General features: G+C 37.8%; 1 protein-coding gene across 4 annotated transcripts; it reads right to left on the reverse strand.

Annotated features, from left to right (window-relative positions):
• Positions 1–9,308: 9,308 nt before the first annotated feature.
• Positions 9,309–44,030, reverse strand: CPSF6 (cleavage and polyadenylation specific factor 6). 4 transcript variants are annotated; one of them, XM_012500163.2, is made up of 11 exons: positions 43,858–44,030; positions 32,283–32,492; positions 30,463–30,566; positions 26,809–26,954; positions 25,763–25,936; positions 25,523–25,633; positions 24,574–25,078; positions 24,125–24,240; positions 23,471–23,624; positions 21,112–21,301; positions 9,309–14,144 (listed from the first exon to the last, which is right to left on the reverse strand). In XM_012500163.2, the coding sequence occupies exons 1-10, from the start codon at positions 43,915–43,917 to the stop codon at positions 21,115–21,117; spliced, it is 1,767 nt and encodes a 588-aa protein (XP_012355617.1). In that variant the 5' UTR covers positions 43,918–44,030; the 3' UTR covers positions 9,309–14,144; positions 21,112–21,114. The 4 variants fall into 4 exon arrangements, with proteins under 4 accessions (XP_012355617.1, XP_012355616.1, XP_030675868.1 ...); XM_012500162.2 differs by having other exon boundaries at positions 21,112–21,304; XM_030820008.1 differs by lacking the exon at positions 25,523–25,633 and having other exon boundaries at positions 21,112–21,304.
• Between the last annotated feature and the right edge of the window lie 28,059 nt (positions 44,031–72,089).

The raw sequence follows: 72,089 nt of genomic DNA on the forward strand, positions 1-72,089 counted from the left end.
ATACAATTATTTCCTATAATTTCTTCTTAAGAGTCTGGCTTTGCCTCTTACATTAAGTCCACATTTAATCCACCTAGAATTGATATTTATGTATGAGATTCCCATTCTATCATAAATCTAGTTTTCATAATATGTGGTTTCTAGTCTCTGTATATTGTTCCATGGTCTGTTCCTGCATCAAGTGTTATCTTACTTACAATACGGCTTAGTATCTGGTAAGGCAAGTCTCACTCCACCTCCCTCTTGGTTATCATTTGCTTTTGAGCTTCCATATAAAATTTAGAATCAGTCAGTCATATTCAGTAACAAAAACAAACTTCTTGGGATATTCTGATTCGCATTGATGCTACATATTTGGGAGGAGCTGTCATATTTAATGATACTGAGTCCTCCTACCCAACAACAGGAATATTGATGTCAACGATGCCAGTCTGTAGAACACACTTTCAGGAGCAAACAGATGTCCATTGATTTGGGTCTATCTTAATGTCTTTCAGTAAAGCTTTAAAACTTTCTACAAAGAGAACTTTGCACACCTTTTATTAAATTTAACACTAGCTACATTATATCTGGCTTCTAAATTGACTTTGTATTCACTGATCTTGCTAAATTTTTAAGTCTATTAACGTTATCTGTAGATTCTTTCACAATATACATATCATCTCGTATCTTCAAATAATGACCTCTAAGAATCAGTTCTACCGTCACATTCTCTGGGTTGGCTTTTCTGACTCCTAACATAGATCACTGCTCTGCTACTGAATCTTACAAAATACCTTACCTCACCTGTAAACAAGGAATCCCAATAGGACTGTTTTTAACACTTACATGAAATAACGTATGGGAAAGCACATATTAGTCTCTTTAGTTCCTTTCTTCTAGACAGCCAATTGTTTTTTCTTTGTATGCTCAAGGTATTTTGCACATTGCAAACACTTTGAGTTACTCACCGAATGGAAATTATTTCCTGGCTCCTAAAAAAACAGAATATTCACTGGCTTTATATCTCCTTCCTGAATACCACACACATAGACATTCAAATGCTATGTATATATATAATATGTAATATATATATTTTATATATATAATATATATATATATATAATAGCCTATAATAGGCTTTCACCTAGGGCTAAAAACAAAAACAAAAAGCAGCATTACATAGCTAAGTAAAATTAAGACCACTTTCTTACACCTACCACGAGAATTCTATTCAGAATGTTAGGATACTATAAATTTCCTAAAAAAAAAAAACAAACTTAAATGTATTCTCAGGCCAGGTGCAGTGGCTCACGCCTGCAATCCCAGCACTTTTGGGAGGCCGAGGAGGGTGAATCACTTGAGCCCAGCATCCGAGACCAGCCTGGGCAACATGGCAAAATCCGCCTCTACAAAAAACACAAAAATCAGCTGGGTGTGGTGGTGCACATCTGTAGTCCCCGCTATGCGGGAGGCTTGAGCCCAGGAGGTTGAGGCTATGATGAACCATGATCATGCCACTGCACTCCAGCCTGGGTGACAGTGAGACCCCACATAAAAATAAAAGTATTATCTAAGGATTCTCTAAGGTAACGATCTAAATACTAAATAAATTCCTTTTAAATGACTCTCATTGTGTGCACTAAGTAAACTTAGAAACATTTTCAGTATAAGAATGGAAATAAAAAGGGTTTGATTTGATTAGCTGACTCCACCATAATAGTCAGAATATATTAGGTTAATTCTGGTTTGATAGATTAGAAAAGGATCTTTCAGATCTTTCTTGGTTCCTAAATCAGATCTTCAGTTCCTGGGTCTGCCCTTCACTGGTTGTAGTGCTCAACTATTTCCTCAATTATTAAAATGGAAATACCACATCATGATTTACCGATTCATTTCTTATGTATGCCTATCTCTAGATGGAAGCACACAACTAACATTTAAATATATTTAAGCCACTCTAACAATCACGAAAGTTAAAAATAAGACACCCATTTCCATCACTAAAAGTTTTTTTAAAGCACTATTATTGAAAAGAATGTGGAGAAATACACATTTTCACATACAGCTGGGGTAAAAGTAAATCGGGGCAATTTAATGTGTCAAAAACTCAAATATTCATACTCTGAATCAAGCACTCCAAGAAATTCATTACTGGAAAACAGATACTTGCATTTGCACTAAGATTTACCTATGAGGAAATTCACTGCAGCATCCTTTATGATACTCAAAAACCTAGTGAAATAACCTGAACACTCAGTGGCAAGAACTGGTTAAAATTATGTTACAAGTTGAAACACCAGGTAGCCATTAAAAGTAGTTTAAAGGCACAATTTGTCAATCTTTAATGTGCATACAAATCACTGGGGATCTTGCTCAAATGTAGATTTTGATTTCGCATGGTACACTCTGCACTTGTGACCAGTTCCCAGACCACGTGATGCCAATGTTGATACCCTGTAGACCATACTTTCAGGAGCAAACTCGGAGCATTTAAGAAAATGTCAATATTCTAAAAGCCCTCAGATGGCCCCACATAACCTAACTATACATTCTCTCTATAAAACTGACTTAGTCACACAAAATACATCATATCCAAGAACTCATGCTAGTAGTAATGTTTAGTCAGCTGTGTTTATTTCTAAACTATGTCAATGGTAATTTTGCCTGTGATGTCATCACAATATTATGTAAACCAATGAAACACTGAGTGCAAAAGAGAATTGGTTCAATGAAAACTAAGTTTACTTTGGTTTTTCTTTTTGAGACAGGGTCTGTCGCCCAACCTGCGGTGCAGTGGGACAATCTTCACTTGCTGCAGCCTCGACCTACCAGGCTCAGGCGATCCTCCCACATCAGTCTCCTGAGTAGCTGGGACCACAAACCTGTGCCACCACACCCAGCTAATTTTTGTAGAGATGGGGTTTCACCATATTACCCAGGCTAGAACTCCTGAGCTCAAGCGATCCACCCGCCTTGGCCTCCCAAAGTGCTGGGATTACAGACATGAGCCACTGTGCCCAGCAAGTTAAGTACTTTGTAAAGTCTCAATAAAAATGAGCTGCTTTAAAAATTGCCATTGACAATGAAATAACCACTTGTCCCCATTAGGATGACTACTATCAGATAAAAAGAAACGCACAAGTATTGTTGAGGATGTACAGAAACTACAATCCTCATGCACTGCTGGTAAGAACGTAAAATGGTATAGTAGCTGTGGGAAAGTTTCATGATCCCCCAAAAAGTTAAACACTGAATTACCATTACCCAGCAATTTCACTCCTATATACCCAGAACTGAAAACAGGGACTTAAAGATAGTTGTACACCTATGTTCATAGTAGCATTATTCACAATATTCAAAAGGTAGAAACAAGCTGTCCACTGACAGATGGATAAACATGTGGCATATATGTACATAAAATGGGATGATATTCAGCCACATATTGACACATGCTACAACATGGATGAATCTTAAAAACATACTAAGTGAAATAGCCGGGCGCGGTGGCTCACGCCTGTAATCCCAGCACTTTGGGAAGCCGAGGCGGGCGGATCATGAGGTCAGGAGATCGAGATCATCCTGGCTAACACGGTGAAACCCCGTCTCTACTAAAAATATAAAAAATTAGCCGAGTGTGGTGGCGGGCACCTGTAGTCCCAGCTACTCGGGAGGCTGAGGCAAGAGAATGGCATGAACCTGGGAGGCAGAGCTTGCAGTGAGCCGAGATTGCACCACTGCACTCCCGCCTGGGCGGCAGAACGAGACTCTGTCTCAAAAAACAAAAAAACATATTAAGTGAAATAAACCAGACCCAAAGCACAAATATTGTACGATTCTATTTATATGATGTACCCAGAATAGGCAAATTCAGAGACAGAAGTACAATAGAGATGATCGGGGACTGGGGCTAGGGTGGGAATGGGGAGTTACTGTTTCATGGGTAGAGTTTGGGATGATGGAAAAGTTCTGGAAATGGATAGTGGTGATGGTTGCAAAACACCGTGAATGTATTTAATGCCACTGAATTGTATGCTTAAAAATTGTTAGAATGCCAACTTCTATATGCTTTACAATTTTAAACATGCTGACGTAGCTCTTACAATAGTTGCTAACAAGACAGTGAGGCAGAACTACAATTCAAGATCGTTCATTCAAATATTAACATTCGCTTGCCACACGCTGATGTAGACACTTGGGATTTAACAGAAACTACAGTAAGATCCTTGCTTCAAGGGACTTTATATTTGAATGAACAAGCAAAATATATAGTGTTAGGTCATAAATGCTTGGGAAGAGTAAACAATAAAGCAGTTAAGGGAGGTAGCAGTTTCCATTCAACAGAACGGTAAAAACAAACCTCACTGAGATTCTTCTCAGGGAGCTATCTCCAGCATTCCAGGCAGGGGAAATGGCCCACACAAAGACTCAGACACAAGATGATACCTAGCCTGTTTGAAAAACAAGGCCAGAGTGGCTAGAATGGAGTGAGCATGGGGAAACGTATTGGCAGATCTGGTCAGAGGTAAGAGAAGCCAAATTGGTTGGGTGCGGCAGTTCATGCCAGTATTCCCAGCAGTTTGGGGGGCTGAGGCAGGAGGAGCTTGAGTCCAGGAATTTGAGTCCAGCCTTGGCAAGATGGCAAAAAGCCCATCTCTACAAAACAGACAAAAATTAGCCAGGCGTGGTGGTGCGCACGTCCAGCTACTCAGGAGGCTGGTGTGAGAGAATTGCTTGAGATCAGGAGGTGGATGTTGCAGTGAGCTGAGCTCATGCTACTACACTCTAACTAAGGTGAGAGTGAGACTCTATCTCAAAAAAAAAAAAAAAAAAAAAAGTAGGGGGAGTGGGGGAGCAAATCATGGAGAGACTTGTCAGGACTGCAGCTTTACTCTGATAGAAATGAAGAGCGGGCTGGGTGAGGTGGCTCAAACCTGTAATCCCAGTGCTCTGGGAGGTTGAGGTGTGACGATCGTTTGAACCCAGGAGTTCAAGGTTGCAGTGAGCTACGGTCACACCATTGCACTCAAACCTGGGTGACAGAGATCCTGTCTCTTAAGTAAAGAAATGGGGAGCCACTGCAGGATTTTAAAGAAACAATATAGATTGACAGCTATACTGACAACAGACTGTGCAGTCGCAAAGGCAGAGAGCAACCCCAGCATTAGTAAGAGGTCCCAGGTATTTTCTGGTGGTAGAGACAAAGCACTTCCCTGTAGATGTAGGGTGTGAGGAGTCAAGAGTGATTTGTTTCGGGCCTACACAATTGAAATTATAGTATTTATATTCGCTGTTGGGTAAGGCTGTGGGTTGAGCAGGTAGGTAGTAGGGGAGAGGAAGGGCTGAAATATTAGCTCATCTGAATTGGAAATATAAATTTGGAAACTGACAGCCTGCAAATCCTACAGCCATGAGACTGGATAAGAGCACAAAGTATAGAGACTAGTCCCCTGGAAGTGCCCTCAAAATTAGAAGGTTAGGGGAGAGAAATAGCAAAGGAAACTAAAAAGAATAAATATAAATTTGACTCCCTGTTTTTACCTTTCCTATTAACCGATCAAATAACTAATATCGGCCAAATCTAATTAGAGGGCACATTCTGTCCGCATGTGTAAGCAGAAGAAACAACTGTCAGAAGACAAATTACTCTAGATAACTTACTGCCCAGGTACACACAATAGAGATAAGAGGTGGGCCATTCCGTCTTTTAGTGTTCACAGTTAGATGATTCAGTAAGTCAAGGAAAACATAAAATGGACTGCTATAGAAGTAGGCAGTCTCTCACTGTGCACAAGCATACATACCATGTGTTTATAATGTGAAATATAAAACGCTCAAGTTTACACACTTGGGAGTAGAATGGGCTGCCAGTATCCTTGGATCAATTTCTGAGCTGTATAAAAATGACTTCATCAGAAGTCTTTATAATAGATAACCTAAGATATACTATTGTGAAAAGGCACCCATCACTAAAATCCTTTAATAACTTTTTTTTTTTTTTGAGACGGAGTCTCGCTCTGTCGCCCAGGCTGGAGTGCAGTGGCGGGATCTCTGCTCACTGCAAGCTCTGCCTCCCGGGTTCACGCAATTCTCCTGCCTCAGCCTCCCAAGTAGCTGGGACTAAAGGCGCCTGCCACCACACCTCGCTAATTTTTTGTATTTTTAGTAGAGACGGGGTTTCACCGTGTTAGCCAGGATGGTCTCGATCTCCTGATCTCACGATCCGCCCGCCTTGGCCTCCCAGAGTGCTGGGATTACAGGCTTGAGCCACCGCGCCCGGCCTACCTTTAATAACTATTAGCTCCAGTTTTCACATTCTACAAGTAACTTTTGACGGTATTCTTAGGTTAGATGCCTAGGTAAGATTCTTGCATTTTGTGTTAAGGTAATTTTTTCCCCTCACTTGAGGAAAGCTGAAGAGGTCATGATGTAAAATGATAAACTTTCAGGGGGAATAAAGAGCTAAAGTGGTACACAGGACTGGTTTCTATACTGTAATAGGGAAGCGGTCCAATTTCTAGACTCAGTGCCTACATTTTCTACATGTTATATCCACCTACCTCATATCTGACAGCTATAGTAATTGTGTAGGTAGAACCTGTATTTACATGAGACTACAAGATACCACACTAGAATGCTATGGCCTATCTTACACAAAAGTATCTAACACAGTATCTTGTAGAGTAGGTACTCAACATTTGTGCAAATGAAAATTTTAAAGTAATATGTTCCTAAATGGTTAGTTTGGGTATCAGTAAAGCTTAAAATCTTACGGTGGTGGTGGCTCAGTATCATGACATTCTAGTAAATAACTGAAAATTTAGAATCATAAAATCATTCTAACCTCTACTCACTATATTCTGCTAGTCATAACCTTTCAGAGCCCATTGCCTCCCTGGCCAGGTGTGGTGGCTCATGCCTATAATCCCAACACTTTGGGAGGCCACGGCAGGAAGACTGCTTGAGCCCAAGAGTTTGAGACCAGCCTGGACAATATGGCAAAACCCCATGCCTACCAAAAATATAAAAAAGTTAGCCAGGCATGGTGGCATGCACCTGTGATCCCAGCTACTCAGGAGGCCGAGGTAGGAAGACTGCTGGAGCCCGGGGTAGGCTGCAGTGAGCCATGATCACACCACTGCGCTGCAGCCTGAGTGACAGCAAGATCTTGTCTCAAAAAAAGAATACTAACTGTCTTATAGGATAATTAAGAAACTAATGAAGAGGTACAAATACAATTTTTTTAAAATGTTGATGGCTGACTAGGCACAGTGGCTCACGCCTGTAATCCCAGCACTTTGGGAGGCAAAGGCAGACTGATCACTTGAGCCTAGGAGTTCAAGACCAGCTTGGCCAACATGGTGAAAAGCTGTCTCTACTAAAACTACAAAAAAAAAAAAAAAATTTGGCCAGGTGTGATGGCTCACACCTATAGTCTCAGCTACTCGGGATGCTGAGGCTCAAGAATCACTTGAACCTGGAAGGCAGAGGTTGCAGTGAGCCAAGAACGTGCCACTGCACTCCAGCTTGGGTGAGAGAGCAAGACTGTTTCAAAAAATAAAATGTTAATAGCAATCCCCTAAAAAACAACAGGACGGCATCAGTGATTGTGTTCTTCAGCTGGGTTGACAACCGTTAAAGTGAAAACTGATTAAGACAATTGCTGCCTTCTCCGTCCCAAAGCTTGATCCATCTACCCTCTCCCAGGGGATGAATGTGTTACTAGATGGACTGCCACCATAAAAATGGGAGCCTTATCTTAGATAGCAAATCCTGACAATCTCACAGATAAACACTGTTACTTCTAAACTAAGCCATGCCCACACCACAATGCCCTCAATTTCTATTTCAAAGAAAACGTAAGTCACTAAATATGACATCTTAAAATTTCTACCACGCACCTACAGCCCACAAACTTCTATTTTTATCTACCCTTATCTTCTCTCCTGACAGGAAGGGGTGTTTCTCTTTTATCTATTATCAATTTAATCTGCAGCCAAGAAGCTTTTTGAAACGCTGATTATGACACTTCACACAATTCAATGACCCCACATGACTCTTAGGACAATCTTTAATGTGACCTACAAGCTCTGGAGAGCCTAGCCTTGCCAACTGCTTGAGCTCCACACATAGGCTATGTTCCTCACTCCCTGCTTCAGCCAAACTGGCATTCTTTCAGTTCCTACTAGCATGCTCGTCTTGCCAAAAGCCCTTTTTGCAAGTCTCTGCCTAAAAGGTACTTCCCTTTCCCATTCACCAAGTCATTTTTTTCCTACAGATCTCACTATAACATTAAAGTAGTAAATTTTATTTTTTGAAGTTTTTCTATAAAATGAAAGGTAAAGTATATATCATTTATATGGAACTGACAGTTTATCAGAACTGATGTACCACACGAAAATCCAAGAACTGTTAATGAACTATAAATGGGATAAAAAGACCAATAACAGCATTGGAAATCATTTCTAATAATTATTGTTTCACGGTAATGGCTCTGAAACAAAACTAGGAAGACTGGGAAAAACCTGTCCACAAATCTTTTGTAAAAAAAGCTTCTCTCTTTCACTAAATCAGGTCTTGAACTGAGTCATATGTAGTGTGGCATCTGGCCAAAAAATATTCCTAATGATTTTCTCTTAAAGTTAAATGCCCTCACAGGGTAGGGACAAAAGTCTCAACTAATTCAACACAAATGGGGATTGATCAATGGAAACATATAACAAACAGTAATAGGAAATATAACAAAAACATGAACCACAATTTTAGTGGAGGCACGGAAAAGGATCCCAGTGATGGTAGTATTATTTCTCATGTTCACATTCACTTGTTTAGAACTGTTACCTTTAATATACTATGAAGCTTGCAGGTAAGAAATCTGAGGCCTGATATTAATACCTGGCACAGAAATACCTACTGAAATCACTGAAACTGAAGGCTGTTACTGTTTCAAAAGTACCCCATAATGTTAAGCTAACTAGTAAAATATTTTTGCTACAAACATTTTTACTTGATTAAAGTCTAGTGAGGTTAATGATCCTCTAAAACTAGACAAATGCTTTCTGAATCTTTCATTTAAAAACAATGTAACAGCCTAGAAATCTGTCAGGTCTCTTAATCCTAATTTTAGCCCAATTATCAGTCGCTTTAAAGAGCACCAAAATGTCAATACACAAGAAAACAACCACTATCTAGGGGGCTGGCTTAAACACAAAATACAGACAACAGTCCAATTTCTGCTATACTGCATATTGCCAATAAATATTAACTACTTAAAACCATACACAATGGTTACCAAATTACAAATTAAACAAGAAAGACAAACTGCAAAGTCTTATCAAAAGTTTGTTTTATTTTCAATACAAGATAAATACCATGCTTGTTACTAGTGCAGTTTAAGGCCGACAATGGCCATATATCAAACTGCCGAACAGTCACCTAAATGCTAAAGAAAGGAAAGACAAAGTAAACATTAAACACAAAATTGCAATTACAAACATTTTAATAAAATGGAATGAGTTTTTTAATAGAAGCTAATATGAAGTCTAATTCTCGTGGACAGCAAAAAAAAAAAAAAAAAAAAAAAGTCTATTAGATCAATTATCACCTTACCTTTTTGCACAGAAATCTTATTGTGAAGTCACCATAGAGTCAATAGCTAAAATTTTAAGACTTTCTTTGGCCTTCTGATATTAAACAAATTATTTACAAACTGTGATCAGTAATTCATGGATATTGGTAATATGATACAATTTTTGTTGTTGTTGTTAAGGGCTTTCCATTAAAAATTGTAAAACAACTTTGTAAGGCTGTACAGGGCTGTAAACTACTTTGCTAATATACCACGGGATGTAGAGGAAGGAATAATAGACCTTTTTTTAAGGCTAAAGTTATCAATATTATAGATGCATTCCTTAAAATACATTATGATTTATACCCAAAGGATCCTTTCCCATTAAATACCACCTGAGTACTACAATTTTCAAAGTAAAAAAATAAACATGAATTCACCATAGTTATTTTAAAATAATTTAAGTTACAGAATGTTGAGAAGTGTTACGCAGTAACAGTGCGACAAAAAGAACACACTTTCAAAACAAATGTTTTTGCTAAATGCAGGGTCTGTCCAATTATGAAATTAATGTAAAACATTTACACCCATGGCAGAGTTTTAGGATACTCCCACATGAAAAAAACTCTTGGTAGTATTTACTAAGCAGTTACCACTTCAAGATGTGTGTGACTTCAATTAAGTTCAACCTAGTATTTAAAAGACTCCATTACAATATGTTAATACAGCAGGAAGTCTTTAAAGACATTAAAATCTGTCTGTATATAATCAAGTATTTATACGTCCCATACAAAAACCATAGTAGCTGCATACTCAGTGAATGCCACAACCTGAAATTCTAGAAAAAGAACATTGGTTAAGACAAACCTAAATCAATCTGAACAGTGTTGCCTGAATATTTAGAATACTCACAAAAATTCATATTGCTTCTTTCTAATGCCAAGAAAGAAGAGTATAAGAACTTCCTCCCAGAAGCCTAGACATTTTAATACATGTTCTATTTCAACTTACAATGAAACTTTAATCCTGAATCTTGATTTATCTACATCAAAAATCTCACATTACAAACACAAGGAATGCCATATGTAAGGCCACATCTTAATAAATTTATAATTTTTGGTTGAATATTTATTGAAAAAAATCAGTCTAAGGCTTCTAAGAGTCAAGTTGCTTAAAAAAATAAAACAAATACACCAGTGTTTAAACTGAAGTCAAGGTTAAAAAAAACGCATACACACACACACTGTAAGAACAGAAAAATAAAATGCTTTGCTACAAAAATCCCACTTAATATATTTTAGCACAAAAATGTCTAATATACACTGGATAAGCGTGCATTTACGTACATACAACTAGGGGAAACATTTACAGAGGGCTACGGGATGCAAATGAACTTAATGAGTAATAAAAACCAGTTGTTATCTGTAAAACAGAGAGAATCTCAATACTGTATTCTCAGTCAAGAATTAGAACATAAACTTCCTCTTAAGCTGAAGCTTAAAACACAAAATTGGAGCCATTTTAGAAAATACAGAAAATGCAATGATCATTCAGGTATGAAAACCAAAATGTCGAGAGCACTCCAACAGAAAAGTCTTGTAATGCATCTCATTGTATAAAACAGTATGTATTTAGATTGGCACAGTTAAATACATAAGGGAAAGAGAAAGTCTTTACCCTTTCCACAATTTTCCTTCACTATAAAATATTATACAACATTCATTAAAACCTCCATGTTTATTTTAATAACTGACCTGAAACTAGTAAAAAATAAAGCAATATTCTCCATAGGAGAATTAAATGAAAATAGTATCTTAAGCTACAAGTTATCTGTGTATTCCAAATTGTCGTTAACTGCTTAAGAACATTCTAGGTAAAAGGACCATTAAATGGCCTAAACTATGATCAAAAGCCACTGCAACTTACTCCAAACCTTATGAAAATTGACAAAAAAAAATACGTATCTGCAAATTTACACTGGAATATGCTTTCCACAACATAGTTCCTTTAACCAAAAGCAGCACTTTCAATCCAAAGTGTTGCCTGAGAAGCAGTACCATTCAGGTACTGTATCACTCATCGGTTTAACTTTACTACTGGCTGAAAGGAATGTGACTGTATAGCACTAACAAATGCTATGTTTTAAAAAACTCATTTGTTTTCATATCCACTACAGTTATTAACTAAGGAAAAAATGAAAAGGTCTCTGAGACACTGTTTTTGGTGTCTATGCAATGATTTATCTCTTTGGATTGTTTTTACACATTAAAAAAAGGGAAGAGTTTTCAAATAACATCGACCCATAAACAACTGAAGGGGGTATGAAGAACAAAACAAGGCTTGCAATTTTCACCTTTACTGCTATACATTCACGTGTTATCAGGTAGAGAAGGACTTTGCAAAATTACTTGGTCAAACCAAGAAGTTATTTCCTTCTGACAACACTTAAAATAACAGATTAGCAGCAAACAAATCCAGTACACTCACACTGTCTGCAACAAAAGTCATGTAATGAGATCAGCCAAGCAAGAAGAAGAGTGATAGAGAAGGAGCAATTAAAAGGTTCCATTGATAAAATATGAAAAGGTAAATAAAGGATTTAATTAGTATAAAATTTCCAGTTTCATTTCAAGTGCAGTTAGATTTTTGTGATTCCATTTTTGAACTGTTCAAAGAAAATTTTATTTTCATGGACATTTTACTTACCTTTTAACCCTTTACTATTAACTAATTTCTCTTGTAATATTTATATGTCCATACTTCTTCGCATTAGGGCATTATAGTCAAAATATTAAAAAGCCAAGAAATGACAAAACAACATACAGAAAACAGGAAAATTTTGATACAACTCTAAAATGTTAAAAAAGCAACCGCATTTTCAACAAAACGCTTTAAAAAATCATTTCTGAAAGTGAACAGTTCTGATAAACATCAATGATCCCATGCACAGATACTTCAAACACAAAATATTTTAAAATAAAACTGGCAGTGATATGGGTAATTCAAAACAGCTAATTTTGTCAGATGTGGTTTGATAGCAGACAAGATGAAAGTGAAGAACAGCAGTGGAAATTTCTGGAGGGTTTCTACAGTTGCACATAACATAGTATCTAGGGTATTTTAACACTTTAAGCATTGTCCTAGAATTTGGGTACTCTTTAACAACCAATGTGTATTAACAGAAGATCTCTCAAAGATAATCAGATCTTAAAAATGTATTAACGTGCTCAAGAATTTTAACTCAAATTTCCGAAGTAGTGATTTCAAATTACATTCCCATAAAAACACCTAATCAAGTTGACACCCTGCCTCTGCCAATTTTGCAATCTAGAACACATGCTAGTCAGGTGCTTTTAAAGTGGGCCTGTATGTAAGGCAGGTTTGAAAAAAATCTTTGATTAAGTAACTATAGCATGAATCAATACGCTGCATGAATATACATAGTATTCCTTAAACTGTGCAGACACGGTTTATCTGTAATTTCCCATTACAAATACTGGGGAATACAACCGAATGTTAACGAACATCACATCCTTCAAAAATTTATACCAATTGGAAAATATAAGGCTCTCTTTACTCACATTTACCTGCTGCAGGGCTGTATTTACACTGCCTATGGCTTAAGAAATAAACCATAAGATCAATAAAAACAGCAAGTAATTGCAGCATCAAATCAGAATTGTCAAAATTTCTTCAATGTTAGCGGTTCACAATTAAGTGTTTTGGTACATCTGTGTTGTAATTAACCTGCATTACACATCAAATATGTATGGGTTTTTACTTATGTGTTAAAACCTCTGTTTTTTTGACCCCTTACACATTGACTGGATTGCTATATCTGTCAAATTTCAATTTTTACAAGTTTACATACCATTCAGCAAAGTCACAAGCTAACTAGGTAAAAACAGCTAGAAAAGCAGAATATAGAAATATTAAATATCCATGTAATCACCTATTCTAATATCAAAATCAAGGGCAAAAGACACTTAATTACTATGTTTAATTCACTGAACGCAAGATTAGATTGAGGCATATCCAAAAACGCTATTGCAATGCCTTAAAGGACAGTAAAAATGTTGTCATAGTAACATTATCTTTAGATATTGCTGAACACAAGACTTTCCCTGAGGTGTAAACATCAAATAACTTGAACAGCTTTACACATCAGCCCCATTAAACAGTTTATTACAACACTACATCTATTGTAATCAAAGTGATGCTGTTTACAGACATTATCATATAAACATTTTTAACAAGAACAAACTACTACAAAAACAAGCATTTACTTGACTTTTTTTCCAATTGCTTGCCACATTATAATGGCCAAATGTATATAACCAGTAATAAAGTTGCAAAAGCTATAACTTTTTAAATCACACAGGTTTCCTTCAAATAAAACAGTTAAGCAACATAAAAAATAAAAGTAGAGCTACTGGTTACCATTTATGCAGATTTGCTTTATTCAGATCTATTCCTGTTCATTTTATCCATGAATCCTTACAGGTTCAGTTCAATCACAAGAAGCAAACTGCTGGACAAGCGTCATTTTTCCCCCATGAAGACTGTTTTGTCTTGGAAGGTGATCCTCTTCCTTCAGCTGTAATGTGTCAAAATTTGTGATGTAGATTTTGCTATTCCCCAAAATACACAGAAAAACGCTGGCTTAACTATACATACACAAGTCGTGCATCTACTTCACTGTTATGTACTCTAACACAAAATAAGAATTAACTGAAACAGTAGCTGCCTTTGTGGTGGTGAAATGTTCCAATTTACCTGATGATTAAACTGAGACATTCTGATTTCATTCTTCTTAAATATTATTGCCTTATAAATTTAATGACTGAAGCAGTAATGAAAATATAGCAGCTACTGTTTCTGTGATGATGGAAACATTCGTAAGTCATTTTCTAAAATATGCAAACTACAAAAATAAATGGAAAATGCTTGGATGATTTTAATGTAAATATTTTTCATTCACCCACATATCAAGTCTATAAACTCATTTAACAATTAAATGCTGAACTAAATATAAAATGCAAAATTATTTTACAAATTAATTTATTTAACAGCATACAGGAACTTCTGCAAGTATTATAAATCAAATGGTGTTCCATGTTACAAAATTTATAAATAAGATTTATAAATAGAGTATGGACATTTAAATTAATGACATCCACGTACAAATCTTTAGACGTAATACAAATTTAAAACATTTACTTTACTTTTACTCTATTCCACCTATATAGAAATACCTAACGTAGTATTATAAACTAACCAAAACAAGCTAAGTGGGAATCTACAATGATAAAGTTCATTTAAAACTCACATAAAAGAAAAAAAAATAGAATAAAGTTGATAAACTAAAATTTCAAGAATACATATATATGCAAACTTCAGGTAGAGGTTCACAAGAAACATTCAATTAACCTGGATATAAGTAACCACTGAAACACTAGGTAATGAAAGTATAAATGACAAGAAACCACTTCAATAATAAAGTGATTTAAGAGTCAAGAGGGCAGAAGGTTTTTTAAAAAATTTTTTTTCAGTTTGAACATGTTCATAGGGCACAGTTTAGTGATATTTTGAAATAAAAACAACTGAAAAATACTTTTTGCTCTACAATTAAGAGTTACTTCTGCCACTGCTATAAATTTTTCTATTATGTCCTTTCCTAGGTTGTATCTTAAGAGCATCAGTACAGATATGCATTCACACTGCCTAGCAGTAATAACTTGAAATTTTAAAACTGCAAAAGAAAAATATAATCCAGACTTCTCTTTTTCTATATGCCTGCATTTTTCAGATAACTATTGTTATCTTTTATTGCATCTTCATCTTATGTTGATGAAGCTATTTAGTGAAACTATTTAATGGGAAAAAATCTAAAATGGCAGCTTTCAAATGTTTTATTTTTATTATCTGCACTACAATATTAAAACACTGGTTTATGTATTAGAGAGAGACAAGGCATATGTTCTAATCTGAAATAATAATTACTGGGAAATTAATAAATCTAACTGCAAAAGAATGCTAGCTCCCTAAATTTTCTGTTGCGCTGGAAGGGATAAAAAGTCATTAAGAGGGAAAAACTATTTAAAGTCATAGCAAAACAGAAATATTCAACTCTTCCATAAAACATATCACATACACTGCATCTTTGTATCATTATCACTCCAGTGGAGAATTATACTATTTTTATATAGAGAATCCTGTTCGTAAAATTGCAACACACATCTTTTCCCAGGACTAATGCACTCTTTTGTTTGATTATACTTTATAGATAGATCTTTTGTATTAATAAATCTAATTTTCACCATACAGACATAAAATATGGGGGATAGTCTAGCAGTTTTTATTTCTATTTCTAAACACTTTACATTTTATGCAGTTGGAAATACAAATTTTACAGTCTTAAACGAAAGTGAATTTGAAGGCAATACAACCCATTTCCAATAATCCAATTCCATATTATACTCTCAAATGTCTAAGTAGGCAACTACATCAACAAAGATATCAAAAAGAAGCTTAAAAGTGACAAATACATTCAACGCCCATGTTTTCAATGTATCATTTGGTAAAATCTGTAATGTCAAAGCCACACAATTACTTGCTTTAGCTATTAATCATAAAAGAAAGGCCTATGTAAACAGATGTTAAAACAACTAAGATGATAAATGGAATCTACACCTTTTTAATAAAGTCTGTAAACTAAAGTGAGCACTAAGTAAAATTTCAACACACAGAGAAGTACTTGTATTTTAAGATAATATATCAAGCCATTATTAACAACTCAAATTATAATCTGTTAGAAATTTATCTATGCACATTTGTTAAAATTAGTATTTTAAATTCATGGTAAATTCATCTTTTAAGATTTAAATAAATACTTGATAGGGTACTTTTATAGATTTTCACACTAATATACTGAATTAAAAGGATTCTCATAATTTTAGAGATGCAATACTAACTCAATGAAATAAAATTCACTTTTCTCTATCTGAAAATTTCTCCTTAATAAGAGGAATGGAAATGAAGTGGGCAAGAGAAATAATTATCTACTTATGAGTTAACTCTAAAATCAAAATTCCTTCTTGTGTTGACTAGAACATATTACATAAAAACAATTCTAGTTATTGTAGATATTTACAAGAAGTTCTTGCTACCAAAACATTTCATATTTTCATCTCTCTACCTCTGTACATAGTACTTACCTCATTTTAACTAAAGCATTTTATTACTCTATAAATAAACACAGCCATAATTGCTCTTACAACCCAGTAAAATAGAAATAAACTTAATCACATTCAAAGAAAAATGAGGTTTGTTCCCAAAAGATTTACAAAATGAACATCTCAAAATAACCTGTTATTTATAATTCATGGAGAGTTAAAACATACTACCACAAAAGAAAAATTCATAAAATTTGGATAGCGTAAATGGCACCCTTACCCCTTTTTGGTTATTAGGTTTCTTTAAACAACGTTAACTAAATATTCATTCAAGACAGAATTTATTCAAAACAATCTATTTTACAAACTAAAACAATGGTAGTAAATTTAACACTGAGATGACGGTGAGAGAGCAAGATGACTCACACTGGCATTGAATTTTTTTTCAACAGGGAACATTAATCATTTGTAAACAAAACTATATTCTTAAACCACAGTGAGCAAAACACACTATACATCCATTCAAGAGATCACTTCCTACTCCCTCTTGTAACTTCAATTAAGTCAGCTGTGTAGTGAGACAGGTTTTGTGAATACTCAAAGTAAGAAAAATCAGAGCTAAAGCAATGAAAGCTAGCATACATATCCAGATGAAGCAGAGCAGTTAGGATACATAGGAAAACATAAGGAAACAGGGCTGGGAGCTATAAGGCAGACCTCATATAACTAAGAGCTGCAGAAACAATTTTAAAATCTTATTACAACCAGTATCATTCACCAGATAATTAAGAGAATTTAATTTTCACATAAGCCTCAAAGCAACACTAAGAAGAAAATGAAACATCTTTAACATGTAAGAATTTTATTCTTTTGGCTTTTTTTTTTTTTTTTTCAAATTAACACAAAGCTAGTAAGCTGAATACACAATGCAAAGCATCCTAAATCTTGGGCAATAACATAATCTAAGATCCTAAAGATGATATTTAAGGTAGGAAAAAACTAATCAGACAAGACTGGGCGCGGCGGCTCACGCCTGTAATCAATCCCAGCACTTTGGGAGGCAGAGGTGGGCGGATCACCTGAGGTCGGGAGTTCGAGACCAGCCTGACCAACATGGAGAAACCCCATCTCTACTAAAACTACAAAATTAGCCGGGCGTAGTGGCACATGCCTGTAATCCTAGCTACTCCAGAGGCTAAGGCAGGAGAATTGCTTGAACCCAAGAGGTGAAGGTTGTGGTGAGCTGAGATTGTGCCACTGCACTCTAGCCTGGGCAACGAGAGCGAGACTCCGTCTCAAGAAAAGAAAAGAAAAAAAGTAATCAGATAGCAAAGGCAAGTTATTTAATCCAGACCTCATACCCAATGCTTAAAAATTGTCATGGATAATGACTTGAGAATTGTAAAATCTCATAAAATAGGGAGAGGAAAAGCCTGAATAAAGAGTATTTTAAGAAAACATAATTTGGTTTCAGTAAACAAAGAAAAGCTGAACTGTTAACACAAATTTGCTGAGTAGGGATGTTCCAAAGAAGTAAGAAGAGGAATGCAACCTTTTAAGTAACTCAACTATGAAACTAAAATTATTTCAGTAAAAAATGTACAATCTTAAAGCACTGAACTATTTTTATTTTGCTCAGAGTGGTCTGAGAATAGAGGTAGAAATTACAGAATATGAAGCACAATGTATTTACATACTGAAATTTACAATATTGGTATTTTCTCATTAAAATATTATCTATTTGAACTTAAGATATTGAATACTTTTAGAAAAACCAATACATTTTAAAATGAGAGAATGCAATTAACATTACCAACAGTTCAAACACAAAAAAAAATTAAGATGGGACAGACATTAACAGCTTGCCAAGACCATTACGTTTCCAGTTAAAAAATTAAGAACTTGCCCTTTTAGCCATTCATCATCACTTTAATAGATTACATTAGTATTTTATTTGTATACAGCCTTACTAGTGACATTCACTTTAGCTTTCAAATCACTCATTTCATTTAGTCCATTTAAGATTTACATGAAAGCTCAAAAGGACTCATATTTTAAAACTTCTAAAAAGGTCAACAGACCTTATTATGATGGTGATCAAATTTGCAGATAGCTTTTGTTTTAAAAAGTTTTACTTGAATATATTTAATCCCAGTCCCCACCCCTTTATTCAAGTCTACATCCACAATAAATACTGTTTGACAGAGCAAACGTACAATAATCCAGGATAACAGAATTTTTTGCACTAGAAATGCTTATGTAAAATTTTGCTTGGATGAAGGCACATACAGTATTACAACTCAATTCTGATTAATGTACAAACAAAACATGGAAATTCTGGTATGGTACATCAGTGATTAAGAAAAATGTCAACAATAGTTTGCACATTAGGAATTTGTAGTTAATGTCTGAATGTAATGAAACTCAAGTCATGATATATTTAGGTGTACCCATTACTAGAATGTAATGTTAGCTAACTCAAATACTTTAAGATTAACAATGGACTTTGTTTACTTGGTTGACTATGCTAGTTTTACTAAAACCAGTAAGGAAATTGTAATTAGTTAACTTTGGGCTTAAATTGGTTTAGAGGACCCTTGATGGGCACATCCAATTTTGGAGGTGAATTCAAGTTTCATTATCATGCCTTTACTAACAAGAAGCTTGTTGATAACTTATAAAGTCTAAAAAAATAGGTAACTTACAGAACCTGTACCTTTCTATAATGGAAATGACTGACACAGATAAGCATTTCAACTAATAACCCAGTCACAATCCACTTTAAGCAACTGATGGATATTAAGAATTTTTTCATTAAGATGGGATCAGATGTATTTAACTCAGGGGAAAAAAGTGCTACATCTTTAAAATTTAGTGTTTAGATTTACATAATACAACATTCATTTTTTACATTCAAAAACAATATCAATTTCAATAAGCTTAGTTTTTAAAGTACGATTTTTTTTTGCCTCATATTAAAAGACTGTTTTGAGATTTATATTAAATTTTGTAATACACGGAAAACTACAAATTAAAGTTTTGATATTCAATCTGCATATTCAAAATGCAAAGTATCAAAACCAGCCTTTTAACTTAAAAAGCCCTTAAAATTGTAAATAGTGTAGGAGCTTATATCTGTGTTCCATAAAAATAGCATGCTTATTTTCTAGGCATTTAAGGACCTCATTTGCGTATCTGTTATGGTTAAAGAAATTGCTATTCTGTCACAGAATTACATACACTTGATAAAACCTTTAATTTTGCCCATAACAATTTAAATACTAACAATTACCATGACTGAATTTTCAGTAAGTTTCCCATGATTACTGAAAATAATCACATAGAGTATTTACCTATGAGGGGTTTGTTTAGCCTTAATTTAATTTGAATATGCCAACCAACATATAAAGAAAAAATATTTTAATTTACAGAATAACCTTTGTGTCACATGCATAAGCCTTATAGTGCCCTCCCCCAGCTCTTCACATGAATAAATGCTATTAACAAATATAAAAAATAAAATTACATGTGAAAATGAAGCATAAACAGACAACTCTTCCCACTTTATGAAAAATGTACACAAGAAATAGTTTTAAAATACAGAAAAAAAGACAATGATTATGATTTATGAATGAAACATCAAAGAAAATTATTTCAAGTTATTCTAAAGTTGGGTATATGGCTTGACACAATTTAAAATTTTTAGATATAAATCAGTGCACCCTGAACCCATTTTAATTGATTAACTTTTACATCTTCTTTGCAAATTAAAGGATACTGTTTCTTTTAAAAACAAAAACCAGATGTCAGGATAGTGTCTCTTCTAAAAAAAAAAAAAATTTCTTTTTTCTTTTTTCTTTTTTTTTTTTTTAAGGAAAAGTGTCTTTGTTGAGAAAACACCCTCCTGTATTATAAACTATTATTGTGTTAGATTTTCTCATAAATTTTTAGGGACAAATAAAACTAGTTCAAGAATAGTAACTTTCCATTTATTTTTAAAAATCCAAACACATAATATATATGTGAAATAACTCCCTGTGTTTTGTATTTTAAATTGCATGCAACCTACGTATGTGATACAAGAATCCCAATTTTTAGATTTTAGAAGTACACAATGAGTCCTCTTGATTATTTCCTTGCTTTGTTAAGACCATCAACTATTTGAAACCTAAAAGTGATAACTCAGCAATAAAATATTCATAAGATAAAGGGTCAAAATTTTTACCTGTCATTACTTACCTATAATTTGTTTCAGATGTTTCCAGAAGATTAAATTCACAAGTAGTTGGACCATTTAAAATGTAGGTATATACTGTATAAACAGTAGCCTTGGAGTTACAGTTACTGTTAAGAATACACACACATTTAACAGGAACAAGGAATACCCACCTTCTAACGATGACGATATTCGCGCTCTCGGTCACGCTCTCGGTCACGGTCTCGGTCACGATCCCGGTGCCTCTCTCGTTCTCTGCTTCTCTCTCTATAATAATCGTCATGACGGTCTCTACTACGGGATTTATGACGTCGACTCTTTTCTCGTGATCTACTATGGTCCCTCTCTCTTGATCGTTCACGTCTTCTAAAAGAAATTACTGGATTAATGCTCTCCATAATTAGATAGCTTAAAAATATTCAATTTTTTGATGTCTAAAAAAACTAAGGCAGCAAAAATTCGTTGTAAATCTAGTTTAAACTTACTATCCTGAGCTACCAATAACGACTTACCAACTCACCAGTAAGCATGAACCAGAAATTTCATTATTAAAAACATTACCAAAAAAATCAGCAGATGCATCACAGAAATGCATCACATCATCTATTTAAACTAGTATCCTAAAACAGATGTGTAGTATTTACTGAATGCACAAATAGGTAAAGGGAAAATTTCAAAGCACTCGTGTTTCAACCTGAAGAATATCTACAATATGGTTTTTTTTAGATATAAAAGTCATGAAATCACAACACACAATGGGGCTTAAATACATGAATATGACAACCTATTAACATATGGTTCATGAGGAGCAGCATCCAACACAAAGAAACTTTCTAATACGCATGTTATATTCAGGGGAGGAGAAGAGGCATGGGAGAGGGCTAACAATTATGATCAGTAGCAAGAATTGATATAGTATTCACGTTGTATTTAATAAGTAGAAACGTTTCATGAACTGCCATTTTTTAAAAACAAATAATTTAACCAAAGCTTATTGCCCAAAGACTTGTATAAATTATGCTAAATTCACAGTAAGGAAATAATAACTGTCTACTAAATAATATTTATGTCTTGTATTTCTGCACCAGACAGCTAAGCTTAGCAAACATTAGGTGCTAAAATCCTTGATCAAGGCCTAAGTTACTACTTTTTTTTTTTTTTTCAAGATAGGGTCTCTCTCTCTGTCACCCAGACTGCAGTGCAGGGACACGATCACAGTTCATTTCATCCTCGACCTCTGAGGCTCAAGCAACCCTCCCACCACAGCCTCCCAAGTAGCTGGGACTATAGGCATGCAACACCAGGCCCAGATATTTTTTAAAATTTTTTGTAGAAAAACTCCCTATGTTGCCAAGGCTGGTCTCAAACTCCTGGGGCTCACGTGATCCTCCCTGCCTTAGTCTCCCAAAGCGTTGGGGTTAAAAAATTATTACTTTGGACTTCAAAACTTAAAAAGATGATACAAGATAACTATATCTATGACAAATTTGTTCAGACACAAAGATTCTTACACTGGGTCAAAAAGGTAACTACAAAACTGGGGACAATGTCAAAGGCAAGCTCTTTTCTCTTAAAGACTACTACCAGACAGAGTACACTAAAGACATATCTAAGAATACCAAGTGAAGATTAAAGGTGTGCCTTTCAAAAATATATAAAATTTCAAAGTTAGCAGCAATGCTAAAAAGAAAAAAAAAGGAACTACCTAAAAGATAGATCATTCATTCATTCAGTCACTCCCTCATTCGAGAAATTTTTATTTAGCACTCATTCTGTACCAGACACTCTGTAGGCATTAGAAATATTATAACGAGCACGGGTGAGCACAGTGGCTTATGCTTATCATCCCAGCACTTTGGGAGGCCAAGCTGAGAGGATCACTTGAGCCCAGGAGTTCAGGACCAGCCTGGGTAACTTAACAAGACCCATCTCTTAAAAGAAATACAGTGAGCAGGATAGATAAATCCCCTGCCATCATTCAACCTGTGTTCTAATGAGGAAAAATATGCCTTGATAACAAGTAAGAATTGGTTATGTAAGTACTATGGAAGAAATAAAAAGAACAGTATGACAGACTAACTTGGGAGAAGCCCCCTCCTAAGAAGTCAGAATGAGACGTGAAGAATAAGGAGCCAGCTATGTGAAGAGACAGGGAAAACTGCTCCTAGCAGGAGGAATATAAAGTGAGGTGGTCAAACATTTGATGTATCTAAAGAAAAGGAGAAATATGGAGAAATACTCACTGGAGAACAGTGAGTAAGGGGAGAGGTACAAAATGAGGCTAAAAAGATAGGCAGGGGCTTTTATCACACAGTCCCTCAACCTTTACAGTCTTGCTTTAAGATTGAGTAGGAGCCTTTAAAGGGTTTTAAGCAAGCAACTAACATTTAGAGTTAAAAAAAAAAAAAAAACACTCCAGCTGCTAAATAATCAGTAAGTAAAAGCAAAGTCCTCTTTTTAAAGTCTCACAGTATTTTTTCCATTTGTAAACTAACAGCTTTTTTAAATGGAAATGAGACAGGAAAGTTTTACCTTGATCCAGAACCATAAGACTTGGACTCAATTCCATGAAGGCAATCTTGCAAAGAACTAATAAGAACTTTGCAACGATCATCAGCGGATACTTTGGATTGTTTAATTAAAGAAATTGCAGTTACCAGTGTCTCAATAGCACTCCCATAATCACCTGTGAGGGAAAGGAAACGGTTTGAAGTCAAACAAATTTTGTTTTCAAAACACCATCAAACCACTTGGGATAAGAGTGATAAGGCATTTTACAAAAGTACTGTGCTATAAAATAACTATGCAAGACAATGTCTTCTTTTAGTGTTTCACCATTTGCAAAAGCCTTTCATGCTCATGGTATTAATTCAACTTATTACAGGTGTGTGAAGCACATTATCATTTTGCAAATATAAGAATAAATAAGGTGTCATAAGGCTCCTGAACCATTAAATGTCAAGGGTAAGACTTAAATCTATACCAAATAACTTAAAATTTGGATTTTCCCCACTAAACTGTTACACACAGCTTTTTTCAATGCTTTTTAAATAAATCATAGGTAATGATTTGGGAATATAAAAAGTACTACTACATGTAAATGACCTATCTTCTAGATTGTACTTACATTTTTAGGTCATTCCTAATAACATAAATAAGAAATATTAACACAAGAAATATACAAACCAGCACTGGCATCAGACACAGCTCTCGAAATAGCACTGCTTGAGATTGCTCTATTTCTATTCATGATTTCTTCAAATTCAGCTTCACTCAATGGTGTTCTTGCAGTATCCATTTCCCTGTAAAATAAAAACATAAACCTTAACTCATACTCAACAGATTTCCTAAGTTAGTCACAACAGTGTATAGAAATTCATACTAGCTGCTTCTGATATGTGCTTTAGAGATAGTAGTTACTCTTCCATATTGAAGCATGCTACTTTTCCTACAAAGAGAACAAGTCTAAAAATTCTCCTATACCAGTATCTTTCAGCTAAAACAGAGTAGCAGCTTAAACACCTCATCTTCTTGGAAGGCAGAAATAACATATTCATATACCTACAATCTAATATTTATAGTCATTGTTCCTATATTTTATCATCAAGTACTTTCACAGATACACACTAACTTACCTTCCAGGGGGGCCATAGTCACCCCTATCATATGGTGGAGGTCGCCCATATGGATCTGTTGGTGGTGGACCTCGGCTATCTGATGTAGGCATGCCGCTGTTAGTTGGTGGAGGAAAGAAAGCTGGGTTCACATGCGGAGCTGGCGGTGGGGCACCTGGAGGTGGTCCAGGAAGATGCGGAGGAGGAGCTAGTGTAAGGGGTGGCCCAAGTGGACCGGGTGGACGAGGTGGAAAGGGGCCTGGAGGTGGAGGTGGTCCCTGTTGTGGAGGTGGTGGGCCAGGAGGGGGGCCGTAGCCTGGAACTGGAGGTGGAGGGCCAGGAGGAAGTGGACCCAATGGAGGCTGCCCAAAAGGTTGTCCAGGAAAAAGAACTGGTGGTGGAGGGCGATCTCCTCGATTAGGAGGCCCAGCTAGAGGAGGAGGCAGAACCTGACCAGGAGGTGGAGGACCTGGTGGACCAGGTGGGCCTGGAGGACCTAAGGGTGGACGTGGTGGAGTCTGTCCAGCTAAAAAACAAAGGAGAAAGAGAGAAAAAAAAAACACTTCACTAATAAGGTATTTTAACTTTTATATGCCAAGATTATATTTTAAACGCATAAAGCATACACCAAGTCTTTGTCTTTAAATAAAACCCGTATGGTAAATGTTACACTACCAACTACAATGAAGTATATCCTTACAAATTTAACTAGCTCAATTTATGCTTAAGAAAAATTATTGAAACAAAAACTTTAATAAAAAATATTACAATGCCTAAAGATATTTTCCATCTTTCCGTGTACACACACTTCTTACAGTGAAATCACCCACCTTATATTCTACTCTGATGCCGAGCTAGAAAGTGAAACAAGGAAAAATGATCTTGAAAGGATTTTTTTAAGAGGTAAGAAAGTAAGACGGTTGTAAATATTCTATATATAAGTCAAGCAAGTTTGGAGAAAAATAAAGACCTTTTAGGCCAAAAATGGGTATTTCCTCTATGCTGTGCCCCATAAGCCATGGAATCCTAGTTTCCAGGAACAAAGGCCGAGTTCCTTTAACAAGATGCTTGATCAAATTTCCTGGATTCCAAAAATAGCATAACAAGGAGAGTAAGTCACATTAATAATGCATTACTTGAAAAAGAGAGAAAAGGAAAAGAGGTATTAGGTAGACATGTTTTATCCGTGGTAATTTAAGGAAAGTTTTACCTGGAAAAGGTGGGGGTGGCCCTCCTGGTCCTGCTGGCCCAGGAAATCTGTCCCCACCAGGAACAGCCCCTGGAAAACGGCCCCGTCCTCTACCACCTTGTGGAAATGCTGCACGGGAACTGCCTCCTGGAGGACCAGCTTTACCTTCCCCAGACATTTGTCCTGATTGTGTAGCTGCAAATATCCAAATACTCATAAATAGCACTTATTAAAAATAGTTTTCTGAAATGTAACCACTATTATTAAAAACAACTCTATTTCTGATATATTAACTTGCAAATGCCTTGTGCCTATGCAAACTACATGAGAAAGTATGGTTTAGGAAAACATTCACATCTATTTGGGTACTTTTAAAGGCTCAAAATATCCAGGTTTAAATATATTTTCCATAGGTAATCGTGAGTTACTTTGAAAATACCAGCACTCTGCAGCAGCCAAGACCGAAATTCTTCAATAGATATCTTAATTTCAGTATTACATCATTTAAATTTTGTAACATACTTCTTCAGTTAAGTCTTAAGTGCTAAAACATTAAAAGAAAAGGAACCACTTGAATTTGTTAATTACATAATCATCCATCTCATCTCTTTAAATGTATAACGACAAATCTTTTCTATATTCAGTTTACCAAGTGGTGAAAGGTCTTGTTGCCAAGCAGAATAATCAATGAACATTTTCTGGTTATCAGCGATCTCTCCCCCACCATAATACACATCCACATAGCTTTCCTTTAATCTAAGAATTAGAATGTAGTTTCTTTCTGTATCTAAGATGGAAATAATAGGACAAGAATGGCAGGGCTATAGAACTTGCACATTGTTGTATAGTATTGGGTCTGTTACATCTGGAGAAAAATGGAACAGGAGTAGGTTTCTAGTACACAGGCCCACAGTCATAACCAGTGATTAAATCTAATTCAAAGCATGGACTTTGTGAAATGGAGTTTCTAGTGAGCTAGTATTAAGATGACTTCTCTAGTATAACACCTAACAAATGTACTGGTTAAAATGTACATATTTTAATAAAAGCCTCTGAGGATTGCTTACTTTTCCTGGACTGCATTTCAAATTGACTCAGGAACTGTTTATTGCATGGAGTTACAACAGGATTCTGACCATGAAGTTCTCTTTTAGGCAACAGATCCATTAACTTTTTTGAAGATGCTTCAGATCCAACACCAACAAGGGCAAACCTAAAAGGTGTTTAAGGGGTAAGGATACAAAGTAAAAAGAGATCAATATTATTACTGTTATTCTTCTGTAAAAAGGTCTTAATCTGCTTTTATCTGAAACAACAGCTGGGCACAGTGGCTCATGCCTGTAATCCCAGCTGCTTAGAAGGCTGAGGCAGGGGGATTGCTTGAGCCCAGGAGTTTGAGGCTACAGAAAGCTATAATCACACTACTGCACTCCAGCCTGGGCAACAGAGCGAGATCCTGTCTCTAAAAATAAATAAATAATTTTAAAAACTAAAAATATTTCTTTATACAAGTACACATTTTTGTTCATCTTCTGTAACATACCGTAGAATTCAGTTATTCAAAATATATAGTTCAGTGGTTTTTAGTACTTCACAGTGTTATAACCATCACCATAATCAATTTTAAAACATTTCCATCACCCCAAAAAGAAACTCCATATCCATCAGCCATCGCTCCCATTTCTTCCCATCTCTGTACCTTAAGGAACCACTAAACCTAATTTCTGTCTCTGGACATTTCATCTAAATGGAATCATACAATAGGAGGTCCATTTATGACCAGCTTTCTTTAACTAGCATGTTTTCAAGGTTCATCCACTGTTAGAGCATGCATCACCACTTATTTTTATGGGTGAATAATTTTCCATTATAAATATACAACATTAAAAGAAATGTATCCTTCAGTTCATGGACATTTGGGTTGCTTCCACTTTTTGCTACAATAAAAAGATGTGCAATATCATTAACTATTGGGGAAGTGCAAATTAAAACCACAAGATACCACCCCATACCCACTAGGGTGGCTATAATTAAAAAGACAAGTATTAAAGATGTGGAGAGGCCGGGTGCGGTGGCTCACGCCTATAATCCCAGCACTTTGGGAGGCCGAGGCAGGCGGATCATGAGGTCAGGAGTTCAAGACCAGCCTGACCAACATAGTGAAACCCCGTCTCTACCAAAAATTCAAAAATTAGCTGGGTGTGGTGGCGTGTGCCTGTAGTCCCACACTGGGAGGCTGAGACAAGAGAATCGCTTGAATCTGGGAGGCAGAGGCTGCAGAGCCAAGACCCCGCCACTGCACTCCAGCCTGGGTGACAGAGTGAGAATCTGTCTCAATAAATAAATAAATAAATAAATAAAGATGTGGAGAAACTGGAACCATTGCACATTGCTGATGAGCACATATTAATAAAATGGCACAATGGCTCTGGCAAATAATCTGGTAATTCCTCAAAAGTTTAAACATAGAGTTACTATATAACCCAGTAATTCCATTCCTAGGTACACATCCAACAGAACTGAAAATACACGTTCACACAAAATGGGTACACAAATATTCACAGGGGCATTTTCCTTAATAGCCAAAAGTGGAAATAACCTAGACGTCCATCGACTGATAGAAAGAAAAAAGTGCTATATTCATGTAGTGGAATATTACTCAGCCATAAAAAGAAATGCTGATGCATGCTTCAACATGGATGAACCTTAAAATCATTATGCTAAGGAAAAAAGCCAGTCACATAGGACTACGTATTTTATGATTCCATTTAGATGAAATGTCCAGAACAGGCATATCCAGAGCACGTTAGCAGTTGCCAGCAGATAGGAAGAGAGGAAATGGGAGTGACTGCTAACCGGGTACAAGGTTTCTTCTTGGAGTGATGAAATGTCCTGGAATGAGACAGTGGTAATGGTTGCTAAACTTCATAAATATAATAAATATCACTGAATTGTAAATTTAAAAGCGTGCATTTTATGGCATATGAATTATACCTCAAAAAGAAAAACAAATTTAAAATAATCAGAATGATTACCAATTCATATAGTTACAGGATATTCTAAATTATTTAAGGGAGGTAGGGTCTTAGTAGCTTAAGAAGCTTAAGCTCTTTTCCCCCTAACGTTCAATATGATCTTTTAAACTATACTTCTTATTCTAGTCAACAAGTTCTGCTGTTTGCACCAGGATTATCTTGGGTTACAACATTTAGAAAAAACTAAATTAATTTAACAAATATTTATTAAGCACCACTTCTTATACGCAAGGTACCACTCTAGAGCTGGAGATGTAATAGAGAACAAAACAAAATCTCTGTTCTCATTAAGCTTAAAGGCTTCGAAGAGGAGACAACAAACAAGTAAAATATATCAGAGCGGAAATAAAGGAAACAGGATAGCAAAGGTGGTCATGGAAGAAAACTCTTAAACAGTTTGAGTCCTGAATGAAGTGAAAGAGTAAGCCATGTGGATATTTGAGGGGGAAAAGTAAACCATGAAGAGAAAACAGCTAAAGGTCCCAGGTAGGAATTGGTCTGGCAAACAGCAAAGAGACTAATGTGGTTGAAAAAGAGTGGTAGGATAGGGTTAGAAAGGTGGTGGGAAAACAGATCACAAAGTACCTTGTAGACAATGCTAAAGACTGAGACAGACAGGAAGCCATGAGAAGATTGAGCAGAATGTCTTTTTTTTAGAACTTCTATTATGTGGAGTACAGACTGTAGGGGGCAGTCTATACTTCCAGTTAGGAAGCTACTGCCAAAGTTTAAGTGAGAGATGATAGTGGCTTTGACCAAGTGGTATAAGTGAAGTTAGTGAGAAGTGTTCAGACTCTGCATACATTTTGAAAATATTCCCAGTTTAGTATAAATTGGTATAACCTTCTAAGATAAGTAAGCAATATATGAAATAAGCATATTCTTTATCATTGTGCATCTAACAATTTATCCTTAAAAGAAAATCCAAAATCTGTACCAAAAGACTTATACAAAATGATGTCTGCTGCAACATTATTTACAATAGGCAGAAGTGGAAACCACCACGATAACCAAAAATAAGAAAGATAAATTACAGTAGCATACCAGGTATGATGCAAAAGAATTAGACATTAGAGAGGATGTGTATTTATTTTTATTCCTTATATCAAACATATAAACACATGAATTATAATTCCATTATTTATTTATTTATTTATTTTTAGGAAAAAGCCCAAAAGAATCTTCACTGAAATGTTAAAAGTAAATATCAATGAATGGTAGGATAGTGGCATTTTATCTTCTTACTTTTAGATATCTGTATTTATAATGTTCTCATGCTGATGCTATCTCACTTGTATAGCTTGGTAGTGAAATAAAGCAAAACATCCATGTAACACACATTATTCAGTTGCCCATCTTCTCCCATCTCTTAATCACAGGGAGAGTAATGGTTCTTAAATTGTCATTTCAACAACCATTTCAACCACAGATAGAGAAAACTTGGGAAAAATAGAAAATAAATCTGTCCACATTTCCACTCTACTGGTTATAGTGTGTTAGGTAATAGGGTACGTAAAAGGAAAAGTATCAATCTTTGCCCAAGAACCTCCTTCCAATGTAAACAATCATGTGTTGTTTGTATACATGTGTATACATGTGTAATTAACATTAACTTAAAGGAAAGTTAACTTGTAAAAACTGTATCACTAGCTACTAAATCAAAAAGAAAGAAAAAAAAAAACTTACCCCTTTGACTGGCCATTTGCCCGATTTTCAAAAAATTTTATCTCCAAAATATCATTTACTCCCAAAGAATGAACTGCTTCAGTTAAGTCTTCATCTGTTGTCCACTGCAAGACATTTTCCCCCTCATTAGCCATCAAAATATAACCAACATTTTTATTATCCCAGTTTAGTTTTTAAGGGGAAATCTGAGACATAAAAGAGAAAATAAATGCTGAGTGCAAATCTAAGTCTAGTTACGGCCAGTCAGGCTGCAATTTTTAAACAGCAAAAAAACACCATCTGGGAACCTAACTTCATTCCCTGGTAAGTATTTCAGAAACTAGAAGGTATATATCCTTGGGGTTACAATAGGATTTGACTCTCAAGAGTTTCTGGTCCCTTACAGCTTTAAACTGCTATGATTTTAAATTGTGAATAAAACCAATTTCACTTCCTCCCATTAAAGGAAAGTATTTTGAATTTCATCTTGTTTTTGAATTAAAATGCAGAGAAGAAAAAACTAACATGTATTTAATATCTACCATATACTTTATCAACTATTTAATTCTTACAACAACCATATAAGCACTATTATTATCCCCATTTTACACATGATACAATAGAAGTTAAAGAGCTTGCCCAAGGTCACAAAACTAATAATAGATGGTGGAGCTAAGATCCAAATACTTACTTAGCAACCATACTTTCATAACTACACTGCCACTGTCTCCATTATAGAACACTCAGACTGGGTGGTGGGAGATCTGTTACAATTAGTTTTAAAAGAAATGTAAATAGGCTGGGCACCATAATCCCAGCACTTTGAGAGCTTGGTTAGGAGGATCACTTGAGGCCAGGAATCTGAGGCCAGCCTGAAGCAATATAGCAAGAAGTCAGCTCTACAAAAGTGATTTATTTGGTTTTGTTTTTAATTAGCCAGGCGGAGTGACACATGCCTGTGGTCCTAGCTACTTGCAGGCTGACACAGGAGAATCACTTGAGCCCAGGAGTTTGAGGCTTCAGTGAGCTATGATTACACCACTGCACTCCAGCCTGGGTGACAGAGTTTTGCAAATTCTGCCCCCCAGCCCCCCCCACCCCCGAAAAAAAGAAATGTAAATACAACATTTAAAAATACAGTGTTACTAAGGAAATGCAAGGGTGCCAAGTTTTACTGATTTTTGATACAAGTTTTTAACTTTCAAGTATACATATAACTAAGTAGAAATATAAACATTCTATAAGACTATTTTAATACTTAAGATGTAATATTAATAAAAAATAAATATACGTATGTGCATTTAATGAAGCTCTAAATCAATAATCTTAGTCTCACGACAACCCAAATTAAAATATAATACATAGAGCAGTGCTTCTATAAATCAGATTTCAAATTTAAGGGCAGAAATAAAACTCAAATTTGTAACACAAATTAAATAATGGACACTATTTTTAAACCAGGAATGATACTATGTCTCTTTCCTTTTACACTTGAATCCTGGTTTGAGACCCCATGTGAGCATTATTTTTAGTGAAACTGGGCTATCTGAAGCAAGGTAAAGTGGTAGCATAAAAAAGGTAACTGAAGACAAAACTAATTTTACTATATTTAAGTAGTATATCCACCAAGAAAACTTGAATGACCACAAAACTCAAAACTAGAAGGATTCGAATTAATGATGTTGCAAAGATATTTGTATTTCCCTCCTCATTGGACAAGCAAACACATATAGAAAAACACAGTAACTTCAAACTTACAAAAATCTGGAGAAAAACATTAATTACTAGAGCAGTTCAAAATCAATTACCAATAATTTAATTCTTGTATTAACTTCACTTACCCATGTTAGATTTCCAATATATAATGCAATTCTCTTTCCAGTATACGTATAGACAACATTTGGTGCTGCTCCTTTACCCACATCATCACCAACAGTTGGTGGGAGAGTATCCATGTAATCCCGGTCTTCTGGGGCATCTCCATTATTTGCAGATGGAGATATGACATCGTCATACAAATCTATCTGATCATGCCCACCATATTCAGCTTCCTGAGATACAGAAATAATGCTCTAGATTATACAAAAGTCAAAATACTACTAAAATAGATTTGAACACAAATTCAACTTTTTGTTTTAAAAATCTGATAGAAAAGGGCCAAGGATTTCAGTACAAATCTTTTTCCACTTTATGCAATAGATGTATTCTTGAACAGGCCTAAAAAGTGAATTTCTTGCTGGGCGTGGTGGCTCACACCTGTAATCCCAGCACTTGGGAGGCTGAGGCAGGTGGATCACTTCAGGTCAGGAGTTCGAGACCAGCCTAGCCAACACGGTGAAGCCCTGTATCTACTAAAAATACAAAAATTAGCCAGGCATGGTGGCGCACGCCTGTAATCCCAGTTACTCAGGAGGCTGAGGACAATCGCTTGAACCTGGGAGGCAGAGGTTGCAGTGAGCCAAGATCGTGCCATTGCACGATCTGGGCGACAGAGCGACACTTCATCTCAAAAAAAAAAAAGTGAGTTTCCTTTCTTTTTTTTTTTTTTTTTTTTGTAGAGGTCTTGCTACATTGCCCACGCTAGCCTCAAACTCCTGAGTTCAAGCAATCCTCCTGCCTCGGCCTCCCAAAGTGTTGGGATTATAGGCTTTAGCCACTGCACCCAGCCTAAAGTTAATTTCTATATAATGAATCCTACTTTTCCACTGATACTTATTATAATATAAAAAATAAGTTCTTTTGGAAAAAGACATGGAAACAAAATAAATAACATGAAACTTTCCTTGGAAATACTCTTAACTAGAAGTAATAACACACAAAAGCAAACAGACAAGTTTTTTTTAAATTGACATTAGAAAAATCACCCCAAAATCCAAAGCCATTATATCTTTAATATATGACCACAGAAAAATAGTTATTATTTTCTATAGTATTCAGATCTTGTTTTCCAACCTTGAGGAAGCTACCAGTATTAAAAAAAAAGCATAGTGAGCTGAGCCATAAAAGAAAGAATATGGGTATGTAAATAATTCAAAATGTCATAATAAATGAACAAGGTAAAGAGAAATAAACGAAATACATGTAGAACGATCCAAATTAATTATCTTGCAAGTTGTATCATTCTCAGTGAACAAAGAGCTAATGCTTACCTGAATTCTTAGTTATCTAGTCAAGCAAATTAGCAAGAGAAAAGCAACAGACAACAAAACAAAGAGTATAGTAAAGCTTTGGCACTGTCACCAGCAGAATTAAAGCAATGCTACTGGGTGTCACTTACATGCCCAAATGATAATCAGGGAAAAGGAAAACTGAAATGAAACAGACACAGGAGCAGGAAAAAAAACAGAAGAGGGTTCAATTTGTAACTAAGTACATGAAAAATGAAATGTAGGTAAAAGCAGAACACTCAACACTATTTAATTGCCTTTGATAACCATTACTAGACCATAAGCTTGACTAAGCCTGTAGCACAGGAAAATCTCCATTTTTATCTTCTACTCTCCCTTTCCACAACTAAGTACTCGTATTGGTGTGAACCATTTTATTCTTATGACATAGAACATTTGACATAAGGAAAAAAACAATTGTAAAACAACTTGAAAGTTCAACATAACTTACAGATTCTCCCATTAATAAAATTTACTAAAGAATTATACAAATGCCACATGTGGAGGAGCTAATGGTTTTAGGGACTATTAGCCAAAATAGTCCCTAAATGCATAGAGAATGACCCAGAGAAAAGCATTTGTTATATGATGGTGAACAGAGCAACAAGATATTATGGGTCCAGGCTACTGTTTTGCTATTTAAAAGAGAGCCAGAATAAGATCTTTTTTTTTTTTTAATTTTAATTTTTATTTATTTATTTTTTTTGAGATGGAGTCTTGCTCTGTCGCCCAGGCTGGAGTGCAGTGGCGCCATCTCAGCTCACTGCAAGCTCCGCCTCCTGGGTTCACGCCATTCTCCTGCCTCAGCCTCCCGAGTAGCTGGGACTACAGGTGCCCGCTACCACCTGTAGCCCGGCTAATTTTTTGTATTTTTAGTAGAGACGGGGTTTCACCGTGTTAGCCAGGATGGTCTCGATCTCCTGACCTCGTGACCTGCCCGCCTCAGCCTCCCAAAGTGCTGGGATTACAGGCATGAGCCACCATGCCTGGCCTAGAATAAGATCTTTTTAAAAGAAAAAGAAAAAAGCCTAGAAGGGGAAATATCATTTATATACATAAATAAAGGGACCTCAAGTAATCATCAGGTAATCGTCTATGTAATTAATGACTTACCCAATTTACTAGTTCGAATCTTTACATACCAACTTTACTTGTTATGAGGTAGAATGTCTATAAGACTTATTTAATAAGGGGTCTGGGATCTCAAGGTTAAATCAGAGAACAAAGCTAAATTTAATAAAGGGCAGAAACTAAGACCACAAGTCACCGAATAATGCCATAATTTTATTCTGTTTGTACAGCAATACTAAAATAATCTTTAAGAAATGAGTTTTTGTTAAACAAAGTAACACGCTCAAATTGCAGTGACCACAGAAATTAGGAAAAAAGAGGGTAAGTTTTGTTATGAAGTTTCAGTGTAGCTGAAGCTTCAGGCGGTGTGGCTGCAGCAGTAGCTCCATGCACTTAAGATACTAAAAAGTTTCCCACAAGGGGTGTTGGGCACTTTAAACTCTTGCAATCCGGTTCTGAACATCAAGTAGAATTATTAATATTATTCAAAGGGAGTTGAGTTTCCATCCTCCTCAGCAGAAACTATAATCACAATATATGGTCTGAGGGAAAGTAAAAAAGAATGGAAGGGTTATTAACAGCAGGACTAAATGTATTTTTAAATTTACACTTTCACTTACATAAATAGGTGAACAGATTCTTTGTTTTCTTCTATTAGCTACAAACCTGTGAAAATGTTTACATAAGTAGACAAAAAATTTACAAGCATAATTGCAGCTACACTAACCTGGTACATCACAATCACTTACTATTTTTGTCCATCCATGAATTCCTATGTTGACACAAACCAATTTTCCATATTGATATGATTCTACCAATATTTGGGATCAGCCATTTTGTCTGGTAGTTGTACTGCTTCCAAGTGGTTGTAGTACGATCCTAATTAAGACAATGGTCCTGGGGTTTGATCTCCATGTGGACTAGTTAGCTTCTCTCTGTTCCAAGGCCACAGCCTGTACACTTAGCCCCAATGGTATACAATTAAACTTTGTGAAAAAACATAATGAATCTGAATACATTTGCTGCCATTACTAAAAATGAAACTCAAAGCACACTCTTTTGTAGTATCAGTAACCTTCCTTTTAATCAGCTTCATATCACATCAATCCTCCAGAGTAAAAAAAATACAGAACACACTGAACTTTGTTCTTACTTCATAAAGTGAGAAAATATGCATGATGTTTGCATGAGAAATTATGCAAAATGTATATCACAAGTCATATATAAAGCTCTGTGAGCCTACTGAACAAACTAAAAAAAAGGTTTCCACTTTGTCAAAGAAATATTTAACAGTATCATTTTTTATTACACGAAGGGTCTTTTCAATTATTACTTTTAATTTTAATGGCATTCAAAAACAAGAAAATATCAACATCATCCCTCTAATTATCTCTGATACCAAATGCTGCCCAATCTTATCTGCTGTTCATAGTAGCTAGCTAGCTACGTTACATAAAGCTTGGAATAAACAACAGCTCTCAGGGTTTGTTAAAAAAAAAAAAAAAAACTCACTACTTTTTTTCATTCCCTACCATTCTAAATCACTACAATCATTCTTCAGACAAGGTATTCACTCAACATTTTACACAAGATTATGTTCTACATGATATACAAATATCTGCTGCCAAGCCAGAGAAAATGGATGGTAAAATGACCAAAATCCTATTAGTTCCCCTAAAGTAAGGCTTCTCAACCTTTTCATTATCCCTGTCTCCTCCCTCCCTTCAAGAAGTTACTTTTAGACATTTTTTTCCCTAATTACCCCTCTTACAATTTTAATATCACAGATATATGATACATACTGTATACCACTATTGGGATGAACTTGTTAGCTGTCAAAATATTCATCATTCTCCCTGACAGGCCTGACTTTTTTTGATGGTTCTAAAATTACAGTAATATCATTCGAGGCTAGGCATGGTGGTTCATGCCTGTTAATCCCACCACTTTGGGAGGCCAAGGCAAGAGGATCCCTTGAGCCCAGGAGTCTAAGACCAGCCTGGACAACTTAGGAAGATCCCATCTCTACCATAAAAATATATAAATATATATAAAATTCATGCATTATATGATACTATCAGCAAATGCACAGCAAAGGCCACTTGTTTCAAAGCCTATTTTAAATTATTTCCATTTAGAAAAATATATGAAGGGGGGAAAGTTACATTTTGCATTTACAAAATATATCCTATACCTAGGAAAAGAAATACTAGTATGCAAAATCCAATAGCAGATAATGCATATATTTTTAAAGAAAATATATCATTTTCTGGTTTTATCTAATTATGTTCTCAGTAGGTATTAAAACTGGCTAGTAATCCCTGTAAAAATCCCTTCCTTAAATAATGTTAAGGAATTTGGTACTAAAAATACACCACATAAACCATAGTGGACAATTCACAGGCAACTAAATTAACTGCACCCATAAATAACAAAACAGGGTTCTAGCTTCCCTGAACATTTCTATCCATTTTTCTGAATCAATTCTACCTAGCTCATTCTCAACCTGACAGCTTTATTTCAGATGGTTTTCTAGTAAACATAAATAAATCATAAACAACATTTCTCTGATATTTGTCCAAGAAACTTATTTTCATTAATTGGCTCAACAATTGGCTAGAATACATACATAATGACTAAATGTAAAGCAAAATGATTCATGACATAAAAACTGACTTATCAGATGTCCAGGTCCGTAATTCCTAAGTGAATTCTTTGTTCCAACTACTGCCTCTATACACCTCCATTCTTTTAAAAGTAATTAATCTATTTTTGTGTGTGACAAAGCCTCACTCTGTCACTCAGGCTGGAGTACAGTGACCTGATCTCAGCTCACTGCAGCCTCTGCCTCCCAGGTTCAAGCAATTCTCCTGTCTCGGCCTCTGAAATAGCTGGAATTACAGGTGTGCACTATCATACCTGGCTAAATTTTGTATTTTTAGTAGCGACAGGGGTTTCACCATGTTGGCCAGGCAGGTCTCAAACTCCTGACCTCAAGTGATTGGCCTACTTCAGCCTCCCAAACTGCTGGAATTATAGGCATGAGCCACCACACCTGGCCTACACTTCCATTTTAAAGCTGGGTGGTCAGATTACTAAATTTGTGCTATCAGTGACTGCCTGACAGAGCAGAAACCAAATTCCACATTAAGAGTTTCTGACTCCCAAACAAGCAACAAAATACACTACTTCAATGCACGCAGTGTGTTTCCCTAAAGTTCACAGTTTTTGACTTTCCTCTCCAGATCAACAAAACTCTACACATAAAACATAAAAGAATGGTAACTACAATATAGGACCTGTCGGTGTGCTATAATTATAGTAGTCCCCTCTTACCTGAGAGGGATATGTTCCAAGACCCCCAGTGGATGCCTTAAGCCACGGAAAGCAAGGAACCCTACATATACTATGTTTTTCCTTATACATACCTATGATAAAGTCTAATTTATAAAGTAGGCACTGTAAAAAATTAATAAAAGAGAACAATTTAGTCATACATGACAATGTTTTGGTCCTGGTGGTCAGATTATAATGGAGCTGAAAAATTACTATTGTTCAGTGATCTTAGCCCAATGCATTCCTCACATGTTCGGGCTGGTAATGCTGGTGTAAACAAACCTACTGTGTTCTCAGTCATATAAAAGAATAGCACATACAATTATGTACAGTACACAATACTTGACAATAAGTGACTGTGTTACTGGTTTATGTATTTATTATACTATACTTTTTTGTTTTTACTTTTTTTTTTTTTTTAAAATAGGGACTGAGTTTCGACATGTTGGCCAAGCTGGTCTCGAACTCCTGGCCTCAAGCAATCTGCCGCCTCAGGCTCCCAAAGCACTGGGATTACAGGCGTGAACCACCACACCAAGGCCAACTATACCATACTTGTAATCATTATGTTAGAGTGTACTCTTCCTACTTTAAAAAGTTAACTGTAAAACAGCCTCAGGCAAGTCAGTCCTTCACCAGGTATTACAGAAGAAGACAGTTATCCTAGGAGATGACAGCCCATGCATCTTACTGCCCCTGAAGACCTTTCCAGTGGGACAAGATGCAGAGATGGAAGACAGTAATACTGATAATACTGACCCTGTGTAGGCCTAGGCTAATGTGTGTGTGTCTTAGTTTTTAACGAAAGCTAAAAAAAAAAAAAAAAAAAAAAAAAAAAAAAAAAAAAAAAAAAAAGGCCAGGTGTGGTTGTTCATGCCTGTAATTCCAGCCTCCTTGGGGAGGCTGAGGCAAGAGGATCACTTGAGGCCAGGAGTTTGAGACCTGTGCAACACAGTAAGACCTTGTCTCTTCTAAAATAAAATTAATTTTAAAAGTTAAAAAAAAATTTAATAGAAAAAAGTTTAGGCCCAGTGTGGTGGCTCACGCCTGTAATCCCACTGCTTTGGGAAGCCAAGGCAAGAGGATCACTTGAGGTCAGGAGTTCAAGACCAGCCTGGCCAACATGGTGAAACCTCGTCTCTACTAAAAATACAGTAATTAGGCAGGCATGGTGGCGAGTGCCTGTAATCCTAGCTGAGGCAGGAGAACTGCTTGAACCCAGGAGGCAGAGGTTGTGGTGAGCCAAGATCGCGCCACTGCACTTCAGCCTGGGCGACAGAGCGAGACTCCATCTCAATACAAAACAAAACAAAAAGAAGTTTATAGAATAAGGATATAAAGAAAATGTTTTATATAGTTATACAATGTGTTTGTATTTTAAACTGTTGTTATTGAAGAGTCCAAGTTTATAAAGTAAAAACGGGCCAGTCACAGTGGCTCACGCCTGTAATCCCAACACTTTGGTATGTCAAAGCAAGAAGACAGCTTGAGCCCAGGAGTTGGAGACTAGCTGGGACCTCATCCCTACAAAAAAATTAGAAATTAGCCAAGCATGGTGGCACATGCCTGTAGTCTCAGCTGCTCTGGAGGCTAAGACAGGAGGACTGCTTGAGTCTGGGAGATAAAGGCTGCAGTGAGCCACAACTGCACCACTGCACTCCAGACTGGATGACACTGAGAAAATGTCTCAATCGATCAAGTGAAAACATTACAGTAAGCTAAGGTTACTGTATTATTGAAGAAAAAAGTTTAATTTAGTGTAGCCTGAGTATACTGTACAGTGTTTACGAAGTCTACAGCAGCGTAATGTCCCACATCTTCACATTCACCCACCACTCACTTGCTGACTCTCACAGAGCAACTTCCAGTCATGCAGCTTCCTTTCATGAGTGCCCTACACAAGTGTGCCACTTTTTATCTTTTATACCAAGATTTTCACTTACCTTTTCTATGTTTAGATATATTAGATACACAAATACTTACCACTGTGTTACAACTGCCTACAGTATTCAGTACAGTAATATGTTGTACAAGTTTGTAGTCTAGGAGCAACAGGCTACACCATATAGCCTACATGTGTAGTAGGCTGTACCTTCTAGGCTTGAAATGCAAAAGCACTCTATGATCACAAATGACAAAAGCACCTAAGACAGACTTCTCAGAGCATATCGCCATCGTGAAGCGACACGATTGTAGAACAGTTTACTGTCATAAAAGTTAGCTAAATACAGTATCTCTCAAAGTACCTTACTGTATCTAATATTTTCAGACTTCAAAACCACGGGTAACTGAAACCACAGAAAGTGGAACTGTGGATATGTGTGCACTACTGTACGTAGGTATCTCTCAGCTCCCCTACGGTGTACTCTTAAGGGTAGAGACTACCTAAACTTTGTATTCCTCGTTGTTGGCATGTAACAGACACTCAAGAAATGTATTTCGAACAATTCAATTTTTTTTTTTTTTTTTTGAGACAGGGTCTTGCTGGAGTGCAGTGGCCCGATCTTGGCTTACTGCAACCTCTGCCTCCCAGGTTCAAGCGATTCTCCTGCTTAGCTTACCGATTAGCTGGGATTACAGGCAGGCACCACCATACTCGGCCAATTTTTGTATTTTGATAGAGATGGGGTTTCACCATGTTGGCCAGGTTGGTCTGCAACTCCTGACCTCAAGTGATCTGCCCACCTCGGCCTCCCAAGTTCTGGGATTACAGGCGTGAGCCACTACCTTCGCCCTAAACAATTCAACTTTTAAATTATTTAGTTTTGGCCAGAATTTTAAAATCTACAATTACTAAATATTGGGCTAGTAATTACTACACCTGAGTATAAATCCAGTTTAAACTGAATTGATACGCTATTGAGTGTGAGACAGAATCACTTTCTTCCCAACTTCAAATAATAGGGAGGTTTGGAAGATGTTCAAATTCCCCTTCCAACTGTTCTCAACTTGGTGACATCCAAACACCTCTAAGAACTAAAGAGAAACCATAAGGAGTAGCCAGTCCCTTGTGCCTCCTCCCCCTTCATCCTCCATTCTTAAGTTCACCTGGTGAAGAAAGGAACCCTATTAGAGCTTCACTAACTTATTATTCTCAATCTATCCCCAAATTATTTTCTGCTAAGACTGTTGGATGCCTCACTTTTTTCTACTTCAATAGATGCATATCACTTTTTGAAATAATACTGTGCCTTATCAAAATACAAAAAAGCTTCATAAAAGTATGACATTTAAAATAGAAGACTCAACAGGATACAGACAAAAAATAGTAGAAAATGGAAATAAAGACTACCCCGAATTTCAAAGTATACAAAACCAATTAGAACTGCAGTTTACACTGGAAAACAAAGATTATTTTTTAATGTTTACAACAGCTTTGAAGCCAAAGTCAGTCAAAACTGGCTAATACTTAGTATTTTACTCAACGACAATAAAACAAGAGTTCTAGTCTACTATAGCAACTAGTAGAAATAAGGTCACCAGCTAGTAAAGATTAAATCAGTTGTAAATTATTTTGTGGTTGCCTCTAATTCTGGTTAAGATTTTGGAAAAATATTTCAATGATAGTAACATATTTTTCAAAACAGGATAAGCTCTGAAAATAACCAACTATCCTTTTGTGACCTTTTTTTGGTACAGAAACTACCACAGCAAGAAGTGGTAATGCAAAAGGATATACAACTCAATCACTGATTGGCCAACGATATGCAAAGTAGCAAAAACAATGCCTCTATCCTCGCCATTAATCTATTCAAACATATAAAGATTTTACTGGTAAAATTATACAACTGTGTTAGACATAATGCGGTAGGTACCTTATACAAATCATTGAAAAGTTACATTTAAAAGGAGTCCTTCATTGGGTCCACAAAACTAATCTCTTTTTACCTCCTACCCAGTCAGCACTTGCTACTGCACAGGGATAAGTATCCACCCAGCTATCCGGATAAGGGAGATGTCCCTCTCAAATTAAGTATGCAAAAGCCTAAAAATATTTCATTAAGAGGTAATGAAAAAAGCTTAACTTCTAAAATTGCGACCCAATTCTTCTTTTATTGTGCATAGAAAGGTGAACCAATGTATTATCTTGTAAGTAAAGCTAATAAAGGCAGTCTTGAACACTTAATCGTTGTTCCTTGCAGTTACAGCCCTCTTTTAAACGCAGTTATATTCATTTGATAAATAAAAAGAAAAAAATTTCCCAGACGTCTTATAAGCGTTAGAATCTGTGTTGCATTCGAGGAATGTATCTGATTTGTAATGGACACAAGTATTATTATTTAAAGCATAAACACAATTTTAAAAACACAAAGATTTAAAAACTTAACCTTTGATTACAATATATTACATTTAAACAAATCCAGTCTTTGAGCAGCAAACATTTAAAGCCAACTGGTATTTTTCTGTTTTCTAATATTTAAACCAGAGGCACAAAGTCATTCCTGAAAAATAAAACAGTAAAGATCTCCTGAGTTTCTTTGTTTTTTAAAAAGCCTGAACAACTAGTCACGAATATGATGGTTAATGGAGGGGGGAAAAAAACACATTAGCCAGTATTATTTTATTAAGCTTCTCATAAGGACCTGGGAAATACAAAAAAAATAAAGCTTTTCGGAACACTGCAGTTAAGCACAATTTAATTGTTTTAAATGTGTTACTACATAAAATGCAGTAGATACGAGCAGCAGGATCAAACCTTAAACGTCACTACTCTAGCAACAAACGACATCTTTTGCAAGGATGCCCATTAACAGACATCACAGCTCCGCGTTACCTCTAAGCAACGTCGTTCAGGAAAACCTTGCATTCTCACTTTCGCTCAATCTTTCAAACGGTAACGCAGGGCCGGGGGGTGGGGGCGGGGGGATTTAACACTTTCTTCTCGAAAATAGGGTCTTATCTATAACTCTTTATTTTTAAACCACATCATAAGGATTTGGGGTGAACGTTCTTTCATTTTAATCACTATGAGATCTGTGGGTGAGCTAACATCTTTTTGTTCCATCCAACCATCGTGCTTCCAATTCTTCCTTTTGGTCCCGGGCCACTCATCTTCACAGGTATTTTCATCACAAAGGCCAACAACGACTGGGCTTCAAAGCACTGAAAGCCCTGGATTAATGGGGCAGGACCAGCACACCGACTTTTATCTGCGGCTCCAAAAGTCAAAGGACTTGTTGCAAATGGGCCCGCACCTCAGTCGCCTTCAGAAAGTGTGAGGGGAGGAGGAAGGCGCCACGCCGAAACCTGTCGCAAACCCGAGAAGGAGAGCCCCGGGGACTGGGCGCGCGGGATACAAAGGGCCGTGAACGCGGCCTTCCATGAGGCGACAGTGCGCGGGCAGGGAGACAAAATGGAGCGATGGGAGGAATCGGAGCCCGAGCGGCAGCGGCGGGGAAGGGGCGGCGGCGGCGGGCACGCGCCCCGCCAGGGCTTCCTCCTCCGGCCAGCGGCGGGGGAGGGGGCGCGGCGGCGGCCAGTTCTCTCCGCCGCTTACACGCGGCCCCACCGCCCGGGCCTAGCGCGGCGGGAAGCGCCAGCCGGGTGCCGCCAACAATAGGGAGCGAGGCAGCGCCGGCGAGGGAGGAGCCGGCGGCAGCTGCACAGCGGCCCGCGTCCGCGCTCCGGACCCCGCGGCGGGTCGCCGCGCCCGCGGCCCGTGAAACGACGCAGTAGAACGAGGGGCTGGGGGGCGCCACGCCAGGGGTCGGCGGCGCGGCCCAGAGGCGGCAAGGGCGCACAGTCTGCAGTCGCTTCGGCTCGCGGCCGCAGCGGGCCCCGGGTCAGCGTCCCGGCCGCAGCGCCGCTCGCGTCGGCAGCGGGGACCTGGGCTCTCACGTACCTGGTTGAACTCTTCGCCGACATCCGCGTAAATGTCTATGTGGTCCACGCCGTCCGCCATCTTCCTTCAGCCTCGGCCGCCGCCGCCGCCGCCGCCTCCTGCAGGTCCGCCCGCCGCGGCAGCAGCAGCAGCGGATCTAGCGGCGGTGGGGGGGCGCTTGCGTCACTTCCGAGGCCCGAGGGATGGAGGCGCGGGCGACAGGGGCCGGCCGGGGGCGGGGACTCTGCAGCCCAGCCGCTCTGCTGGCTAAGGAAAGGCTGCGCCTCTGAGGGCAGAGGACGTTTCTTTTGTGTCTGGGTGAGGCCCTGGAGTGGGGGGCCAATTTCTTTGTCCTGCTCGCGCATCCAGCTTACCAGTGGGCCCCACCTGTTTCCATACACCGTCTTTTCACGTGGCCTCTGGCATACTCAAACGTTTTGTTAATATTTTCATTTATCCGTTTTTCTTATCTTTCTCACATCCAGGACTTTTAAAGGTGGAAGTTATATGTCCGTGCTTAAATGCAAAGTGTAACCCCCGGGCATTCTGTGAGCGGCTTAAGAACAAAAACAATGTCTTGTTTCTGCATCCTCAGAGACCAGCAGAGTTTTATTTGCATCGTAAATGCTAGATACCCGTCAGTGGTTATCTTTGCATGCTGTTTATGTTGCCATTTCCATCTCTAATCTTCGTGGGCTTCTTTCCCCCCACCTTCCTCTCGCATTCATTGCCATTCATTTTTTCTTCCTTAGATCTACAGTAGGTTGTCTCTGGCATAGTTCAGATGCTTCTAACATGAATGCAGTCATCTTAGAGCACACCCAAGAGAGTGGAGGTATCTTGAGTCCAGGGGGGCTTCTCTCTCAGAATCCTAGAATGTCCCAACGGGAAGGGAACTGGAAAGGTGTCCTTAGGTCCAAACATCTCATTTTACAGAAGAGAAGACGGAGGCCTAATAGAACCTAAGTGATTTAACCAGGTCACATGGTCAATAAAGGTAGGAACATTCAGCCACGATACTTTACTCAAAGATGTCTCTCCAGTTTGAAACCTTCCCCTCCATTCTTCATTTCTTTTTCACTCATTAAAAAATATACTATAGTAGAGCGTGTTTCCTGAGAAACTGGCTAGAAATCATAGAATAACCCAAACAACATTTTAAGGTTGGGCATCTCTAATCCAAAAATTTGAAATGCTCCAAAATCTGAAACTTTTTGCGCACTGACATGATGCCACAAGTGGAAAATTCCACACCTGATCTTATTTGCCAGGTCGCAGTAATAAATGCAATCAAAACTTTGTTTCATGCACAAAATAACTAAAAGTATTGTATGAAATAGACTTCAGGCTGTGTGTATAAGGTATATGTGAAACATAAATGAATTTCGTTTAGACGGAGGTCCCATCTCCTAGATATCTTATGTATATGCAAATATTCCAAAATCCCCTCAAATTCAAGCATTTTTGCATAAAAAAGACTCAATCTGCACTTGATATGGTGGAAAAAGCATGGTTGCAGTCCTGGAAACCAGTCTGGTGATCTAGGTACCCATTTCTAATCAGACATTTTATCAGCTAGATGACCTCAGTCAAGTTTTCAACTCTCATATTCAATCTCAGAATCTTTAAAATCCAAGCAATAATATCTACCTCACCAAGGTTGAAGGTTGGTGATACTTTAAAGGAGTTAATATGAGTTAATATGCAAAGTGCCCTGTCCTGTTCCAAGAATCAGTATTTAAATACTGATTCACTTTCTTTCATGGGGCATTATAGAAGAAAAGAGACACTGAAGTTTAAAGGTGAGAGTATTTTCTAGATTGGTGGTGTGGTAGAATAATGGCCCACCATAGATGTTCATATTCTGATCCCTGAAATCTGTGAATATGTTACCTTTGCAGATATGATTAAGTTAAGGATCTTGAGGTAGGGATAGGGATACCTTGATTGTCCGGTAGGCTCAAAGTAATTGCAAGGGTCTTTAGAAGTGAAAGAGGGAAGCAATAGAATCAGAGAAGATGCAAGGATTTCTATTGCAGTTTATTCTCTTTCAATACAATTAAAAACCATTCCAGCCAGCATGGTGGCTCATAACCTGTAATCTCAGAACTTTGGGATGCCAAGGAGGGAAAATTTCTTGACCCCAGGAGTTTGAGACCAGCCTGGGCAACATAGGGACACCTTGTCTCTACAGAAAAATTAAAAAATTAGCCAGGCATAATGGCGTGCACGTGTAGTCCCAGCTACTCAGGAGGCTGAGGTGGGAGGATCACTTGAGACTGGGAGGTTGAGGCTGCAGTGAGCCATAATTGCACCACTGCACTCCAGCCTGGGTGACAGACTGAGACCCTGTCCCTCCAAAAAAAAAAAAAAAAATTATTTCAAGGCTCTGACTTCTATCATTGTCTGTAAAAAGTCAGCTGTCAATTGACTATTGCCTCTTTGAGGTTAATTGGTCCTTTTTTTTCTGGTTGCTAAGATTTTTCTTAGATTTTAGTTTTCTGTTCTCTTACCATGTGTGCTTGGAAGTGTATTTCTTGTTATTTGTGATGCTTGGGATTCACTGAACCTCTTGAATATATAGATTGATGTGTTTCATGAGTTCTGGAAAATTCTCAACCATTACTCTTCAAATATTGTTTCTGCCTCCACTCTCTTCTCTCCTTCCCTGACTCCAGTTAAATATATGTGGCTGGGCACAGTGGCTCATTCCTGTAATATTAGCACTTTGGGAGGCTGAGGCAGGTGGATTGCCTGAGGTCAGGAGTTCAAGACCAGCCTGCCCAACATGGTGAAACCCCATCTCTACTAAAAATACAAAATTAGCCGGGCATGGTGGCACATGCTTGTAATCCCAGCTACTGAGGAGGCTGAGGCAGGAGAATCACTTGAACCTGAGAGGCAGAGGTTGCAATGAGCTGAGATTGCACCATTGCACTCCAGCCTGGGCAATAAGAGCAAAACTCCGTCTCAAAAAAAAAATACATATATATATGCTATATATATTTTAATATAATATATGTTATATATTTTTTAATATATAATATATATGCTATATATATTTTAGTATAAAATGTACCTATACATATATATGTGTGTGTATTTTAGATCTTTTTATTCTATCCACTATTTCTCTTACCCTCATTTAAAAAGTTTTCCATCCTTTCCTCTCTCCATGCTTCATTATAGGTAGCTTTTTTTCTGATATATTTTCTAGTTTACTAATTCTCCCTCCTATGGTGTTAATCTCATCCACTGAGACATTAATTTTGTGTTTTTTTGTAATTTTAGATTCTAGAATTTCTACTTGATTCTTTTAAAAATCTCTTAGGTTCGTTTTTATGGCATCTAATTATTTCCCAAAATTGTCAGTTTTGGCTTTTATCTCTTTGAATATAGCAGGCATTATTGGTTTACAATCTGGGGTCTTTGATAATTCCCATATCTGGAATTCCATTGGGATTGTTATGTGTTCCATTGGGATTGTTATGTATTCTAGCTGTGGCCCACTCCCAGCAATCAAAATAATGTAAACTCAAATATTTAAGATGAGCAGGAAAGAGGTTGGAAAGCAGTAATGTTCTAAGGTTCTCTGTCTGCTTTTTCTCTGTACAGAAGAACTTTCTCTCCTTTTCCGTGTGCATGGCAATGCAACAACACAACCTCAATGCAAGTTCCAGGGTTCAAACAACCACCATTTAAGCAAATATTCAGCAGTCTTAGTTTCAATTACAAAATCTAAGGGATGCCAAAGTAAGGTTTTCTGTGCTGGAAAAAAAAATCTAAGGAAAAAGGAACTGATTAACCCAATTTTTATGAGATTCTACTCCCATGCCAATCAAGGTTTTTAAAGGGAATGGAGTCCAGAGTAAAAACATGGCTGACAAATCCTACCCTGTAAGTCAGGAAATGGTGGAGAATTCTCAGTGAAAGATGGTAGCTTTGAGCTAGACAGACGTCTCGAAGAATGTCTGACATATTCTACTTATTAGACGACAATATATAAAGTCATCATGGTTAGGGAAGACAAATGCAAATCCATAAATATTTTACACTTGCTATCATTCCAATTTACGCCAAATAAGTCAATGCCGTAATATCCATAGGAACATGTTTTGCAGTCCAATATAATATGGGCCATAGTTTAGCCCAGTGGTCCCCAAACTTTAAAAAATACTCACTTCTAGTCAGGCACAGTAGTTTGCACCTGTCCGTCTCAGCTGCTCGGGAGGCTGAGACAGGAGGATCTCTTGAACCCAGGAGTTTGAGGCTGTAGTGAGCTATGATTACACAATTGCACTCCAGCCTGGGTGACAAAGTGAGACCTTTTCTCTAAAAACGGAAAAGAAAATTAAAAAAAAAATTTAACTGGCCAGGTGTGGTGGCTCATGCCTATAATCCCAGCACTTTGGGAGGCTGAGGCAGGCGGATCACGAGGCCAGGAGTTCAAGACAAGCCTGACCAACGTGGTAAAACCCCATCTCTACTGAAAGTACAAAAATTAGCCAGGTGTGGTGGCACGCATCTGTAATCCCAGCTACTCCGGAGGCTGAGGCAGGAGAATCACTTGAACCTGGGAGGCAGAGGTTGCAGTGAGCCGAGATCGTGCCACTGCACTCCAGCCTGGGTGACAGAGCAAGACTCCATCTCAAAAAAAAAAAAGAAAAAATTTAATTAAAATACCTGTATCAGTATATCATTTGAAAACATGCAGCCATAGTATATGTAAATTTAAACATTATTTTATTAAAACTTATGTTGATACTATGAACACAATACAAACATGCAATTTTAAACCATGAAATGAGATTTTTTAATATCTTGCCATGTATAAAGGCTTATATTATTATTAGTGGATTTAATCCATATTTCAAAGTCTTCATTTTGATTTTTTAACATTTTAACATTTTTAATTTGTGTGTGTACATAGTAGGTATATATATTTATGGGGTACATGAGATGTTTTGATATAGGCATGCAATATGTGAAATAATCACATCATGGAGAGAATGGGTATCCATTCCTTCAAGCGTTCATCCTGTGTGTTAAAAAAATCTGATTACATTCTTTTAGCTATTTATAAATATACAATTATTATTGACTATATAGTCACCCTAGTCAAATAGTAGGCCTTATTCATTCTTTCTATGTTTTTGTACCCATTAACTATATCCACTTTTGACCCCCAAACTCTCATTACCCTTCCCAGCCTCTGGTTACGATCCTTCTATTCTATATGTCCATGAGTTCAATTGTTTTGATTTTTAGATCCCATAAATAAATGAGAACATGGAATGTTTGTCTTTCTTTCTGTACCTGGCTTATTTCACTTAACATAATGATCTCCAGTTCCATCCATATTGTTGCAAATGACAGGATCTCATTTTTTTTTTGTAGCTGTATAGTACTTCATTGTATATATGTATCACATTTTTTTATCCATTCATCTATTGATGGACACTTAGGTTGCTTCTAAATTTTAGCTATTGTAAATAGTGCTGTAACAAACATAGGAGTGCAGATATCTCTTTGATAAACTAATTTCCTTTCTTTTGGGTATCTACCCAGCAATGGGATTGTTGGATCATATGATAGCTCAATTTTTAGTTTTCTGAGGAACCTCCAAACTGTTGACCATAGTGGTTTTACTAATTTATATTCCTACCAACAGTGTACAAGTGTCCCCTTTCTCTACATCCTTGCCAACATTTGTTATCTCCTGTCTTTGAGATAAAAGCCATTTTAACAGGGGTGAGATGATGTCTCGTTGTAGTTTTGATTTGCATTTTTCTGATGATCAGTGATGTTGAGCAATTTTTCATATACCTGTTTGTCATTTGTATGTCTTGAGAAATGTCTAGTCAGACTTTTTGCCCATTTTTTAATCAGATTATTAGATTTTTTCTATGGTTATTTGAGCTCCTTATATATTCTGTTTATTAATCCTTGGATAATAAAGATGGATAGTTTGCAAATATTTTCTCCCATTCTGTGGGTTGTTATGTAAGTCCATTCTCACACTGCTATAAAGAACTACCTGAGACTGGGTAATTTGTGAAAAAAAGAGGTTTAATTGACTCACAGTTCCACAGGCTGTACAGGAGGCATTGCTAGGGAGGCCTCAGGAAACTTACAGCCATGGCAGAAAGGTGAAGGGAAAGCAAGCAGGTCTTCACATGGTAGCAGGAGACAGCAAGTGAAGGGGGCAGTGCCACATTTTTAAACAACCAGATCTTATGAGAACTCACTCAATATCATGAGAACATCAAGGGGGAAATCTGCCCCCCCAATGATTCAGTCACCTCCCATTAGGTCCCTCCCCCAACATTGGGGATTACAATTCAGCATGAGATTTGGGTAAGGACACAGTCACAAACCATATTATTCCACCCCCGGCCCCTCCCAAATCTCATGTCTTTCTGATATTTCACAACCAATCATGCCTTCCCAATAGTCCCCCAGAGTCTTAACTCATTCAAGCATTAACTCAAAATTCAAGTCCAAAGTCTTGTCTGACACAAGACAACTCCCTTCCACCTGTGAGCCTGTAAAATAAAAATAAGTTAATTACTTCTAAGATACAAAGGTGGTACAGGCATTGGGTAAATGCTCCAATTCCAAAAGGGAGAGATTGTCCAAAACAAAGGGGCCCCATGCAAGTCCAAAACCCAGCAGGGCAGTCATTAAATCTTAAAGCTCAAAAATAATCTTGTTTGATTTCATGTTTCACATCCACGTCACACTGATGCAAGGGGTGGGCTCCCAAGGCCTTGGGCAGCTCTGCCCCTGTGGCTTCTTTCATGGGCTGTGTTGAGTGCCTACAGCTTTTCCAGGTGTATGGTGCAAGCTGTTGGTGGATCGACCTTTCTGGAGACTGGAAGACAGTAGCCCTCTTCTCACAGCTCCACTAGACAGTGCCCAGTGGGGACTCTGTTTAGGGGCTCCAACCCCACATTTCTCCTCTGCACTGCCCTTATAGAGGTTCTCCATGAGGGCTCTGCCCCTCCAGCAGACTTCTGTCTGGACATCCAGGCATTTCCATACATCCTCTGAAATCTAGGCAGAGGCTCCCAAACCTCAACTCTTGGCATCTGCATACCCACAAGCCCAACACCACATGGAAGCTGCCAAGGCTTGGGGCTTGCACCCTCTGAAGCAATGGCCTGAGCTATATCTTGACCCCTTTTAGCCATGGCTGGAGATAGAGCAGCTGGGACACAGGGTGCCATGTCCTGAGGCTGCACAGAGCGGTGGGGCCCTGGGCCTGGCCTGCGAAACCATTTTTCCTTCCTAGGCCTTCAGACCTGTGAAGGGAGGGACTGCGGCGAAGGTCTCTGAAATGCCCTGGAAACATGATCCCCATTGTCTTGACTATTAAAATTTGGCTTCTCTTTACTTGTACAGATTTCTGCAGCCTTGAATTCCTCTCCAGAAAATGTTTTTTTTTTTTTCCTACCACATGGTCAGGCTGCAAGTTTTTCAAACTTTTATGCTTTACTTCCCTTTTAAATATAAGCTCTAATTTCAGACCATCTCTTTGTGAACACATATGAGCATATGCTGTTAGAAGCAGCCAGGTGGAACCTTGAATGCTTTGTTGCTTAGAAATTTCTTCCACCAGATACCCTAAATTATCTCTCTCAAGCTCAAAGTTCAACAGATTCCTAGGGCAGGGGCACAATGCCATCTGTCTCTTTGCTAAAGCACAGCAAAAGCAACTTTTACTCCAGTTCCTAATAAGTTATTCATCTCCATCTGAGACATCCTCAGACTGAACTTCACTGTCCATATCACTATCAATATTTTGGTCGCAGCCATTCAGCAAGTCTCTAGGAAGTTCAAAACTTTCCCTCATCTTCCTATCTTCTTCTGAGCCCTACAAACTATTCCAACCTCTGCCCATTACCCAGTTACAAAGTTGCTCCTACATTTTCAGGTATCTTTATAGCAATGCCCCACTTATCTGATACCAATTTTCCATATTAGTCTGTTCTCACACTGTTAGAAAGAACTACCTGGTACTGAGTAATTTATGAAGAAAAGAGGTTTAATTGACTCACAGTTCTTCAGGCTGTACAGGAGGCATGGCCGGGAAAGCCTCAGGAAACTTACTATCATGGCAGAAAGGCAAAGGGGAAGCAAGCGTGTCTTCACATGCTGGCAAGAGACAAAGAGAGTAAAGTGGGAAGTGCTACACACTTTTAAACAACCAGATCTTATGAGAACTCACAACTACAAGAACAGCAAGGGGAAATCTGCCCCCATGATCCAATCACCTCTGATATGGTTTGGCTCTGTGTCCCCACCCAAATCTCATTCAAATTGTAATCCCCACATGTCAGGGGGGAAGGTGATTGAATCATGAGTGGCATAATTCCCGAAACTGGAGGCATGTCTGGGAAGGCCTCAGGAAACTTATCATTCATGGTGGAAAGATGAAGGGGAAGCAAGAGACATATTACATTGCAGCAGGAGAGAGAAAGAGTGTAAAGGGGGAAGTGCCACACACTTTCAACCAGATCTCATGAGAATTCACTCGCTTGGTAGTATGGACATTTTAACAATATTGATTCTGCCAACCCATGAACATCAAATATTTTCCATATTTTTGGTGTCTTCTTTAATTTTTTTATCAGTGTTTTATAGTTTTTATAGTTTTATTTAATTAAATACCCAGGAATTAACTTAACCAAAGTAGTGAAAGATCTATAGAGATCTTTCTATATTTTATGTGTGGCTATTATAAATGGAATTACTTTTTTATTTCTTTTTCAGATTGTTCACTGTTGGCATAAAAAAATGCTACTGATTTTTGCATGTTGATTTTGTATCCTGCAAATTACTGAATTTGTTTATCAATTCTAATACTTTTTTGGTGGAGTCTTTAGATTTTTCCAAATATAAGATCACACCATCTGCAAACAAGGATAGTTTGACTTCTTCCTTGCCAATTTGGATGCCTTTTATTTCTTTTGACAGATTGCTCTAGCCAGGACTTCCAGTACTATGTTGAATAACAGTGGCAAAAGTGGGCATCCTTGTTGTGTCCCAGATCTTAGAAAAAAGGCTTTCAGATTTTCTCCATTCTATATAATAGTAGCTGTGAGCCTATTATATATGGCCTTTATTATGTTGAGTTATGTTTCTTCTACACACAGTTTTTTTAGGGTTTTTATCGTAAAGGGATGTTTAATTTTAACAAATGCTTTTCCTGCAATTATTGAAATTATTATGTTTTTTGTCCTTCATTCTGTTGATATATCACACTGATTGATTTGTGTATGTTGAACTATCTTTGCATCATAGGGATAAATCCCACTTGGTCATGATGAATGATCTTTTTAATGTATTATTAAATTTGGTTTGCTAGTATTCTACTGAGGATTTTTGAATCAAATATTCATCAGAGGCTGGGCAAAGTGGCTCACGCCAGTAATCCCAGCACTTTGGGAGGCGGAGGTGGGCAGATCACTTGAGGTCAGGAGTTTGAGACCAGCCTGGCCAACATGATGAAACCCCTTGTCTACTAAAAATACAAAAATTAGCTGGGCATTGTGGTGGGTGCCTGTAATCCCAGCTACTTGGGAGGCTGAGGAAGGAGAATCGCTTGAACTCAGGAGGTGGAGTTTGCAGTAAGCTGAGATTGCACCACTGCATTCCAGCCTGGGCAACAGAGTGAGACTCTGTCTCAAAACAAAACAAAACATATATATATGTGTGTATATATGTATATATATATATATTTTATATATTATATGTATTTATATGTACACATATATTTTATATATATGTATATATATTTTATATGTATATATTATATACGTATATATTATATATGTATATATTTAAAATATGTGTGTATATATTATATTAATATATATAATATATAAATACATATTATATATATTTTTAATATAATATATATACTTATCAGAGACATTGGCTTATAGTTTTTTTTTTTTTTGATGTTTACCTGGTTTGGGTATCAAGGTAATATTGGCCTCATAGAATGAGTTTGGAAGCATTTCCTCTTCCTCTATTTTTTGGAATAATTTGAATAAGATTGTTATTAGTTCTTCTTGAAATGTTTGGTGAAATTCAGCAATGAAGCCATCAGGTCTTGGGCTTTTCATTACCGGGAGCTTTTTATTGTAGCTTCAATCTTGTTATTTGTTATTGGTATGTTCTGGTTTTACATTTCTTCCTGGTTCAATCTTGCTACGTTGTATGTATCTAGGAATTTGTCTATTTCTTCTAGATTTTCAAATTTATTGGCATAGAGTTGCTCCTATTAGCCACTGATAATCCTTTGAACTTCTGCAGTATCAGCTCTAATACCTCCTTTTTCATTTTGGATTTTATTTATTTCTATCTTCTTTCTTTCTTAGTCTAGCTAAAGTTTTGTCAATTTTGTTTAACGTTTCGAAATGCCAACTTTTTGTTTCATTGATCTTTTGTATTGTTTTCATTTCAATTTTATTTATTTATGTTCTGATCTTTCTTTTTTTCCTACTAATTTTGGATGTAGCTTGCTCTTGCTTTTCTAATTCTTCAAGATGCATTGTTAGATTGTTTATTTGAAGGTTTTCCTCTTTCTTGATGTAGGCGCTTATAGCTGTAAACTTCCTTCTTAGTTTGACCTTTTGTATTATTTTCATTTCAATTTTATTTATTTCTGTTCTGATCTTTATTTTTTTTTCTACTAATTTTGGGTTTAGCTTGCTCTTGCTTTTCTATTTCTTCAACATGCATTGTTAGATTGTTTATCTGAAGGTTTTCCTCTTTCTTGATGTAGGCGCTTATAGCTGTAAACTTCCTTCTTAGTACTGTTTTGCTGTACCCCATATATTTTGGTATGTTGTTTTTGTTGAAATTTTTTTCAAGAAATTTTTCAATTTCCCTTTTAATTTCTTCATTGACCCACTGGTCATTCAGGAGGATATAGTTTAATTTTTATGTATTTGAATAGTTTCTAAAATTCCTCTTATTAATTTCTAGTTTTATTCCATTATGGTCAGAGAAGGTACTTGATATTATTTGAATTTTTGTAATGTTTTAATACTTGTTTTGTGACCTAACATATGGTCTATCCTTGAGAATGATCCATATGCTGAGGAAAGGAATATGTATTCTACAGCTATTGGATGAAATGTTCTGGAAGTATCTATTAGATCCATTTGGTCTCTAGTGCAGATTAAGTCCAATGTTTCTTTGGTGATTTTCTGTCTAGAATATCTGTCCAGTGCTGAAAGTGGGGTGTTGAAGTCTCCAACTATTATTGTATTGTGGCTTATCTCTCTCTTTAGCTCTAATAACATTTGCTTTACGTATCTTGGTGCTCCAGTGTTGGATGCATATCCATTTAAAATGAGTATATCCTCTTGCTGAACTTACCCCTTTATATACCCCATTATATAGTGATATGGTTTGGATTTGTGTCCCCACCCAAATCTCATGTCAATTTATAATCCCCAGTGTTGGAGGTAGGGCCTGGTGTGAGGTGATTTGATCATGGGGGTGGATTTCCCCCTTGCTGTTACCATAATGAGTGAGTTCTCATGAGATCTGGTTGTTGAAAAGTGTGTGGTACCTCCTCCCTTGCTCTCTTCCTCCTGCTTTGGCCATATAAGACATGCCTGCTTCCCCTTTGCCTTCTGCCATGATTGCAAGTTTCCTGAGTCCTCCCAAGAAGCAGAAGCCTGTACAGCCTGCAGAACCATAAGCCAATTCAACCTCTTTTCTTATAAATTATCCATTTTCAGGCATTTCTTTATAGCAGTGCGAGAACAGACTAATACATATAGTGACCTTGTCCCTTATAGTTTTTGTCTTAAAATCTATTTTGTCTGTTATTAGTATAGCTACTCCTGCTCTTTTTTGGTTTCCATTTGCATGGAATATCTTTTTCCATCTCTTTATTTTCAGTCTATGTGTATCTTTACAGATGAAGTGTGTCTCTTTTAGGCAACAGATCAATGGATCTTGTTTTTAATACAATCAGCCACTCTATCAAATAGTCAAAATTTTGATGCTTTGGGACCAAATCTTGTTAAATCTGATTACATTATCACTTTGATCTCATTATGCAGATGATAAAAATTCATACTAGAAATAGCACAAGCGTTGGCCATGCCATTTTTTTGTCTTTCACCTGTGCTTTCATTATTGGTATTAGCTTTGAACCATGGTTTTTTAGGAATCTGTGTAAGATACTTGGGCATGGGCACTTTGTGATGGTTAATTTAGGTAATCTAGAAAATATGGTCTGTAAGTCTAAATATGTGGGCTCTCATAAACTGCCATGTATCATACTGTACTGCAAGTGAGGTGTATTATGTGCCTGTGTGGGGGAATCACCTTAGAATCCTTTGCTTTGTGGAACTTCTCTTCCCTTGGAATTGCACAAATACCAGAGGAGGGATTACTGGGCAGCTAAAGTAGTTAATGATTCAAAACTCCTCACTTTCATAGGTACTTTCCACAATTTATTTAAGATCACTCTTTCACTCTACTTTCCTCTCTGTCATAAATCCCCTCACATAGGGTAGAGTTGGAGGGGCAGCAGCATCTTTTTGGATCTAAGTGGAATTTGAATAAGGGATACATTTACTTTGGGTTTAATAGGAAATATCTGTGTAAGTTATTGTTAGCCATCTTGGTATAGTAATAATTCCCAGAAATATTTTTACTGCCACTGTGCTGATTCACACAGCTTCCGTGATATAAAGATACAAGGCCAGGGATCCTATTGTGATCTGGGTATGCCCAACCATGGTAGACTCTAGAAGTATGTGTGCAGTGGAGGAGAAACAGTTTAAAATGTCTAGAGCCAGATTCCACTACTAGGTGGAAAAGTAGTTTAATCATGAGACATGCGAAATTTTAAGTGGAAGATATGGTTTTCATTAATGCCAGTCAAAATGGAAATCTGTAGTGGACGGAGTACACTAAATAATGGGGCACATAAAATGATCACTTTTTTCTCTTTGTGATAAAATCACATGAAATTTGTTTTTTCTTGTTAAATAACTATTTATGTTCATACTTTATTTTGTATTCATTTAAAAAATTCTTTTTCTTTAAGAAAGCCCCCAAAGGATAGAAATATTAGGCCCCATAAAACCTAGATTCATATCTGCCTCATTCCTTAGTGATGTGAAACCATTTGACATCAGTGAGTGAGGATATCAATGTCAATTCATATATTAAACTGAATTTTTTAATTTTTAAAATAAAAATATAAAAGTATATAACCGAGTAACTTTCAATATCCTGATGAATAGATTTGTATACCTCACTTCAGAGACAATTGATTAAACCAATTATTTTACTATGGCTAAATTTAAAAAACATTCTAAGCTCAGAGAAGTGTATCCCATGTTCTACTGACCCTCCTTGATTCAGTCAATCCCACATTTCAAGCACTACAATTCCTGTTACCAAATTCTGTTAGGTTGAACCATATGAGAGAGCAGTTTTTTGTTTGTTTGTCTGTTTTGAGACAGTCTCACTCTGTCACCCAGGCTGGAGTGCAGTGGCACTATCTCGGCTGACTGCAAGCTCCGCCTCCCGGGTTCACACCATTCTCCTGCCTCAGCCTCCTGAGTAGCTGGGACTACAGGCGCCCACTACCACACCTGGCTAATTTTGTTTTTGTATTTTTAGTAGAGATGGGGTTTCACCGTGTTAGCCAGGATGGTCTCAATCTCCTGACCTTGTGATCCGTCTGCCTTGGCTTCCCAAAGTGCTGGGATTACAGGCGTAAGGCACTGCGCCCAGCCGAGACAGCTGTTTTTATAGCTAAAAATGGTCTAACATTGGCAAATCCAGAAGTTTACACTGATATATTATTTAACATACATTCAGCTGCAAGTAAAAGAAACAAGACTCAAATCGATATAAACAGTAAGGCGATTTATTGTGAGGCTATCAGTGAACTCACAAAATTGACTAAGCAGCTTGGGAACCAAGCTTAGAAAACAGGCAGAAACTAAATGAGGCATAATAGAGTCAAGATCATGCCACAGAGATAAACTGCTTAGAAAGCTACTACTTGTATCATGTCACTGGACTCTTGATGTCACTTTATTGTTCTCCACCACTTGTGGTCACTCACTGATAGACTGCTGCAACTTTGACAGCTGTAGCCACTTCATATATCTCTGAATTTGGTTCCTTCACACATTCCCTCCAGATTCTAAGTTGGAGGCTGCACATTAAGCCCATATCACATGCTCTTGTACACACTACCAGGGTGATCAGATACTGGCCAAAAGAAAAGTTTATCTCATAAAGAAAATATTGAATAAAAATACATCCAAATGTTAGTATTAGTTTTGGGCAGTGTGATTATAGGTATTTTGTTTTCTTATTTTTTTTATTTTTTTTTAATTCTTTCTAGAGACAAGATCTTGCTCTGTTACCCAGGCTGGAGTGCAGTGGTATGATCATAACTCAGGGCAGCCTCAAACTCCTAGGCTCAAGGGATCCTCCCACCTCAGCCTCCCGAGTAGCTGAACTACAGGCTCTTGGCACCACACTCAACTAAATTTTTGTAGAGATGGGGTCTCACTATATTGCCCAGGCTGGTCTCCAACTTCTGGCCTCAAGGCATCTCCTGACTCAGCCTCCCAAAGTGCTGGGATTACAGGCATGAGCCACCATATCTGGCCTTATTTTTGTATTTATTTACACATTTCTATGCTTTCAGTATTGTTACAATATATATTTATTGACTTTATAATTTAAACATTTTGTAACTTTATTTTTTAAAATAAAAAAGCATAGACTTGGTATGTTACTATGCATTATAACCATACATTTGGACTCAAGATGGAGCTTGGCATTTAAAACTTGTAATCATAAGTCACACACCCGATTTAAAAAATAAAATCATCTGAAAGCTACTCTGTACTTTACCATAAAATACTTTTTGAGCACTTGTATGAACATATGTTTGAGAAATAAACAGTTCTTAACATGGCTTTAAAGTGTGTTGCTTATTGCAAGTGGTCTTTTTTTGTGCTTTGTAAAATTATACTTGTCTTTGTGGTTTTAATGATTTGTTTCTGGAAATTACTGAAGGTGAAATTGAAATGTAAAGTCCAAGTGAAGGGCTACATATCAGCAAACACAGTAATATCGATAGGAGTGGGACTATTTTTCAACATCACCAATTGACTTTTATGAGCTAATGAGATTCAAAACTAGTAATCATACTGTTTATTTTTTCCCTCAAAATATATAGTAACTAAATAAATGTGTAAGTGATGACAGAATGTATTCATTCCACTATTCAAAAATTATTTTTAATGCACTGCTCTGTGGGGGCCACTGTAGGAGGCAGTGCTGAGGGAAACAAATGTAAATAAGATTCCATCATGACGTGGTGAGAAGTGGTGTGATAAGGTTCCATGTGATAGATAATGGTTTCAGATCCAACTCTGTCACTGTTCCTGTGCATTTTGGGCAAGCGTTACTTAACCTCAATGGGACCTATTTAAAAAAAACTAGGGATAATAATACCTACCTCAGCTGGGTGTCATGGCTCCCACCTGTAATCCCAGCACTTTGAGAGACTGAGGCAGGAGGATCGCTTGAGCCAAGGAAGTGGAGACCAGTCTGGGCAACATGGCGAGACCCCATCTCTACAAAAAATTTAAAAATACAAATAAATACCCTAAATTGTGTATTAGGTTGGGGATGACAGAAACGGAAAAGAGGTAACAATTATTGAGTCCATAGTAATATCTACCAGCCCCTGAGATAAGTGCCTCATAAGCACCTACTCAAATTACAAACTGTATGTACAGTGTGGGAGATGAGGGAGCTGGTGATCCTTGGAGGCACAGATGCTACTTTGAAATTCCCTGGGAAAATGTATCAGTCAGAGCCTGGCAGGAGCCAGATGGCACACAGAAGAGGGAAAATGGAGAATTTGGTGGAGTAACCATTTATGAGGATGGGGGCAGGATTAAGAGAAAATAATAAGGGAGGATAAGGCTCTGTAGGGTAAGCAACAGCCAGGAGCCTAAGGAGACAAAGGGAGCAATCAGTCACCAAAACCCAGAGGGAGAACTGTAATCATAGGAGAGGGATGCCTGACTCAACCTCAGCCTTCAGTAGAGCCCCACAGTCAGGAGAACCTGGGGGGGTAAATACCTGATGTTACTTCCTCTTGACCTTATATCTCCTAATAGGCATTCCCCTTGGTTGAACCCAAATCAGAAGGGACGAGGTAACCATTGATAGAGTTTATAAAGATCACCCTCTGGGGCAGAGAGTAGGCTGGAGAAGCTCGGGAAATGAATCTGGAGAGGCAGAGCAGAATATCTGGCACAGAAAATAGAAATGAGAAAATGTTACCTCCCATGTATGTTCACTTGTGGGATCAAAGAGCTTTAATCCACTTTTGGAGACTAGGAAGTTCAGAGAAGGTTCAAGACTGGGCTTCACCTCGGTACCTGCCCTGTTCTAAATTCTAACTCAGGAGTGATGAGATTAAAGTGTTTTATTCAACTTTGGTTAAACCTTAAACATGGCCTATTTAGTTATTAAAATGTTCAATAAATAGGGAGCACTTATGCAAGTTTAAACAAAAAGTCTCTTCCTCACCCAGAACCAAGAAATGTTTCATCTCAAGAGCTTGCTTGGTAAGCCATTGGGAAGCATGGGTTCTAACTAACAGGCTATTGCATCCCCTATTCCATTGCATTTTCATGGGCTCTGTCAAAATGAAGCCAATCTTGCCACTCCTTTTTTGTATACTGTCTCTCTTCTTCCAAAAAACTCTTAACCTCAATTACATGGAGGCGGAAATGGAAATAGCTAGGGTCAAATTACAAAATATCTGTGCACTAGGCTCCAACAATGTTCAGATAGGCTTTGGAAGTGAGCAGGCCTGAACATATTTGATGATGATGTTGATAAATCTTTAAATCATAATTATTATATTGTAAACTCTTGAGGTCAGAGTACAAATCCTATCCATCTTTATACACCCATAGCATCTGGAAGAATGCCTTAGGTGTATAAAGTATTTCATAAATGTTGGCTGAATTGAATTGTTTAAAAGAATCAACAAAGTTTAGAGCTAAAAAGGACATATAATCCCAGCTTCCTTTTTGTTTTTTCACAGAAGAGGAAACTGAATCCTAAAATGGTTGATGGTAAAACACTGCTGGTTCCACCACACAAATCTTAGAATAAACAGGCAAAAGCAATTGGAACTGAGATATAGGTATTGACTAGGTAGTGTTGCGAAAAATGGAAAGGAAAAGTACAAATTATTGAAAAGCCTGGTCTCACTCAGTTTACTTTGAATTTTCCTTTCAATATTTCTCAAATACGTTCTATTCTGCTATTATTATTCTGATCCAGGCCCTCATTACCATATATCACCAACAAAGATAATCTCATCCAATGTGTTAATTTTACAAGGGAGGGAGGTGACTTGCTGCAAGACCTTAGAAGGGATGCATGTTGTTCCGTCTTTAGGCACCATTTTCAAGTTTTGCTCAGTGGGAATGGAATTCTAATATACCGGCAAACACTTTCATTGCCTTGCCTTTCCTAGCCTCCTTTGCAGTTAGGGTAGCCATTTGATTCGGTTCTGACCAATGCAACCTAGTTGGAATTCTACTTGTAGCATATAAGGACATTTTTGCTTTCATAATCAATGGGATGGATATAACTTTTATCCTTTCTTCTCCTTTTTTCTGCCTTGAATGTAAACTTGATACCTAAAGGAGTTATGGCCTCCATATTGTAACTGTGAGGCAATAAACATCTAGGTAAAAGCGACCATGCTAAAGAAGGTGAAACAGAAATAGTCTGTGCTAAGGTTCTGTTCTGGAGTATGACAGAACTATCAAATAATGTCAGACATCGTTTAAAAATATAAAGTTAAATATGTTCTTTAAAACTTAAAGGTAATGTGCAAAACCAGAGATACAATCTATAGCTTTTGACATCAGTGACAAAAAAAAAAAAAAAAAAAAATGGGCTAATAGAAATCTTTTGTTAACCTAACAGGAACCAGGAAAGGAGGAAAAAAAAGAAAAACAAAAATGTGAATAGAAAACACAAAATAAGATGGTAGTGTGTCAGAAAACATCGGGACATAGCAAATGCATATCAAGCTCAACTCACCAATTAAAAGACAGAGATGATCAGAATCAATGTGATCTTGAAATTACATGACACATACCTAAACAAAAGCTCACAGAGGGGTTAAAAATAAAGGGTGTAGGAAGCAAATACCAGCCAAAATGAAGGTGGTGTAGGCATAGTAATATCATATAAATGAAAATTTAAGGAGTAATTATTAATCAAAATATATTTAAGATAACATTTTTATTAATATTTCTTTTCTTTTTTAAACCATATTTACATTGAAGGACTAAATATATCTCCTTTAAAGAAATACTGGACAGGCACAGTAGCTCACACCTGTAATCTCAGCAGTTTGGGAGGCCTAGGTGGGAAGAGCATTCGAGTCCAAGAGTTTGAGATCAGTCTGGGCAGTATGCAAAACCCCATCTCTACAAAATATACAAAAATTAGCCTGGCATGGTGGTGTCCACCTGTAGTCCCAGCTACTTGAGAGGCTGAGGTGGGAGGATCACTTGAGCCCAGGAGGTCGAGCCATGATTGTACCACTGCACTCCAGCCTTGGCAACAGAGCAAGACCCTTCCTCAAAAAGAAAGAAGGAAAGAAATGCTGGCATGAATAATATAAAAGTATAAGGTTAAAGAAAATAAATTACTGTATAGAGGCAACTACTGTTAACATGTTGGGTATTTTGTTTCAATATTTTCTTTTTATTCCCCTGACTGGAAATAACTATATATTTTTAAAATTCTGTAGAAAACTAATCTATTAATATATGACAATCACAAAGAAGTTTAGACAATGCTGAAAACAAAAAGAAATGAAAAAAATAATCCTATAAATCTTTCATGTATATCCTTTCAGATATTTTGATGCACATGTTTACATATAACTTGTTTTTTAAAAACAGCATCATAGGTAGGGTGCCGTGGCTCCCTCCTGTAATCCCAACAGGTAGATTGGTTGAGCCCAGGAGTTTGAGACCAGCCTGCGCAACATGGCTAAACCCTGTCTCTACTAAAAATACAAAAAATTAGCTGGGTGTGGTGGTGTGCATCTGTAGTCCCAGCTACTCAGGAGGCTGAAGTGGGACTCACCTCAGCCTCGTAAGTCAAGGCCACAGTGAGCCACTGCATTCCAGCCTAGGCGACAGGAGTGAGAACCTGTCTCAAAAAAAAAGAAAAAAAAAGCATCATAATATATGTCCCTTTTTCACTCAATGATGCAATGTAGATATCTTCCTATATCAATATTTATTATATAAATATTAATACATATATTAATGTATATATATTATCCATTCTGTGATTTACCCTAGTATTTCTCAACGTATTTTTTTTTTTAGACACAAGGTCTCAGTTCATCCTGCAAACTATAGTGCAGTGATGCCATCATAGCTCACTGCAGTCTCTAACTTTTGGCCTCAAGTGATACTCTTGCTGGGATTACAGGCACAAACCACCTCGTAGGCTAATTTTTAAATTTTTATTAGAAACAGGGTCTCTCTACGTTGCTCAGACTAGTCTTGAGCTCGTAGCCTCAAGCAAACCTCCCACCTCAGCCTCCTGAGTAGTTGGAATTAACAGGCACAAGCTACAGCGCCTAACTCTCCATGCATAATTTTTCAAAGTTGAGATAATGCTGTGTATCATTTTCCATCTTGCTTTCTTCATTTACTATAAAACACTTTTTAAGATTTTTTTTAAAGATAAATTTGAATGATCAAATACTTTATGTCTATGCAAATTTACTTAGCCATTGTTCTATTGTTGGATATTTAGGTTGTTCACAATTTTTCACTTATAGGTGCTGTCTTTGCATTTTGCTGCTATAACAGAATATCACAGCCTGGGTCCAAAGCATGATGCTGCCATCTGGCAAGGGTCATCCCATGGTTGAACCTATTATTTTATCAGGAGCCCAACCACAAAATAACCTACTCCCATGGACACTGGCATTAATTTCTTCATGGGGTCAGAGCCCCTCAAAGGCTTTACCTCCAATTACCTTTACATCGACAAATTTCAACATGAGTTGTGTTGGTGACATTAAACCATAACAGATACTACAACAATAATTATTTTTGAGAGTAACTTTTAATAAAACTTGGGTCCCCTAGATTTTCCTCAAAATTAAATACAAGAAAGCCACCAGCAAAGCATTAATTGAATGTCTAACTAGTAATTAATATTTATATACTTAGCATATTTGCCTTAAGTCAAATTTATGACTTAGTAATGTTGATTATATCCAGTAATGGGCTGATTATATCCATTTTTTTTTTTTTTGAGATAGGGTCTTGCTCTTTTGCCTAAGCTGCAGTGTAGTGGCGTGATCATGGCTCATTGCAGCTTCAATCTCCTGGGTTTAAGTGATCCTCCCACCTCAAAGTAGCTGGGACTACAGGTATGTGACGCCATGTACAGCTAATTTTTTAATGTATTTGTAGAGATGGAGTCTCATTACATTGCCCAGGTTGGTCTCGAACTCCTGGTCTCAAGCAATCCTCCTGCCTCAGCCTCCCAATGATTGCATTTTTTTTTTTTTTTTTGAGACAGGATCTCACGCTGTCACTCAGGCTTGAGTGCAGTGGTGTGATCATGGCTCAACCGTAGCCTCAACCTCTTGGGCTCAAGTGATCCTTCTGCCTCAGCCTCCCAAGTAGCTGGAACTACGGGCTCAACATCACACCCAGCTAATTTTTGTAGGAACGGGGTTTCACCATGTTGCCCAGGCTGGGCTTGAATTCCTGAGTTCAAGCAATCCTCCCATCTCAGCCCCCCAAAATGCTGGGATTACAGGCGTGAGCCACTGTGCCCCTGCCTGACTATATTCTTTATAGTATAGTCAGTCTTAGGAAATCTATGCAGATAGGCATTTATTTATTTTTTATAAGGCTTGAGCAGCATATTACAATTTTTACTTGTCATAGACTTTTACAGTTATTTATGTGCTTTTTGGATATTTCATGGGTCAAATCTATATTTTCCTGCTAAATCCTTGGTAACACAATCCCCCAATCAGTGCATCATTTTTCCCTGAATTTCTGCTTCCTTTAGTCCTAAGGACTAGCCAGGCTGGTGGGAGTTCTGTAGCACCAAGGCTGGTGAGGGAGAAGGTCTGTTGCCTGAAGCTGTAAATGTCACAGAAATCAAGGGAACATGCCAAACACAGTTATATGGAGAGCTGAGCTGAGTGAGAAGAGAAATCTGGATCTTTGCAGCCTGAGGGCAAGTGGCAGCGGCAGATATTACGGTGGCTCACACCTATAATCCCAGTGCTTTGGGAGGCCGAGGTGGGAGGATGGATTAAAGCCAGGAGTTCCAGATCAGCCTGGGCAACATAACAAGACCCTGTCTCTAACAACAACAACAACAACAAAAATAGCCAGGTGCAGTGGTGCACCCGTAGTCCCAGCTACTTAGGAGGCTGAGTTAGGAGTATCAACTGAGCCCAGGAGTTTGAGGCTGCAGTGAGCTGTGATAGTGGCACTGCACTCCAGCCTGTGCAACAACATGACACTCATCTCTTAAAAAAAAATAAAGTTAGAAATTAGAGAGTTGTTTCAGGAATTTAAAAGCCAGGAATCAGGCTGGGCACAGTAGGTCATACCTGTAATCCCAGCACTCTGGGAGGCCAAGGCAGGAGGATTGCTTGAGCCCAGGAGTTTAAGACCAGCCCTAGCAACATAGCGAGACACTGTCTTTAAAAAAAAAAAATTTAGTTGGGCATGGTGGCACACACCTGTAGTCTCAGCTACTCAGGAGGCTGAGGTGGGAGAATCACTTGAGCCTGGGATATCCAGGATTTGGTGAACTATGGTCGTGCTACTGCACTCCAGCCTGGGTGACAGAGTGAGACCATGTCTCAAAACACACACACACACACACACACACACACACACACACACACGCCAGAGATCTAAAAGTGGAGAAAAATAAATAGATGCAGTGAGGAGTCCAGAGTCTGGGCCTGTCCAAATTGTACCTGGTGGGAGGTTGTTACTGCTGGATTTATTGTGCTTGTCTCTGTATGGCACAAGAAGGTGTGCTCAAAGAGCCAGGGCAGAGGCCAGGCATGGTGGCTCATACCTATAATCCCAACACTTTGGGAGCCTGAGGAGGAAGATCGTTTGAGCCCAGGAGTTCTAGACCGGTCTAAGTAACATAGTGAGATCCCATCTCTACAAATAATTAAAAAATTAGTCTGGCATGGTGGTGCACACCTGTGGTCCTTGCTACTCAGGAGGCTGAGGTGGAAGAATTGCTTGAACACAGGAGGTTGAGGCTGCAGTGAGCTGTGATCGCACCACTGCACTCAGCCTGGGAGATAGTGTAAGACCCAGCCTCAAAAAAAAAAAAAAAAAAAAAAAAAAAAAAAGAGCCAGGGCAGAGCTGTTACAAACATGCCTCTTCTCATCTCTCCAACTCACCTCCTACGGGTTTGGTAGTATCACAGCTCTGTGTGTTAACTAATAGAAGGCTCTTGTATCAGTTTCCTATAACTGCTGTAACAAATTACTACAAGCCAAATGGCTTTTTTTTTTTTTTTTTAAGATGGGGTCTGTGTTGCTCAGGCTGGAGTGTAGCAGTGCAATCTTGGCTCACTGCAACCTCTGCCTCCCAGGCTCAAGTGATCCTCCCGCCTCAGCCTCCCTAGTAGCTGGGACCACAAGCGCGTGCTACTATGCCCAGCTAATTTTTCATATTTTTGATAGAGACGGGCCTCTACCATGTTGCTAAGGCTGATGTCCAACTCCTGAACTCAAGCTATCCACCTGCCTTGGCCTCCCAAAGTACTGGGATTACGGGCATGAGCCACTGCGCCCAGCAACCTAATAGCTTAACACAACACAAATTTATTGCAGTTCTACAGGTCAGAAGTCTGAAATGGAGCTCACTGGCCTAAAATTGAGGCATTGGCAGGACTGTATTCCTTCAGAGAATCTGTTTCCATGTCTTTTCCATAAAAGGTCAGTCTTCTGACTTAAGGAATATGTAATACACCTATGTACCCACAAAAATAAAAAATAATGTTAAGAAGTTTTTTAAATGTTTAGGGGAAACCTTTGGCTGTGTGATTAGTTGCATGAAGACCCCCAAACCTGTACCACAGAAGCCTCTTTTGAAAACTGGGCAGCCCCAAGTAGGGTATATTCTACAAAGCAACTTCAGATACAGCCATAGAGAGGAATGGAGAAAAGGAACTTCCGATAGGACAAACCTGGGGCCATGAAAAGGAAGGGACAAGGATTCATGAGAGAAGTCTCAGCTTCCCCCATTCACCACCGCCCAGGGAACAGGAAGAACAAGTGCCAGGTGGGATTATCTAGGGACTTCCTCCCCTACCAGGGCAGGAATCTTTGCGATTACTGCTCTGTGGGGTTTGATGATTGCTATGAACCTGAGGCTGCTGTGTGTTTCCCATGCTTCTCTTTCTTTTTCCTTTTTTTTTTTTTTTTGAGATGGAGTCTCACTCTGTTGCCCAGGCTGGAGTGCAGTGGCACGATCTTGGCTCACTGCAAGCTCCGCCTCCCGGGTTCACGCCATTCTCCAGCCTCAGCCTCCCGAGTAGCTGGGACTGCCGCCACGCCCAGCTTATTTTTTGTATTTTTAGTAGAGACGGGGTTTCACCGTGTTAGCCAGGATGGTCTCGAGCTCCTGACCTTGTGATCCGCCCGCCTCGGCCTCCCAAAGTGCTGGGATTACAGGCGTGAGCCACCGCACCCAGCCTCATTCTTCTCTTTTTCAAAGAATTTTTTTTTTTTTTTAAATAATAGCTATCCCATTCCTACTCCACAATTTATAAAAGTAAGGTATGAGGCAGGTAACTCTTGTTTTAGTTTACAGGCTACCAAACCATGAGGAATTGCATACAGACATTAGAAAGAGGACAGAATTAACCAGAGACTGTGAACTTTGAGCTGGATACAGACACTGGACGATTTGGCAGTTTCTGACCCAAGAGAGGAAATAAATGTGTGGAAAGAAGGTACACATGGATATTTGGGTGACTAAAAGGGCAGAACAGGCCAGAGACTGTTAGTTGCCTCTCAATATCCCTTCTCTTCCTAGTATTAGAAGTCTTTAGCTTGGCATGTGTCTACCTAGAAAAACAATATATTTCCCAGCCTTCTTTGCAGCTAGATTATTCACATGATTAAGTTCTGGGCAATAGGATCTGAGTGGAAGTGATGTTTGCAACTTCTGGATTGTACTCTTAAAAGGAGTGGCAGGCCGGGCACGGTAGCTCACGCCTGTAATCCCAGCACTTTGGGAGGCCGAGGCTGGCAGATCACGAGGTCAAGAGATCGAGACCACTCTGGCCAACGTGGTGAAACCCTATCTCTACTAAAAATACAAAAATTAGCTGAGCATGGAGGCATGCACCTGTAGTTCCAACTACTCAGGAGGCTGAGGCAGGAGAATTGCTTGAACCCAGCAGGTGGAGATTGTGGTGAGCTGAGATCGTGCCATTGCACTCCACCCTGGGCAACAAGAGTGAGACTCCATCTCAAAAAAAAAAAAAAAAAAAAAAAGAGTGGCATACCCTCTTTGTCTTTTCCTTCTTGCTGGTCAAAATGTGATATGATATTGAGCAATGTGGGCCCATGAAGAGCAAAGGAATAGTGGAGCAACAAGATAGAAGGAACTTGGGCCCCTGACTCTGGAGAGTCCTATACTAGACTTTCACATGAGAGAAAAAGATCTTTTCTTCTCTAAAACTATGTTGTATTGTTTTAGGTCTCTTTTCTTGTGGCCGAATCTATATCTTTTTTTCTTTTCTTTTTTTTTTTTTTTTGAGATGGAATTTTGCTTTTGTTGCCCAGGCTGGAGTATAGTGGCACAATCTTGGCTCACTGCAACCTCCGCCTCCTGGATTCAGGCAATTCTCCTGCCTCAGCCTCCCAAGTCACTAGAATTACAGGCACCTGCCACCACGTCCAGCTAATTTGTGTTATTTTTAGTAGAGATGGGGTTTCACCATGTTGGCCAGGCTGGTCTCCAACTCCTGACGTCAGGTAATCCACCTGCCTCGGCCTCCCAAAGTGCTGTGATTACAGGTGTGAGCCACTGCAACCGGCTGAATCTGTACCTTAACTTTCACAAACATGTTGAGTTCAAAGTGCCTTTAAAAAGGTTTCTTATGAAAAGTGTCAAATATACACAACAGTGCAAAGAACAGTATAATAACGTCATGCGTACTCACCTTCAGCTTCAACAATTCATCTAATGGTTCAGCCATACTTACACCACTCCCTCTCCTTCCACTGAAATATTCTGAAGCAAATCCCAAATATATCATTTCTTCTGTAAAGATTTTACCATCTACCTCTAAAAGATAAGGCTTCTTTTTTAAAAAGAATAGTTTGGTAGCTGGATGTGGTGGCTGATGCCTGTAATCCCAACACTTGGGGAGGTCAAGGAGGCAGATTGTTTGAGCCCAGGAGTTCAAGGCCAGCCTAGAAAACATGGTGAAATCCTGTCTCAACCAAAAAAATACAAAAATTAAGCTGGCATGGTGGCACACGCCTATAGTCCCAGCTACTCGGGAGGCTGAGGTGGGAGGATCACTTGAGCCCAGGAGGCCGAGGCTGCAGTGAGCCAAAATCGTACCACTGCACTCCAGCAAGAGTGAGACTCTGTATCAAAAAGAAAACAAACAAAACCCCACAATAGTTTGAAATGCTTTTGAGAAAAACAAATGTAGATATCTAGTAGATGGTTGAGAACATCTTTTTTTACATTCAGGAGAAAGGTCTGGGCTGAAATGACTTCTTTAAAGAGGCATGTTACATGGATGGTATTTAAGGCCTTGGCAGTAGATGAGATAACCTAGTGAAAGTGGTCCCCTGAGTTAAAAACAGCAAAATTACATCAGTTTAGATGAGCAAGGCTTTCTCAGGTAGAGCAGGGAATTGTGGAAAACGGGGTAAATGTACACAGGGTAGGAAGATTTGATAGACATTGTTTCACTGCCCCAGATTCATTCCTTATCTTGATTTTCTTTGGGGACAACTACCCTCAGCTCCAACCTCATTTCCTAGTTATTTGTTTAGGGATGGTCATGTTCAATACAGCTGATGAAGTTCAAGGAAATGTCTGCTTGGGCTTCTAGAAAAGCCTCTCAGTTCCTCAGAAACTACATGCATCTGTCTGGATGGTGTGCTGTGATGGAATGTGCTGGAACTGCTGCAGCCATTTTGTTATCAAGAAAATTCTAGAACTACCCAAGGGCTATAGCATAGAAACGGAGGATGAAGCCAATACTGAGTGGAGAAAGAGAGAAATCTGGCCCTTGGTGACACGGTTTGTACTGCAGGCTCAAGCCTCTTTTCAGAACCACTTCTCACTCTTAGCCTGTGAGTTTCATGAGCCAAAAATTTGCCTTTGTTATTTAAATCATTTAAAGATGGATTTTCTGGCTGGGCATGGTAGCCCGTGCCTGTAATCCCATTAATTTGGGAGGCTGAGGTGGGTGGATCACTTGAGGTCCGGAGTTCGAGACCAGCCTGGCCAACGTGGTGAAACCCCGTCTCTACTAAAAACACAAAAATTAGCCAGGCGTGGTGGCAGGTGCCTGTCACCCCAGCTACTCGGGAGGCTGAGGCATAAGAATTGCTTGAACCCAGGAGATGGAGGTTGCAGTGAGCCGAGATTATGCCACTGTCCTCCAGCATGGGTGACAGAATGAGACCCTGTCTTAAAAAAAAAAAAAAAAGATGGATTTTCTGTCATTTGCAATACAAAGTGTTCTGACTGACAGAGTAGGCCATGAAGTCAATATTTTTTTAAGACCTTGAAGTACCCCAGTGCCGGTCATCTCAGTTTTATCATGGGTGATTATGTTTGCATAAGAAAAATAACTAGATGTTTCCCACTTGAATATATTTTCTTAGTGCTCATAATGCTCTTTGCCCAGAGGATTTCCTGCAGGCTTTCTCTAATGACGTATGGCTTCTACGGGTAATGGCCAGTTGCTGAGGTAATAGGGGCGCTTAAAGATACAGGGGAAAAAGCAGATGTGGAACCAGTTTCTATGAAAAAGAGCATTCTGGTTAAAGAGAGTGAGTTGTATATAAAATCTGCTTTGGTTATGGGGTAGACCTAATTATTCTCTGTAAAAGCACAGCATGGAGGTTTTGCTCTAAGATTTTCTTAATACCACCAACCAGCAAGACAAGAAGATACAAATTATGTTTTTGAACCATATCCTTCAAAACAGCAGTGAAAGTCATTTAGATAGTTCTTACAGGTGGATATTTATTTGACAAAATGTTAGGGGAAGGGAGGGTGGATGGTATTAATGAAACGCTAGAGCAGATGAAAGGTACTATATTAGAGAAGGATATCCTTAACCTTTGGGGTTGTGTTGAGTCATGGGGCCATCATCACCTGAATGTGGTTTTATTCTGCAGCACTGACACTTCGAGCAATCACTGAGCACAGAATGCTCAGTGGCAGATGATGTGGGTGTGTCAAAGAATAGTTGCTAAAGTCACCTCTAAATGACTTTCCTATATATGAGAAGGGTAAACGCTTTCTTTTTACGTTACATTTAGAAAAATGACAGCCATGAGGATTATTTGCCAGGAAGAATATTCACACTTTTTGACAAATGATTTGCCAGGGAAATTACGTAAGGTCACATATCTCTTATTAGGTCGATGGAAGATAGCATATTAATATTTCAAAAAAGCAATGTAGACCTATGTAAATTTAGCTCAGAGTACTATAGTTTATTAAAACTCCATAGACAAGGGCCTACAGAAGGGCAGGCTTATTTGCATTTTTGTTACAAATGCCTGGAAACCAGCATTTAGAGAAGCCAAAAGGGATTTTTTATTTAATTACAAAGTATTTATGAATATTTACATTAGCAAATAAAGCATCTGCTTTGGAATCTAGATTCTAGAATAATGGAATTAATAACCACATTTTTCAGGAATGTTGCAGAGTGGGTAAGGAAAAGCTCTCTTAGAAAAAGGGCAAAATATCTTAAGTAACAGGAAGAGCTTTTAAAGACAAGAGTACAGAGCTCAAAGGACAGTAGAAACTTTCACAGAAACACTGTCAGCAATAATGACGTGGGCCAGAACTCCAAGGCTTAAGGTTGACAAGGAAGATTAGATTTATTGTCA

This window comes from Nomascus leucogenys, chromosome 10 (assembly GCF_006542625.1).
Source record: "Nomascus leucogenys isolate Asia chromosome 10, Asia_NLE_v1, whole genome shotgun sequence".
In the NCBI taxonomy this organism is placed as follows: domain Eukaryota; kingdom Metazoa; phylum Chordata; class Mammalia; order Primates; family Hylobatidae; genus Nomascus; species Nomascus leucogenys.

Excerpts from the sequence above, each read along its gene's own strand:
- CPSF6 (XM_012500162.2), bottom strand. The coding sequence starts at position 43,917 with ATGGCGGACGGCGTGGACCACATAGACATTTACGCGGATGTCGGCGAA. Across the intron at positions 26,955-30,462 it reads GCAAATGGCCAGTCAAAGGG|GTTTGCCCTTGTTGGTGTTG; the intron begins GTAAGTTTTTTT and ends AACACCTTTTAG. Across the intron at positions 21,305-23,470 it reads TCTTATGGTTCTGGATCAAG|AAGACGTGAACGATCAAGAG; the intron begins GTAAAACTTTCC and ends AATTTCTTTTAG.